The following is a 72,089-nucleotide window of genomic DNA, read 5'->3' on the forward strand; positions in this document are numbered from 1 at the left end:
GGTGGTCAGGCTTGGTGAATTGGTTGATAAACCTCTCCTTCTACCCCGACGACGTGGATCGATGATCACGATATCGATCACTGGATTGTCTGGTCCACACTCGATTATTCACAGGCCGGCGTCATATAGCGGGAATATTGCTGAGTGCTGGCGTTAAACAACAAACATTCATAATTTGTAATTCTCCAATTTTTAATAATGTTATATTCTTTGGTCTCTTTGGTGTACATGAAGCAAATATGGTTCGATTGCGAAAGTTGACTTCATAGTAGAGTAAAAATCTAAATTTGAATGCTCATTTAATTTTGAAAAAAGAGCTTGAGCACAACAGTTGTTTTTTTTGAAATTCTTAAAGAAATAAATCAATGTTTCCGACACTTTGATTATATCACACATAATTAAAACCATAATCCTATTATTATATGAAAAAATATATTCTTAGCATGACTTGTGTAGATACTACAGAAGATCTCGGGGGCAATGATGACTGTGCCATCGCAAAAGAAGTTGTCCGCTGCGGTAAGATGTTGTAGTTTGCATGAAATGGTGAAGATGAGGATGTCGTGATGCTGAAGAAAGGGTTGATGTTGCTGACGAGTGTTCTTATGCCCATATTCCAGATTCTGACCAGCCGTCTTTAGGTAATGTAGCGATGATTAACATGTTCATTTGTCATTTCGCTATGTTGTTGACATCTAGAAATTGTCGTTAAGTACTGATATATGTTCACACTTAACTCGTGAATTCTAATAATCCTAAATATTTGTGAAATAGGATCACTGATTTTTGAAACACTTGACGCAAATATACCTTCGGTGATAATAGTCAACCCATGTGTCTGAACATTGGAGGGGGTACGGGTGGCCCAGTCGTCTAAGGCGCCGCGATTCGCTGTGCAGAGTTGCGTCCCTTGGACACGCAAGAAAACTATGATTGTGGGTTCGAATCCCGGTTTGCCCGATTATGTTTCTAGGTTTGTCAGCATCATACCCGTGTTCGTAGGTTTCACCGAAGTGGTAAACTTATGAGACCTGCATCACTTTGGGCTTTCCTCCCACATTCCACATGGAATACTGTTAAAAGCGGCTTTAAACCCAACTCACTCACTCACTGAACATTGGATTGTGCTAGAGCCGGCATTGGAACCCATTGTTCTATTGCAACGTGAAAAACATATTCGTCAAAAGAAAACAAACAACTATTTGTTCAATGCAACAATTTTTAACGTTGTAATAAGTAACAACTTGGTTAAACAAACCCTCCCAACACGACAGAAATCAGCTTTCTGTTTGCTTTGCCGTAGTACTGTACCCCCTACCAACACTACATGGAATGGTCTGACCTACTTATTTTCTTGGAAGTAGTTGTTGACAGTTACGCAACAGTTTGAAAGAGACGAGTTTTTTTATGTTTTGTGCAAGATTGAAATTTGAAGTGTCAATGGAGGATATTTGAGTGACAGTCGGGTCTGAACCCTTTCTAAGCCGACGAGTCACTGTTGCAGGTGAGGGGAGATGAAATGAGGCTAACGTCGCGTCCAAGATTATTGCACCTATGTAGCGGTGTGTGTGTGTGTGTGTGTGTGTGTGTGCTTGTACTAGTGCCGATTTATAGTGCTAGCTCACTATGGCAGAGATACCATGCCGCAGTTTAACACGAATACCCCTCTCAGACACAGTATACTGACTCCGAGCCGACTAGTCCATGTTAAAGCCCTTCAATGCTAAGCGCCAGGCAGGGTAACAACAAGTACCATCTTTTAACGTCTTTTGGTATGACGCGGCCGGGGATCGAACCCCGAACCTTCCGCTCTCCGGGCGGATGCTCTACCACTAGACCACGGAGGCGGTCAATTAGTGTTAATTTTTATGATAAGTGAGTTTGATGATTTCACGTGCCTTTCCCCCAGCATTTGAGAAAAGAGTGACAGTGGTGGCCCTTGCGCAATAATTTGTGTAAATGCGACTAAATTGGGATTCTTTGGAAACTGTTTTCATCATTTGGGACGAATGATATGTGGCCAAGCGGTTTTAAAGTGTACCAAAATGGATTACCAGCAGTGACAGTTTTGCGGGGAATCTGGTAGACAGCAGACATTGATGTATGAGTGCACAGTGAAGAGGTCATAAAATCAGACGCATTTTCTTTCAATCCAAATTGATCATATCTGATTTAATGTTCAATCACATTCGAGTATTTCGCGTAGTCATGGTAGATTAATATTGTATCACCTGCATAAAGCGAAATCAACATTTTTAAAAAGAAACCAAAAGGGGGATTTAAAAAGGTATTTTTAAAGTTAAGACGCGATATATAATGTTTACGTAAATACAATTAAGATAATTTAAATATATAGTGAAAATAATTATTTTCTCCCTGCCTCGCGCCCTTAATACCAGGAACTGGCGTTTTTATGACATCAGTATGTAATAAACAAGCTTTGATATTGAAGTACATGTTGTGAACACATTTCCTAGTGATATTTTTCTCATCAATTTGTCTCACTATGGAAACCCAGAAGGGACATTGTCGCCTCGTCGCATTGTCGCCCTTACAAAAAACAAGCAAACGTGTCAAAATTAACCAAAACTTGACAATGTGACAAAATGCTAAAATCAATGAATACACAGAATACATTTTTATTTAAAATTTGTTAGATATCAATATATGATTGAAGTACCCACATATAAGGCATTGATCAACGCTGCCATAACACCTTTGCAAGCGTTCATCAATGATAGAAGTGAAGAGCTTACTCAAACAATATATATATACCCCATTAATTTTCTGGGTCCTGTGGGTTTTTCTATATGTAACCAGTCACCACTCTGTCCTGTAGCAGTTCTCGCTCTGTCCTGGGCCAGTCCACATTCTGTCCTGGGCCAGTCCTCGCTCTGTCCTGTAGCAGTCCTCACTCTGTCCTTGGCCAGTCCACATTCTGTCCTGGGCCAGTCCTCGCTCTGTCCTGGGCCAGTCCACATTCTGTCCTGTAGCAGTCCTCCCTCTGTCCTTGGCCAGTCCACATTCTGTCCTGGGCCAGTCACCACTCTGTCCTGCAGCAGTCCTCACTCTGTCCTTGGCCAGTCCACATTCTGTCCTTGGCCAGTCCACATTCTGTCCTGTAGCAGTCCTCACTCTGTCCTTGGCCAGTCCACATTCTGTCCTGGGCCAGTCACCACTCTGTCCTGTAGCAGTCCTCACTCTGTCCTTGGCCAGTCCACATTCTGTCCTGGGCCAGTCATCACTCTGTCCTGTAGCAGTCCTCACTCTGTCATTGGGCAGTCCACATTCTGTCCTGGGCCAGTCCTCGCTCTGTCCTGGGCCAGTCCACATTCTGTCCTGTAGCAATATCACTCTGTCCTTGGTCAGTCCACATTCTGTCCTGGGCCAGTCACCACTCTGTCCTGTAGCAGTCCTCCCTCTGTCCTTGGCCAGTCCACATTCTGTCCTGGGCCAGTCACCACTCTGTCCTGTAGCAGTCCTCACTCTGTCCTTGGCCAGTCCACATTCTGTCCTGGGCCAGTCCACATTCTGTCCTGTAGCAATATCACTCTGTCCTTGGTCAGTCCACATTCTGTCCTGGGCCAGTCCACATTCTGTCCTGTAGCAGTCCTCACTCTGTCCTGAGCCAGTCCTCGCTCTGTCCTGGGCCAGTCCACATTCTGTCCTGTAGCAGTCCTCACTCTGTCCTGGGCCTGTCCTCGCTCTGTCCTTGGCCAGTCATTCATAAACACATGCTCCTGTTATAGTCGAAATCGTACAAACGACTCGCTTTGATCGCATTTATTAATTTGGAACAATGAATGTAACATGTATTTTCTATTGCATAGCATTGAAGCAATACACAAACTGGGATACGAAACCACGGCTAACGGAGGCCAAGTGCGTTTGGCCGATAACAGTTTTAATAACCAGCAGCCGTCTAATCACATGTGACTCAGCCAGTACCGCTGGCTATAAATATAAACAGCCCAAGAAACCAGCCAAATCTGTATCTTGGATTTATCAGATTTAGTGTACAAACACTCTGATCAGTGATTGAGCAAACACCTGATAAGCGTCACACTGCAGCCGACGGGCAGAGACACTTTTAAGTGAATTAAGCTGATGGCGAAAAGACACTTTAACCACTTCAAAAATGAAGTTCACAAGTTCAAACGAAATCAACGCAAAACACATCATCCAAACACAACAATGATCTGTGCAGAAAGTTATACACGTCAACGGCACGTTTTGGGGTTTTTTCAAATGCAAAAAAAATAAATACACGCTGCCGTTTTGGCAGCAGAAACTACACGAGCAATATGCTATATACAGCGACCACATCTTCCAACCAACCGACAAGAACTAATACAGGCCCTCCAAGAAGACTGGAGACGTATTGCACGTGACGTCATCAGACGACTGACTTTTTCTGTGCGCTGGGGAGTGTTTGCGTGTACTGTAAAAGGGGAAGGTCATACACGCTATTGATGTGTCGTGTCATTGAACTCGAGCGCTTTTAGATGTGTGCGCTGTATGCCAATTACGTTGAAAACTGTTTTGCTACCCAACCTCAATTCGGGCACTTGTCATACCAATAGCCGTCATCTTAATGTTGACAGGGGGCACGGGTGACCCAGTCGTCAAAGGCGCCGCAATTCGCTGTGCAGAGTTGCTTCCCTTGGGCAAGCCAGAAACCTATGACTGTGGGTTCGAATCCCGGTTCACTCCGATTATGTTTCTAGGTTTGTCAGCACCATACCCGTGCTCCATACCGAAGTGCTAATCGTCTGAGACTGCATCTTTTCGGGCTTACCTCCCACATTAAACTGACACGCCGCGATATAACTGAAATACTGTTGAAAGCAGCGTAAACCCAACTCACTATATGGTAAAAGTTAGCCTTGATTTGCCGGTTACTGGTTAGGGACCGACCATATACTGCTGGAAAACCAGATATTTTCATAAGTTAAACTATGAGGCAAAATATTTTTTTCTAAAAAAACGCCACGTAATGTAATTTTTGAGGCAGACAAGTTCTTTTTTCCCGAGCAATATGAAGCATTGTTATTTTATTCAAGAATTTTCGGAGGCAATTTATTTTTTTCGGATAATATCGCGGGCTATCATATGGTCGGCCCCTAAATATAGGTTTACCTGGTCTGAACTTGTTAAGCAATTGCGATTTGGGGAGTTGGTGCTCACGAAGGCTTCCATTAAGAATTGAAACATACTCGTTTCTTGCATTGGAATTTGTACTTATTTTAGAAAAAGTCCTTTCATTCTTGTACATCATCTATAATGCAGGGATAACAGCAATGCGATATCTTGACTGTGACTTTTAAATGCGTTGTTGGTGTTTTGCTGTGTTTTGTTACTAATAACACTTGAGTATGATGAATCTCTCGTATACTTTCCTTTAAAGATGTAGATGACACTATGTAGAGAATAACAAGAGGTACAAGGAATAAAGTTTATATACCTGCAGTGAACTTATTTTGTTGGTGGCATGGGTGGCCCAGTCGTCTAAGGCGCCGCAATTCGCTGTGCAGAGTTGCGTCCCTTTGGGCATGCCAGAAATTTATGATTGTAGTTTCGAATCCCGGTTAGCCCCATTTATGTTTCTAGGTATGTTTCTAGACCTGCATCACTTCGAGCTTTCCTCTCACATTAAACTGACACACCGTGATATGACTGGAATACTGTTAAAAGCGGCATTCAACCCAACTCACTTATTGTGTAAGTCTTGGCACGAGGCTGATTACAAGAATTTACGTGGATTACGCAGACCTTGTTTAAGGTCCCACTTTCCTTTCTCAACCACAGGCTAAGGTAATTACAAGCATTACAAGGCTTGTGGACATGATTGGTGCCACAGTGACACATGGTGAGAAGAAATATAACGACATAAGAAGGAGAGAAGGAAACACTATCTGTTCCTACGTTCGAAAAACGTTTCAGCACATGGCTGAGAATGAAGGACATGTCATTTGAATCAATGTATATAACCTTGTTTTATGGTAACTCGGGGTGGGGATTTTCTGTTTCAAAGTTGTGTTACATCGGACATGTGTTTGTCAAACCAGAAGTCAAGTCTTTGAAAGGCATTTAGAAGTGATACATATAAGGAAGAGAATTGATGGATGTCAACTTCTTTATGATGAGGAACACAACGTTTCGGAGTATATGCTTACTCCTTCATCAGGCGAATGGATGCTATGAGACAGAGAGCATATATATGTACATGTAAGAACAATAAAATGGAAGCCATCTAGATAAAAGGCACCGGCGAAGATCAAAGCAATAAGTCCCAAGCACTTCATATTCCAGAAGTCAGTGTGTATCATATCAAGGTAGCTAGAGGCATTTGACTTTTGTGTTTCGGTGGTCCTGCATTTGGACGTGTACTTGGAGTAATGTCATTAAACCAGAGGCACGTATCACTGTACCAAGATGCATGGGACTCTATGTACTTTAAGTTGTACTTCATTAGACACCATCATAGGGATCAAAGATGAAAAGGACTATTGGTGAGGCCAGCTGTCCTCTCAGAGAGGTTTCAGCCAGGGAAGCTTAGGGGCAGTCTGGAAAGGTTGTGATGCTTCTGTTTGTGATGGAATGCAAACACTTTTCTAGTCCTCAGCTGCTGATGTGATTCAATGTATGAATAATAGTACTTTTAGTGAGGAAGACTACTTGGAACGCTACATAAAATCATCTGTGATATAAACAATGAAGGATGTCAAGTTTGTGACAATGTACTGATCTTACTTTTATTATCATTTGGACAATATGCATGGATTGGTCTAACAAACTGAAGCAACTATACTATTTTTCTGGATGCCCGTACACCAGACTGCTTCTTTTTGTTTTATATGTTTTAGTTCTAAGGTTTGAAGCAGAGTCCATTTACATGTGTGGTTTTATTGGCATGTTGTGTTGCATTTAATTTGTTTAGCACATTTTTTATGAACTTTTTTTCACAGATCTTGTAATGCTTCGCTACTGCTGTTTGAACATGTTTAAATAGAGATAGATATTTATTCATGAGAGTGTTGTGTTTACCTTCAATATACTGACCAATTCATATTTTCTGTCCAAGCTGTTGCATAGGTATTTCAAAAATAATTTGTATGGCTTGCTGTTTAATTGAAAGTTTTGGAAAGTGTCCGCCCACTTGTGAGAAGTTGTTCAATGTCATGGAGAAATGGATACTTCATGAAATAAACAATAGTGTCAAGTGAATACCGCTTTAAGTGATGTTATGTCAAAGCCAGTCGTGATAGCAGTGTCACAAACACTATTGACAATGCTCACAATGCGTGGGAATGTTGGGCCAGACGAGGTGTCCCGCACCCCATGGTTGTTGAGAGAACTGGTTCCATTTGGATTCTGGGCCCGATAGTGTCTTCATCCTGTAATAGGGGGCACGGGTGGCCCAGTCGTCTAAGGCGCCGCGATTCGCTCTGCAGAGTTGCATCCCTTGGGCACGCCAGAAACCTATGATTGTGGGTTCGAATCCCGGTTAGCACCGATTATGTTTCTAGGTTTGTCAGCACCATACTCTTTCTCGTGGGTTTCACGAAGTGGTAAACGTCTGAGCTTTCCTCCCACATTAAGCTGACACGCCGTGATATAACTGGAATACTGTTAAAAGCGGCGTTAAACCCAACTCACTCACTCACTCGTTATGTCTGGAAAATTGCTAATAGCGACGCGAAACCATACTTGTTCCCTATGCAGAATGGTATCAGTCAGCTGCTGGAATCAGCGGATAATGAGTTCGAATATCAAATTCGCCTAGGGCCTTGGTAAGCCAGAAAGCGTAATCGTTGGGAACATCAAATATATACAATCTGTGCCAATTTAGGCATTCTTCCTCCATTTAGATCTAATAAAAATACTGTTGGAACTCTTTTCACAAATGACTGGTAACGGACTCAGTGTTGTTAACCCCATCTCTTTGAGGGTCTGAGGGCTTCTTCTTGCAACAGTATCTCCTGAAGAAGACAACAAAGTCCCCTTGATCGCCACTCGGACCCACAATACCAAGGAGGGTGATGAAAAAGCCCATTGAAAACAGGAGAGAAAAGCCAATCGTACAAAACATGAATATACCAAACTGGAAGAAAAACTGGATTTCTGCAAACAGCATAAAGAAGGCAGCTCCAAGAGTAGTGCATGCTCCAGAAAAGATTGGCACGCCCATGGCTTCGAGAGTATCTCGGACTCGCGACTTCCTGTCTCTACTTTTAGATAGATGGTATCCTTCCGCCAAGTGTACAATATAGTCCACAGCTAGTCCAACGACAAGACACATGTTGAGCGACACCAGCACCTGTAAAACGACAACAAACATGTATTCTTGAACGCAATTCATTCTTTCACAAATATTTGATCTTGAAAAGGTTCTTCATACTTTAATCTCAAACCCATGTATTGAAACCGGGGAATTTTAATATTGCTCATGATTTTTCATGATTTCATTCCATACGAAAGTTCACATTACATAACTGTTTGTCAAAGTAAATGACGTTTATGTTTAAACATGCGTTACAAAATTATGATGTGACGTGAATAATAATAATAATAATAATAATAATAATAATAATAGGACATTTATATTTCCACACCACTCAGGGACATGCTCAAAAAGCACTATTACTCTCCCGGTCAATGGATCAGTGTGCACTCAAGAATCATTCTCAGCTCCCTGGGGAGTATACAACCATATGCCATTGACCCACCCCAAGTTTCCATCCAGCAAGGGGTATCACACCTATGACACACACGGTGACACAGCCAATTGACACAGTTGCTAGGAAACCAAGAATGATGTTTTGGGTCGCAAGTGTTAGTACAGGGAAGGCCAGGCTGAGTCCAATAGCGATTCCCAGTATAGCGTTATCTGCAAGTGCCTAAAATAGAATTAGAAAATAAATTGTCAACATCAAAATCTCCACAGTCCAGTGAGTGAATGTTGATATACGCCAGTGATCTACACTCCAAATATATCACGAGTCTGGATCAAATAACAAAGGATTGAAAACCTGAGCATCGATTCATTCCAATGGACCACGATGAAACAACCAGATTGATCAGACGTTGTACCATCCGATATACATTAATCTCTCACAGAACAACCATTGGGTATTAGGGTCCTATTTCAGCACTGGAATCCACAACCGTCCAACTGTATCCATCGTACAATTTAAGTGATAATATTCAAGCTCTCTTCATGATATATTGATATCAAATATTGCAATAGCTGTTGTTTAAATGTTAAACATTATTCTGAGAACAAACCTAAGAAACATAAGAACTGAGATTATTTCAACGAAATGTATTTAAAGGGCACCTTTTGTACGTGGAGCCAGTGCCAAAATAGCGAAGTTGTCTGGAAACCTCCCTGGAGACTCGCAGGCATCTTGTTTAACTGGTGAAACAGAAAGTGGACATTTTACATTTTGCACAATTATACGCAATTCACTGTCCTACTCGAAAGTGGATTAATAATATATTCTACCTAAGATATTGATTTTGAGACTCCAGCATGATCACATCTAAGTATATCTTCTTCGTTTGTCCCCGTTGTCCCTTGCCTTTCCAAGAAGAGAAGCAGCTGTCTCCTCCTGATACCCATCTTCCCGAGGCAAGAGAGTTAACTGACTTTAAAAGTCCAGTTTCCGCCCTTGCCGAACCAGGCTGGTATTCCTGGGCTCGATCGTAGCGCCACCAGTGGCTATTACGAGTTATGTCCCTTCTATATTACGAGTTATGTCCCTTCTCCTGCCTCTCCTGTGGACCAATAAGATTCAACCTCTCGTGTCACTTGCATTTGCTTCAAACAAGATCGCGGGGCCCACTCAAGACGATCTGATGGATAATCAAGGTCTATATTGTGATAAAACGAGTCTTACATCGCGAAGTGCATCAAATCACGAGAGCACCTTTATTAAAAACATGAAAAGATTTAGAAAATATCTGTTGACAACGAGTTGGCGGTGCACATGCTTTGCAAATCCTGCAACCGACCGAAATCTGGATGACAATTTACGAACAGGATTTCGATTTCGTTGCATGATTTTGATTGGACTATGCATAGACTCGTAACTCCATAATACCAGCCTAGTTCGGCAAGGGTGGAAACTGGACCTTAGTAGTCAGTTAACTCACTTGCCCCGGGAAGATGCCTGATACACTGCCAATACTTCACCTTTTTTATGCACTGTGTTCCTCCTTCAACACCCGTGAATGGAGCCACTATTGCTTAAAAGGCGATCAACCGGACCGCGTGGTCAGACTCGCTGACTTTGGTGTTGCATGTCATCGTATCCCAATTGCGAGGATCGATGCCCTTGATGTCAATCACTGGCATCACCTATAAATGTGTTTTCTCAAAAGTAGCATTTTGTCAAATCAAATCTCAACATACATAGAAGGTAATGACTTCGTGTTTCCATGTCAAACTTTATTTCGTTGTTTTTGTGGTCTATGCATATGATCACTAACTGTAGCATGTGAATACCTGTTGAGTCATAAAGTCTTCCCATCGCTTCACAACCGGAAGTCCTTCTGTATAACTGAGAGATTGGCCAATCAGTGTCGTGTTGATCTCGATGGTCAAGAACTTGATCCGGTTGCCGACACTGCTTACTGCAACACACAATCACTACAAAGTTACTGCTTGCTGCAACACACAATCACTACAAAGAACTGCTTGCTGCAACACACAATCACTACAAAGGAGCTGCTTGCTGCAACACACAATCACTACAAAGGAACTGCTTACTGCAACACACAATCACTACAAAGGAACTGCTTGCTGCAACACACAATCACTAAAAAGGAACTGCTGACTGCAACACACAATCACTACAAAGGAACTGCTTGCTGCAACACACAATCACTACAAAGGAACTGCTTACTGCAACACACAATCACTACAAAGGAACTGCTTGCTGCAACACACAATCACTACAAAGGAACTGCTTACTGCAACACACAATCACTACAAAGGAAATGCTGGCTGCAACACACAATCACTACAAAGGAACTGCTTGCTGCAACACAAAATCACTACAAAGGAAATGCTGGCTGCAACACACAATCACTACAAAGGAACTGCTTGCTGCAACACACAATCACTACAAAGAACTGCTTACTGCAACACACAATCACTACAAAGGAAATGCTGGCTGCAACACACAATCACTACAAAGGAAATGCTCGCTGCAACACACAATCACCACAAAGGAACTGCTTGCTGCAACACACAATCACTACAAAGGAACTGCTTGCTGCAACACACAATCACTATAAAGGACCAGCTTGCCGCAACACACAATCACTACAAAGGAACTGTTGACTGCAACACACAATCACAACAAAGGAACGGCTTGCTGCAACAGACAATTACTACAAAAGAACTGTTGACTGCAACACAAAATCACTACAAAAGAACTGCTTACTGCAACACACAATCATTACAAAGGATCTGCAACCTGCAACACACACTCACCACGAAGGAATTGCTGACTGCAATAAACATTCAACACAAAGGAACCCACCGATAATCTTTTGGGACGGCCTGCGATGCTGTTGGGTTGTTATTTGGTATTTCTTTTGATCATTTCCCTACAGTTTGGGTGTTTACATTGCACAACTTCAGAGGTAAAATCGAGCATCCAATTTCTACGAAGTTTTCAACTTACGTCATACGACTCTTGCTCAAAAGTTGAAGGTTTCAACATTCAAGGCTTCAGTAAAACGTTCAAACAAAACGTTTTTGTGGTAGACATGTGGAGGACGTTTCCACATTTGAAGCATCTTTGACAAAAATGATGTCCGATGCAATTCCCTATTTTGTCCTGTGCCACATATTCCAGTGTTGTTGTTGTTTTGTCAGGTGAACAATTGACTTGCCTTTGCATGTTTTTTTGTGACGGGTGCCACCGATGTCGCAGGATATGCTCACCTTTTCGCGAACACCTGGTATCACTATTCGATAGGGACTCATAAACACATGAATATGATATGGTCTTAATCGTTCACTCGACTCTGCTATTAGCAGAGATTTATTATGAATATTGAAGGGTTTTATCGCTTTAATTTTAAAATAGCAAAAGTTGTTTTCTGGACATGCTGTTTGACCTGAACAATCGTTCCTGTCTTTTTTACCGTCTGTTTCGCGCCATTTTCGTTTTCAGATTTAGTTTTTGTCAAACATTTGTGATTCAATATGCCCAAAAGTATAAAAATCTGCGAAGTTGCTATATTTACATTACTTGCCATTAAATTGCTTTTTACGAATGGTATGATTCTTTTCTCACTAGGTAATTGGCTTTATACATCCTAATATACCTGGCGTGGTCTTCTGACTAAATGTGTCCTTGACCTCCCCGAAGAGGGAGTGGTACTTGATGTAGTCTTCCGTGAGTCTCATTCTGAAGCCGTCGTACAGCCAGTACGTGAGGGGAATCTGAAAAATACCAGTGCGGGCCTCTGTTGATGGCTGGTCTTTTGACGTGGATGACTTCTAGAAGTGTTCTCATCTTGCAGTTGGCATGAAGAAACATCAAATCTCATTGAAGAAAGACTCCAAATCCGCCATATCCAGTCCCATCCAGACCACAACATCAATTGAAACAATATCGACGTAATTACCAGAACTCGTGCCAACTACAAGATCAGGAACCCCTGGCAGCCATCCACATGATATGACTCCAACCAGGAATCAACAGAGATCAAGGTTATTACATCCCAACGGCCTACCATGAACTCATAACTAAACATTCGTAATCTCATTTCCTTTGTCCATTATAAACTGACGTCCAAAAGAAACTTTACCATTTGAAAATATAAATTTCAGACAAAGTATAATTTTTTTTACGATGAAGTCTATCTAAAATAGTGTATGCAGAAAATGTTAATCGTCTGTTACATGTTTGCGAGATAACATGTGAAAAAGTGAAAAACACGTGCACCACGGACAACTGCAAATGCACGTGCGGGTTAGGGTATAAAACGATTGCAACGGCAAGTCAGACACCCACAGTGATAAAAAACACAAAAGAAATGACACGACTCACAGTCAAACAACGTGAACGAGCCTTGGGTATGGTACAGATTGGAGCCACCCTCGCCAATATTGCACGAACTTTCGGTTGCTCCCGTGTTGCCGTTACCAACTTGATGCAACGTTACAGACAGACAGGGCGGACCGCTGACAGGCCAAGAACAGGCAGACCAAGGGTGACCACGCCCCATGATGACCGGTACTTGCGTACCTTGCACCTCCGAAATCGCTTCCTGACAGTGACGTCATCGGCGACAAATGCCTTAGGTCACAGGGTTAGTCGACAGACAGTGGCCAGGAGACTCAGGGCTCATGGAATCAGGGCTTTTACACCATACAGACGACAGCTATTGACAGCGCAACATCGTCGTCTGCGATTGAGATGGGCCCGGACTGTACGACGTTGGCAACGACGTTGGCAACGACTTGACTGGCAGAGGGTTGTCTTCACTGACGAAAATTGATTCCGTATGTTTAGGGCTGATGGAAGACAACGTGTTTACCGCCGAAGGGGTGAACGAACGGCGGTGTGTTGCGTGCAGGAGGTCGTACCATATGGTGGACAGAGTGTCATGGTGTGGGGAGGGATCTGTGGGCAGGAGAGGACACCGCTGGTCATCGTTGACGGAAACTTGACAGCTCTGCGTCACATGGATAACATTCTTCGTCCAGTTGTCCTACCATTTCTCCAACAGCAGCAACGTGGTGTCATTTATCAGCTTGACAACGCTAGAGCCCATACAGCCAGAATTGTCACTAACTTCCTCGCCGCCAACAACGTCAACGCCCTGCCGTGGCCTGCACGCTCACCCGACATATCCCCCATAGAACACCTCTGCGACTTGATGGATCGTCGTGTTCGACAACGACCACACTCTCCAGCCAACCGACAAGAACTGATCTTGGCCCTCCAAGAAGAATGGCGTCAAATCCCACGTGACCTAATCAGACGACTGACTTTTTCTGTGCGTCGAAGAGTTTTTGCGTGTATTGAGGCATTCGGTGGTCTCACACGCTACTAATGACTTGTTATTGAACGTGAGCGATTGTTTATATACTCTGCCTATTGTCAATGATTCTGAAAGCTCGAGTTTTGTAACACACCCAACTTTGGGGGGCTCTGACGTCATTCTCGGTCGCGGTACGATTGTCATTTTCAGTGTTGATTATGTTGATATATTGATCTTCTCAATACACTTTACTTCATGCATGTATGTTTGTTTGTTTTTAGCAAGAGTGATTTCAAACACTGGTAAAGTTTCTTTTGGACGTCAGCTTATATGTCTAAATATATATCTAGTGAGTGAGTGAGTTTGGTTTTATGCCGCTTTTAACATTATTCCAGTTATATCACGGCATGTCAGCTTAATGTGGGAGGAAAGCCCGAAGTGATGCAGGTCTCAGACGTTTACCACTTCGGTGAAACCCACGAGCACGGGTATGGTGCTGACAAACCTAGAAACATAATCGGGGCGAACCGGGATTCGAACCCACAATCATAGGTTTCTGGCGTGCCCAAGGGACGCGCCTTAGACGACTGGGCCACCCGTGCCCCCAAAAATATACATCTAAATCCTTCTGGTCTTGACACTGGCTTCCAATTAACTTGTCCATATCAACCACTGTGTTGTCTTACTCAACCATGCCTTGTTAATCCTGTCTGTTGTCATTCAACCTTGTATAAACATCAATTATCAACACGTATATAAACCAACGACATTTCTGTACATCACTTCCTTGACGACGGTGTAAGTATCTACACCGAAACGTTGCATTCATTGTAATACAGAAGTTGTACATCCATGGAACTATCTTCCTTGTTTGTGTTAGGATATGTTTGTTTCGATAAAGTATGGTGACTGTATAAACACCACGGAATGTTTAACGAGGGGATATCAAAGTTTTGAGCCTGGTATATTTTGGTTGGTGTGCTCACGTTTGACACATATTTACATTGACCTGTGTTTAGTAAGTCCCGTTTCACAATCCGTTGGCTTCAGTCCAGTGTCGTGTTGATAACTGACTACGAGTCTGACTACTCCTTAGCATTTAACACTCAGTATATACCAGTCAATGTTTGTTCCCCAGATGAGTTTTATGGGAAATCTGCCCAATTACATACCACAAGTCACCCGTGAAGATTCCGGGGTAGAATAGGTAAAAGGTGAATATTCTTGTCGTAAAAGGCGACTAACGGGAACGGGTGGTCAGGCTCGCTGACTTGGTTGATGCATGTCATCGATCCCAATTGGGTGGATCGATGCTCGTGATAGTAAGTAAGCATTGGGTGTAGGAATTTCAGCGTGAGAGAGGCCCCGCTCTGGTCACAAAACTATGAGACGATTAAGTACCCATACTCAAACTTCGCATCTATCCAACTGTCATTAAAGTTCACGTAACTTTGTTTTAATCTCAAAGGTAATCTGGAGTGATGATGTGTGACGCCGTCGTGTTTCTCCTACTTCACGGCAAACCCGTCATTGAAAGCATGAGCAAAGATCCCCATGATCGCAGTACGATGACACACACATCAACAATGTCACAGGACCTGACGGATCCATTTTAGTCACCTCTTACGATAAAGTAAAAGATTAATGGGTCTAAGTCCACCCTTCAGACAAAGGAATATGATAGGAATATAAAAGCATGTCTGGCATGGTGAGATGGTTATGGAATACGATGAATATATCAATCAATTAACTCTGATTTGTTCAATCTTGTCTTGTACTTACATCCAAATATCGATCAAACGAGCTGTTGAAGGTGGTGCCACCGTAAAGTGTTGGTTTTGCTGACATGAAGTCCGATGTTCGAGTCCAATTCCAGGGAAGGTCAAGGGTCAAATTGCCAGCATCCACATCAGCCTGAAACATCAGTGTGCAAGTGAGGGTATGTTGTTTAACATAAGGAACAAGAGTGTATATAGTTTGACGCAATGAACAAGAGTGTATGTACACTGTGTGACGTAATAAACAAGAGATTGCGTGTAGTTTGACAGTAATGGGCTGGGGTTTTGTGTCGAGCAAAAATATGTTTTTCTTAAAACAACTTGCAACCTTATATTTTTTATGTCAGACAATTCTTGTTTATTCATTAGTCTGATTTGTCGTCACCAGTGAATGTGGTAAACGTGTACGACCTACATACGTTACCACTGAAGTTCCGTGCCAAGAGGCGTTATGCGCCAACTGCTGACTCACCTGTAGGAATGCCTCCATGTTTCGGGTGAAGCAAGACACCTCCATCTCTCCCGTGACCGTGTTTCGTCTGATTTTAAGGGCAGATATTTCTTCCTCCGTGAAGTTGTAGATTTCATCACACAGAGCCTAGACACAATACAATGTATATTTGTAACTGTTATATATGCAGTGAAACCAGAAGATTTCACCACACACAGCCTAGGCACAATGCAATGTATTTCTATAACCGTTACATACAAAGTAAAACCTGAAGATTTCATCACACAGAGCCTAGATATGATACAACGTATTTGTGTTACCGTATATTTGCAGTGAAACCTGACGATTTCACCACACAGAGCCAAGGCACAATGCAATGTTTTTCTATAACCGTTACATACAAAGAAAAACCTGAAGATTTCATCACACAGAGCCCAGATATAATACAACGTATTTGTATAACCTTTACATTTTTAGTAAAACCTGTAGATTTCGTTTTGCTCAAGTATAGAACAGGGCTCGACGTATGTTTTCAGTGCCGTGTCATTCGAACCGGTTTCGAATGACTAATGGGACTTGGGTTAATACAGGATTTAGATCCGATACTCTGGATAATCGCGGATGCGGCGTAACTACAATATAGTTAACGGCGCTTTATTCCAGAGAGAAAACGTCTTCAATAACAATAACATTATTCGTTAATTTGGTTACTTACATAAATCGATGAGTCCCTTGTACTATTATACAGGGAAAGAGCATGTATACATATTACAATTGTACATAAATATATTCATCACTTACATCATATTATTCCAGTGTTTCCAAAATGCATTTGGCACTTTACTGAGTAACATTGACAATGTTGTTTACATAAGGTTCTTAGTAACATTACATTGTTCGAAGACAAAAGCGTTCTAAATATTCTCAGTAACAAAAGTTTAGCAACACCGTATTGAAATACACAAAGTAAGAAAACTCAACAGAGAAATTGGGTTTTTATTATCTTGACCATTGTGTTGTTCAAAGTGACATTCATGAATGTACGACACAGTTGTGACAGCAATAGGAGAGATTAGGAAAAGTCTCTCAAAGGACATGGGGGTTTGTTGACCATTTTCACACATGACTGTTGCTATCCCTCAGTAGCGAGTGTGACGCCCACCGGCCTGTTTTTACCGCCACACAGCGTTTACGCATTCCTCTAATGAGCTTCCTGATCTCACCAAGAGTGATGGTTGCCCATGCTTGTTGGAGGGCAAGGCCAAGGTCACGAATGTTGTTGACGTTAGGATGGTTCCTTCTTAAACGTCTCCCAAGGATATCCCAGGCGTGTTCAATGGGAGCAAGATCTGGAGATCTAGCCGGCCAATCGAGGACATCAACGTTGTGTTGTTGCAGCAGGTTCTGAGTAAGTCGAGCTGTGTGGGGGCGCGCATTGTCTTGTTGGAAGATGTGTCCAGGTTGAGCTCTCATGAACGGTAGAACCACTGGCGTTATCACCTGATCGCAGTACCGTGGGGCAGTCAGAGTGTTGTTCAGCACAATGAGGTCTGTTTTCCCACCCCAGTGGATTCCTCCCCAAACCATTACACTTCCTCCACCATATCGATCATGTTGAATGACGTTATTAGGGTCAAATCTCTCTCCACGTCGTCGCCATACGCGGGCTCTTCCATCCGTAAACCGAAGGCAGAAGCGGGATTCATCTGTGAATAACACTTGTCTCCATTGTGCGTGGCGCCATCTTTGGTGGATCCGTGTCCAGGCGACTCGGTCTTGGATGTGACGTGGCGTTAAGGGGATGCGTCGAAGTGGACGTCGAGCCCACAAACCGGCTGAATGGAGGCGATTACGGACAAGCTGTGCATGTACACTTGCTCCTGTTGCGCGATGAAGTGCCTGAGCAAGTTCTGGTGCACTGTTTTGTCGATTACGTCGTGATGACGTCACAATGTAGCGATCTTCCCTTGCTGTGGTTTTACGGGGTCTACCGCTGCGGGCTCGATCTTTCATGGTCCCAGTCTGTGCAACACGTGTCTGTAGACGGGAAATTGTGCTGTAATGCACATCAAAGTGTCTCCAAACTTGTCTCAAGCTCATCCCTGCCCTGAGCATGCCAATGGCTTCTTGTCTGGCATTTTCAGGCATTCCTCTGCGTCGACCCATAATTTAAATCGTGTAGCGTCCAGTGTTTTCCTTCAACAATGAGTGCCACTAACGTTTCATCGAGGTTTTATAGCGATTCATGTGACGAGATTCACGGGAGTCCCGATGTGAATAAAATTACGTGCAATGCACGTGTAAATGAAGATGTCACTAAAAATCAGCGTAACTTGGTGTGTTGGTGCGATATGTTCTCTCTCTCAAATAATGCTCAAGATTTGGGTGTTGCTAAACTTTTGTTACTGAGTATATATATACACATTCCGATTATAACAATACAATTCAGGTAGTGGTGTCTTCGTTCTTACAGAAATGGCATATTAATTAAGGTGAAATTATCCCTAGATTACGAAGAGGGCATAAATCAATATCAATCCCCAACCATCTTCCTTCGTTAACTTTCAACCTTAACACCTCTATTCTCACAACATATTACGTTGTTTTCTATCTGTTAAAAGGGTGAGAAACTCTGTATATATGTTATAGCTGGAGCTAGTTTCTTTGATACTATTCAATGATGCATATCAAGTGCAAATGCCCTCAAACACACTGCGAGATCCATACAAATCCAAATCCATGGGAAAACAAAAAAGCACCTATACTAGATAGGTTTGGTATCCACATTTATCAATGTACAATTATCTTTGAAATATTACTACATGTATTGGGCATTTTCGTAAGTTTAAGCCAGTATTTTATACAACGATATATATCTATATATAATAGGCAGCATTCACACATAACAGTTCATATGGTGTCTGGGGGCCAACTTTGAGAAATGTCTTGTAAGCATCTTTTCAAATCTGTTAATGGTCCCTCAAACCCATCGGAGCCATAAATGGAATGGGTTGACCGTTTCACCTACAACGTATAGCATGTGTATGAGGTACCAACGTTGAGAAATGTCTTGTAAGCATCTTTTCAAATGTGTTAATGGTCCCTCAAACCCATCGGAGCCATAAATGGAATGGGTTGACCGTTTCACCTACAACGTATAGCATGTGTATGAGGTACCAACGTTGAGAAATGTCTTGTAAGCATCTTTTCAAATCTGTTAATGGTCCCTCAAACCCATCGGAGCCATAAATGGAATGGGTTGACCGTTTCACCTACAACGTATAGCATGTGTATGAGGTACCAACGTTGAGAAATGTCTTGTAAGCATCTTTTCAAATGTGTTAATGGTCCCTCAAACCCATCGGAGCCATAAATGGAATGGGTTGACCGTTTCACCTACAACGTATAGCATGTGTATGAGGTACCAACGTTGAGAAATGTCTTGTAAGCATCTTTTCAAATCTGTTATTGGCCCCTCAACCCCATCGGAGCCATATAAATGGAATGGAATGACCTTTTCACCTACAATGTATAGCATGTGCATGTGTTTACGAATCGCTAGCAAACGGTGGTGATGCGGGGTGTTAGTGAACACATCATTACCTTCTTTGATAGGCATTTAGAAGTTGGAGTACTAAGTAAGGATAAGAATTTATGGATGAACTTCTTTATTACAATTAAGAGCGACGTTTCGGTGTAGGTTCTAACACCGTTATCAAGCAAGTGATTTACAGAGTGACTGACTGACTGATATAAAAGATTTAACGTGCGCTTTCCGACTACAGCGTATTTCGCACACGGGCCTGGCCGGACCATTTAGTGTATTCCGAGAAGGGTGAAAGTGGTGTGTGCAACCCAAGAGGGGGCTTTTAGGGGTTGCTTATATTGATTTTTTGAAATTTTTAAATTTGGAATAAATGCCGAGGTGGGTGGAGGAGGGAACTAAGGGAGCCGGGTGAGGTGCGTGTTTGTATGTTTATTGGATTTTGGATTGGTAGATTAATTAATTTTTAGATGCGCTTAATTAGGTCTGTTTTGATTAGGAATACGCCTAGGGCCTTGAAGTTTTCTAGTTTATTTTGAGGGTTTAGTATTTCATCTAGAGTAGGAACCTTATTTAGATTGAGGGCGGTTTGTAGTGTGGTTCTGTGTGTTTGATAGTGGGTGCAGTGAATGAGTGCGTGTTCTGTGGTTTCGGGTTGTTTGCAGTGGGGGCAGTTGCCTGTGGTGTGTCTTTTAAGTTGTTTTAGGTGGTTATTTAGGTTGGTGTGTCCTGTTTGGAGTTTTGTAATTAATCTGTCAATTTTTTTAGAGGGGTGTAGGATTTTAGGTTTGGCTAGTGGTTTTCTGAGCACTTTTTTTATTTGGCTATTTGAGTTTTGATATTGATTATGCCATTTTTTGGTTATTTTTTGTTTGTTTACACTTTTAATTTCTGATTTTGAGATGGGTAGGTTTAGGCTTATTTCTGGTATTTTGAGAGATAATTTAGCTGCTTTATCGGCGCTTTCATTGCCGTAAATTCCTACGTGGGCGGGAATCCACAAGAAGGTTATTTGTTTGCCTGCTTTTGTTAGGTCGTTGGAGCTTTTAAGTATTTGGTTTATTAATTTAGGTCGTTTTTTGGTATTTTTGTTTTGGAGGGCTTGTAGTCCACTAAGGGAGTCAGTGAGAATTAGGATTTTTTTGTTGTTTTTAGATTGTTGGTTATGCAGGGCTGAGGCCATGCCCATAAGTTCGGCCGTGAATATTGATTGGTTGTTAGGGAGTCGGTAAGATTGTGTGGATATAACTGGTTGTGTGGTATGGACTCCGAAGCCTGTGTGGTTGGAGATCGGGTCTGAAGATCCGTCAGTGTATATGTGACACCAATTTGGCCAATTTTCGTGTATGTATGCAAGTGTGGTGGTTTTAGCTATGTTTGGGTCGGTTTGTTTATTTATTTGGTTAGCTAGCGTTGTGTCTATTTGGGGTATTTTGAGTTTAGGGGTGAAGATATTTGATTTTTTGCAGTTTTGTTTAAGATTTTGAGTTTGGTGTTCATTGAGGTAGTTAGTTATTCTTTGGGATATTGGGGTGAGTAAGGGGTGTTTGCGAGCTAGAGCTTGGTTTCTTGGGCTAATGTTTTGGTTAATTAGGTTTTGGATGAGAGGGTTTGTTTGGGACGCGGCCCAGAAATTAAGGCTTAGATGTTCCCTGCGTAGATTTAGTGGCATTTCTCCTGTAAGGGCCTGAAGTGAGGTGTAAGAGGTGCCATGTTGGGTGCGTGTAATTAGTTTGAGAGCCTGATATTGTATTGAGTCAAGTTTTTTAGAAAGAGAGTTGTTTAGGGTATTGTATATGGCACAGCCGTAGTCTAGTTTTGATCTAATTAGTGTTGTATATAGTGAGAGGAGAGTATCTTTGGAGGCTCCCCAGTTAGAGCCGGTGAGACATCTTAATGTGTTAAGGTCTTTGCTGCATCTAGTTTTTAGGTTTTGGACGTGAGCCTCCCAGGTGAGGTGTTGATCGAAAATAAGTCCTAAGAATTTTGTTTGTTTTTGGAATTTGATTGTTTGGTTGTTTAGCTGGAGGATTGGGTAGGCAGGTTTCATGTTTTTATGTTTGAATACTATTCCTGTTGTTTTATCTGAGTTAAGGGAGAAGCCCCATTTGTCTGCCCATTGTTGTATTTTATTTAGAGATTTTTGGATTAAGTTTTCTGCCATTTTAATGCTTTTAGTGCGGATCCATAGGGCTCCGTCATCCGCGAATTTTGAAGTGTTTAGTTTAGGGGATAAGCCCTCGAATAGATCATTTATCATTATATTGAAGAGGGTTGGGCTGAGGATGCTGCCCTGGGGAGTGCCATTTTCTAGGGGACACTGGTCCGATAGTGTATGGTCTATACCCACGGTAATTTTGCGATTGTTTAGGAAATCTTGGATGAAGTTTATTATTTGACCTTTTAGTCCTATTTTTTTTAGTTTTTGTATTAGCCCTTGGTGCCATACCATATCGAAAGCTTTAGAGAAGTCGAGGAATATGCCTATGGTGTATTGCTTGTTTAACTGTCCTGTTTTTATATCCTGTTCTAGTCGGGCAAGGTTATCGAGAGTTGATCGGCCAGGAGTGAAGCCGCTTTGGTCAGGGTTTATGATGTTGTTTTGGTCTAGGTAGTGCTGTAGCCTATTTTTAGTCATAAGTTCCATTATTTTGCAGAGATTTGAGGTTAAGGAGATGGGCCTATAGGAGTTTGCCTGATCTGCTGGTTTATTTGGTTTAGGTATTGGGATTACTAGAGCTTCCTTCCATGAGGATGGGACCTGTCCGTTTAGGTAGACTAGGTTGTATAGTTTAAGTAAAGTTTGGAGTAGTTTGGTAGGTAAGTGTTTGATTATTTGGTAAGAGGTGAGGTCTAGGCCAGGGGCTGTTCCTTTTTTTCTATTGTTTAGTACGTGATTTAGTTCTTCTATGGTGTAAGGTTGATTTATTTCTAGGTTGTCTTGTCTGTTTTCTTTGGAGAATTTGGTTTCTTTATTTAGTTTATCTTGGAATTTCTTACTGAAGTTACTGTTGCTGCTAACTTTAGAGAAGTGTTTGGCTAGGTTGTTGGCCTTTTGGGTGGGGTTAGTTGAGTTGTTTATATTGGGGCTTTTTTTGTGCCGTTTGATGCCTCGGATGGCGTGAATTTTGCGCCACACCTTCCTAGCGTCGGTGTGGTGATTTAGCTCCTCACAGAATTTTTTCCAGTTTTTGGTTTTAGCAGTTTTAACTAGGTTTTGCACTTGGTGGTTAAGTTCATGAGCTGTTTTGAGATGAGAGGGGTCTCGTTTAGCTCTGTTGAAAGCTGATTTGCGTTTTAGTCTAGTTAGCTCTATTTCCTCATTCCACCAAGGGACAGTGGGTTTTCCTGGGTTGGATGATTTGAAGGGGATTGCGGATTTGGCTGCGTTGATTATGAAGTTAGTTAGGTTTTGACAGAATGTTTCGGGGTCTGTTGTTTCTAAATCGTTTAGATTAGCTTCGTTGCATAATTCTTGGAATTGGTCCCAGTTGGCGTTTTTGTACTGAAATTTAGGTTCCTGTTTAGGGGTTTGATTTGGTATTTTTATATTTCCTAGGGTTATATTTATGGGAAAGTGGTCGCTGCCTAGAGGTACTGGGTGGACGTCCCACATCAGACTTTGTGCTAAGTCTGGCGTACATATTGTTAAGTCGATAGCCGACATGGTGTGGTGGGTTTTGTCGTACCTAGTTGGTTGGTTATTGTTTAATAGTATTAGGTCATTTTTTTCGATCCACTCTGATATTAGTTGTCCATGGTTGTCTAGTTTATCTGCAATGCCCCAGGTAGGATGATGGGCATTGAAGTCTCCTAGGAAGATGGTTGATTTATTTCCTAATTGGTAAAGGACATCTAGGTCTGTATCTTTAATTGGTTTTAGTGTTGAGTGATAGATGTTAATGATTTTTATTTTTTGGTTATTGATGGTGACTTGGATTCCATTAGCTTCTAGATTAGGAGTGTTTACTTTAACTTCCTCGTAGTTAATATCCTCTCTAACGTAGATGATTAGACCTCCTCCTGTTCTGCCTGGCATGGTTTTGGACCTGTCGGTTCTCACTGCGTTATAATTTGGTAGGTTGAATTTAGTTTTATGTGAGAATTTGGTTTCTTGAATACAAGCTACATGGGGACCTTTATCTATTTTGAATTTAGCTTTGAGTTCAGAACCATGGCCGGCGAGGCCATTGGCATTCCATTGAAAAATGTTTAGGCCTTCCATTGGGAAAATGGGTGGATTTATGTTTGGTTTAGGCTTGGTTTAGGTATTTACTTTAGTAGGTTATTAAGGTTGCTGCTGAAACGTTCGAAAGAGGTGGTGACGAGTTTTAGTTTATGTGCTACACCAAAGAAGGCTTTGGAGCTGGCTTCTGGATTAGACTGCTTTAACACGTAAGCTAGTAGGAGGACTAAGTTGTTCAGATTTTTGCTTGCTACGTTTTGGGTGAGTTTTTTTCTATAGCTTTTGGTTTTTGGGGCTGACAAGGTAAGCTCGTTTATTTCCTCTGAGGATGTGTACTGGTCCTCTTCGGTTAAGTTGTCTTTAGTTTGGTCAATCTGTTCGGTGGTGTTTACAGAGTGTAGTAAGCAAGTATATATACAAGTAGGAGGCAATGTTTATACAGTAGAGTAGATATTGTTATACTGGAGTAGAGAAGCCTGCTGTGTACACACAAGGGCAGTGATGACAATCATCGGTGAAGAGGCGACCCCAATCAGCCATAATCCCGTTGTTTACATTACTGACTTCACCGATAATTGTCATCACTGCCCTTGTGTGTACACGACAGGCTTCTCTACTCCAGTATATAGTTCATCCATAAATTCTTATCCTTACTTACATCATTACCTTCAAGGCCAACTGAGCTTCTGGAATGCTGGCATCAAACTTGTCATCAAACACTTGAGTGCCGTGGCAGTCCACAGCAGAGAAGTGGCACCCGCTCAAGTCCCTTTCCCTAAGGCCCCAGACCAAGTACACACGGATAGAGCTGTCCACGTCATTGGGCTCGAAGGAGTAAAGATTTCTATTGATCGCTTTGGCATAGTTGTGTGACTGTTTGTATAGCTGCAACTGCACAGAAAACGGCGGTACCTAATAGGGTGAGTGTCCAAGCTCTGGATAAAACAAGGCTAGAATATTTTTAAACATTGTCCAACATTATTCAAAATAAATTGAGATTACAATAGATGTGTTGAAGGACTATATTTAGTTTGTACATTACATGGACAAATATGTTTCAATGAATGATATATAGCTACCTGTTCATTTTCCGCCTGTAGACGAGACGTCTGGTAGCCAAAAAAGCCAACCCAAACCACAAAAATGACTAGAATAATCCATTTTGCAAACTTGTGAGTCACAAACTTGAAATGGTAATCCCGAAAATACCTGACCAAAAAAGACTTCTTTTTTTTCTTCGCCAATCTGATCAGAAAAGAAGGCTTCTTTTTCTTCGCTATTCGTGGTACGGATACATGTTGGTGTTTAGCAAGGTTGTTGTATTTGTCCTCCTCTTTCATGCTTACGACTTTATTCTTCTTCTTACGAAATGTACAGCAACAACAACTGTATTTCTCAAAGTATCTGTGATAAACTACGACCACAGTAGGGAAGAACGTGATAACGGATATGTAGTTTATCAGTACTAATATCCCGGAAAACACACCGAAGGACTTGGTGGCCAGAAGAGGCGACACGGCGCTGGCTATAAAAGCAAACATGGTTGTCAGAGAAGTTATCATCATACTGAGAGCGGAATTCCTGTAGGCATCAGATAGTCTGTGAGCTAAAGATGGATACGTGTTGAAGGCTGTTGCCCTCCAAGCATCGTAGAACACAAACAAATCATCAGCTCCTATCCCCAGTATAATGAAAATAGCCAGAATGTGAAAGAAGCCGAAATACCGATAGTCAAATACAATTCTGTAGATTAGATTTGTGCCCATGAAACTGGACAAGATACTGTAGATGGCGAGGCTGGTAATCCACAGTGACCTTGTGTGGTAGCACATGAACGCCCCAATGAAGAGCATACTTCCTATTGCAAGCATCATGTCAAGAATTGCCTGTTCTCTGACGTCGGCTAGCATCATGATATAGCTGTAGTATAAGAACTCAAATTGTGACGTACTCTTGTATGTTTCAAGAACCGGTTTCATGTTGTGGATAAGGTACTCCCTCAATGCTTCCCTGGTTGCAGTGAAGCCTTTCCCTTTTAAAGGCGTACCCAGCAGTACCAAGGATCGCGTCAACCGAGCAGATACCCGCGTCGGTGTAACCTCATGATTCAGAGCTAGCGTGTACTCAAACGCGCCCTTCGTCGCGTTGTTGATGGATGCTTGATAAAGGACAGCCGATATATTGTCAAAGTTCGGGTCATTAAAAACAGGATCGGTAGCGGCATATGTTCCATCGAAGAAACGTAAAGCCGAGAGCGGCTTCCTACAGCTGTCTACTCCCCCGATCTTTTCCAGTTGACAATATTTGTCAAAATCCCGAACTTGCTGCATAACGTCCTCTATTTCTTTTATCTTGATCAGATGACTTTTTTCAAATATATTTCCTCCTCCGGTTTCATATATCATTTCCACGCTTTCCCCCAATCGGTATCGGTATTTAGGGAATGGGGACACCGAACTGAGTGACCTTGGAACCGAGTTTCTGTAGTAGTTCCTGTACCGGAAGGCGAGGTCACGCTTCAGCCATGGCTGGTCACGAAGCTGGAGAGGGAGTGTTTCGAAGTTCGTAGGGAAGAGGTCATAACCAACAGCTACCAGAATCACGGTTGTCAGTGTTATAAGTAGGTGTCCAGATAGCATCAACACTGAAATAAAATAAAATAAAATAAAATAAAATAAAATAAAATAAAATAAAATAAAATAAAATAAAATAAAATAAAATAAAATAAAATAAAATATGATGATGATGATAATAATAATAATACAATAACAACAATAGGAAGAAGAAGAACAACAACAACATCACACAGCAAACACGAAAACGTCGTTTTTTCCGTATATGGTCATTGGACGGTAAAACGACGTTTTTTGGACGTTTTTTCCGTTCAAATAACGTCGTTATTTGACATCAGAATTTACTGGGAGAGAACGATATCATCAAGCTCCTCCTTTTCTTGATAGACATTGTCAACAGCCTCTACCGGTATTTCTACTTCTCAGATTTCATTGGTCAGTTCTCGCGCGTCAGATTGCAGGCCGGAGTTTGACGCTGTACTCGTAGCGCTTGGCGGAAGTGCTGAATTCAATCGTTCTGCTCATGCGGATTGTTTAATGCCATGTCCAAATTGCAGATTGTTTCTTAGATTTAATGTCACACCTATTTGACAGTGATACATAAACACATCAATATTATCATAAGGACGAAATCGTACAATGTCGCTTAAATTCATGGCACATACTTGATCGGCACGCATTTTTCATTAACTAAAACAATGATAACGGTAGGAATTTTAGTCAAAATAATTAGGAAGGCGCAATGCTCTGGAACGGCTGAGTATGGGGAAAAGATTCATACTTTCGCAAGTTTTATAGTAGTCAAATACTCAAACTAATATCAACCTAAATAATTTGAAGGCTTTCAAAATTTACTTTTTGTACAAGGTGACCTTGGTGTATATTGTCGGATAATTTTTTCATATATATTTTCCGATATTGCTTTATAATTTAAAGTTTCATCTACCTTCTCATTTGCACATGACACTTGAGCAGTGATCTTCTTAATATTATAATGTAATCGACAATGTTCTGGTATTGTAAACAAATTAATGTCAAATTCCAAACGGGTAATGTCTAGACTGATGTTTAGTCTCTAAAAATGTATAATTTTAATAGAAACAAATAACTCCATTTAAATTGAAGAGGAGCCCCAGAGTGATTGGAGATTCAGAGATGATCCTGAGGAAAATCTAACTTGCTTCATATAGGGCCTTTGCATTATAGAAAAGGCTGAGCGAAAGGGAAAATCATATGGTTCAGGGACTTTGTATATCTAGGCTGCCACCCAAACTGTTCCAAAGGGGATCCGAAAGTTTATTGTATGCTATATGGTCATATGGAAGTAGACCATAATTATACATTGTATTGCGCATGATTTGGTTTTTACATTTACTTTTAAGTCAGGAAAAATTTTTTAAAAGGAGAATTGTTGAATTTAATTATAAAATGTTTCTTTCACATATTAGATACAATCTTATATATCCTCAACAACAAATGTTACTGTGACACAAATATTTTAGTGTATTTTTCAAACAAGTAAAGTTTGGTTTTCAATGTTGTAGTACATGTATGGAATCAAGTCACAACACCGCAACTGCTGCAGAAAAGCATGCATTCCATGCAAAAGTTGACTTTTATGCAAGCCCCATGCATTTCACTTCCCAAGAATGGGTATAAAAACATGTGCGTTAACGGGATTCCATATGCATTGTTTAGCATCGTGCTGACAACATCCACTCAGAAAAAAAAATTACGCAATTATTCAATATTACGAAATTCCACGCCTGTCCGAAAATGAACGCCATTGGTATGCTTGAAGCAGGATCGAGTCAACGTGATGTTGCAAGACAATTTAACGTCCACAGAAACACCATTTGGTGTTTATGGCAACGTTGGCAACAGACGAATGCAGTCAGAGACCATCCTCGGAGTGGCTGGCCTTGCGTAACCACTAATCGACAAGACAACTGGATTCGAACAACAGATCTACGAAATCGATTCCATCCAGCAACAGTGACTGCAAGACGTATCCCTGACCTTCGACGAATAACTTCACAAACCGTACGTCGTCGCCTCAGATGTGGGATTGTCTCCAGAAGACCCACCAGACGTGGTCACTGACGAGTCTCGTTTTCACCTCAGCCACAGTGATGGACGGATTCGAGTGTACCGACGTCGAGGTGAACGTTACGTCAATCATTGTGTCATGGAAGAAGGGGGCGGCAGCGTTATGGTATGGGGTGGGATTACAGCAAGACAGAGGGCCCGTTTGATAGTGGTACAGGGAAATCTCAAAAGACAGCGCTACCGCGAGGAGATCATCGACCCTGTCACGTCGGCTACCGTTCTTGCGTCGTCATGACCCAGGCATTACCTTTCAACATGTCAACGCCCGGCCTCATATTGCTCGACTTGTTTTTGGATTCTCTTCAGCAAAACAACGTGAATGTCATCCCCTGTCCGGCTCGCTCCCCTGATCTCTCACCAATCGAGCACGTGTGGGACGAGATGGATCGGCGCCTTCGACGTCAACCACGTGTTCCACAGACACTCCAAGAACTTCGAAACATGATCTAGCAGATATGGACAGATATCCCACAAGACTTTGTTCGACGCCTGGTCCATTCCATGAGACGAAGATGTGTTGCTTGCATCGCAACCAGATGTGGACACACACGCTTTTGATTTGTAAATTGACATTTTGGCATGTTCATGTTTTATATGAAATCACGCATTTTCTGAAGTCAATATGGCAAAATATACCATTTGAACACTCACATGAGTCTTTTATCTGTTGCAAACCGAAATTGTTTCAGATTTGGTAAAATACATAACTATGCATTAAATCTTATTCAATGTCGCAGTAACTAATGTTGTTCAGTATCTTATTGTACCTCATAACTAGGTGATATTATCTTTAGAATTTAACAAACATTGTTACGTCACTAATCGACCCATCGTTTCCATTTGCGAGTTCTGTTAGGGAAGTCTGAAGTCAAGTAGATGGTTGACACGAACGGTTATTCTATTGGACTATGTGTCATGATATAATCCCACCCAGTTTATAAAATAGGTCACCATTAGCAAAGTTTAATTGTCAACGCCAGAGAACAACCAGTACCGACCATCCGCAGAAACAAATCCTACTGGGCATGAAGATCCGGGGTAGAATAGGTCTTCAGAAACCCATGCTTGCCGTAAAAGGCGACTAACGGGATTGGGTGGTCACACTTTCTGACTTGGTTGATGCATGTCATGGTATCCCAATTGCGTGGACCAATGATGTCAATCACTGTTCTGTTTAGACTCGATTATGTACAAACCGCCGTCATATAGCTGGAATATGCTGAGCGCGGCGTTAAACAACAAACAAACAAACAAACACTGGGCGCAAAAGGCAAAAATGCCTTTCTTGTCAGTCAGCATTATAACAGTACAATTAAAATGTTATGAACGAAGCACACAGCTTACAGAACGACGGCAGGGGATATCTGGCCACAAGTTTGCAGTAGAAGAAAGGCTTAAGCGCTTGATCTTTCTCGTCAGTGGTGTCATCTATGTCGTCATCGTAGTTTGGGGTCCACATACATCCGTTATGCAAGGTGCCGTTGAGGTCATCGTTGCCAACGCTGTGGTTCTCTTTGTACGAAGGATGTTCTGACGTCATCGCGGTGAGCTAGTCTAAATCAGAGGAAGACAGAATAAATGCGGTTGTTATGCCTGTTTCATGTATGTATGTCATTATTATCATTATTATGATACCCATCCCATTAGTCACGCTGATACACAAGTGGGCTTCTTGTAAAAACCCAGTCTGTTTGAGGTCATCATGGCGTCATAATATTTTACGTGATGTCACTTGCTTGCCGCACCCTGTTCGCACTGCGGTTTTAACATACTGATTCGACATAGATAAAATTCGAACACAAAAAATATTTCGCCGGAATTAGCTTGTGGACCCGATACATGTGTCAGTAGCGGTAGTTTATGATCTGAACGTTCGTGTACGTCTCCCGACGGTGCCATGGTGTTCAAGCTCCTTCAGGGGCGGTCGGGTAGCCTATCGGTTAGCATTCGCTCGTCACGCCGAAGACCCGGGTTCGATTCCCGACATGGGTACAATGTGTGAAGCCCATTTTGGGTGTCCCCCGCCGTGATATTGCTGGAATATTGCTAAAAGCGGCGTAAAACCCCACTCACTCACTCACTCACTCACTCAAGCTCCTTCAGTTTGTAATATCCCCGTCGACCTGTGAAGCTCTGAGGTAGAATAGGTCTTCAGCAACCCATGTCGTAAGAGGCGACTAACGGGATCGGGTGGTCAGGCTCGCTGACCTGATTGACGCATGTCATAGATCGAAATTGTGTAATCACTGGATTGTCTTGTCCAGGTCGATTATTTATAGACCGCGGTCACACAGCTGGAATATTGCTTAGTGCGGCGTTAAACAGCAAACAAACAAATAAACATGTGTTGATGAGCTGAACGTTCGTGCACGTACCGTGACGGTGTCATTGTGTACACGCTCATTCAACTCTAACATACCGTCCATCCCCTGACAAACGTTATTCATAGTATGAGGACCAATGTGAGACCTTCCTTCGATAAGCAATATACACATAAAGAACAATTAAGATTAATAATGTCAAATTTCATCCTATCCTACTTCTAATGACCGCCTCCGTGGTCTAGTGGTAGAGCGTCCGCCCGGAGAGCGGAAGGTCCGGGGTTCGATCCCCGACCGCGTCATACCAAAAGACGTTTGAAGATGGTACTTGTTGTTACACTGTCTGGCGCTCGGCATTAAGGGGATAAAACAAGGACTGGTCGGCACAGTATACTGCTTCTGAGTGGTAAACTGTCGCATGGTATCTCAGTGAACTAGCACTATAAATCGGCATCAGTCCGGACTAGTACAAGCAGCCATACACACACACACGTGCATGCACGTCGCTATATAAGTGCAATAATCTTAGACGCGACGTTAAACCCCATTTCACCCCACCTCACCTCCTACTTCTAATACGTTTTGTTGTGCAACACGGAACGCTTGCGTGACTTAGCTTCTTCCAACCTTAGCTCCTAGTCATGAGCATAAAAAAAGCGACAAAACCCTTTTTATATCCAATAGAAATCGTTGCATAAAGCAGAATTGAATACTACGAGTCCAACTATGGCGTGATCATGAATCACTATCAAATAGTGATGATACCAGGTTTTCGTGAAAAGGTTATTGACTAAATCATATCTATATATACGTACGTGTATACATCATGTTAGTATGGCCGTTTCACATTGCTGATAATGTTTATTAATATATTTGACGCATCGCCAAGTTGGTCTTAAGTTTGCAATAACACATTGTTAGAATGTACAGTGTGGTTCACTCGGCATTATACAAGTGACACGTCTCGTCAAATATCTCGTCGAATATGAATCCTTTTCAGTCGAGACAGGGAGTGAAAAATAATTGCAATTTTCACTCCCTGTCTCGACTGAAAAGGACTCATATTCGTCTAATAAATTATACCGCTTACAGAGAGAGTATCATAACTTTCAAGAACATATATTCCGGGAGTCGAGGAGGTGGGGGTGGGTATGGGATGTGGGTGGGGCTGTTTGTGCGGAGAGGGGACATAAATAGTTAGGCTTATATTTAAAAAAAGACATATCTGGTTTTGTAGCTGTAGCTGAAAAATATTCATCTCGATAAAAAATTGTACAAACATACAAAACTTACCAGACAATGATAAAACCTTTTGTAAATTTCGAATTTCATTACATAATTTTAAAGTAAATATAAATAAATCTTAAGGTATTGATGTTGTTGAAAGTGTTTGTACCAGTTGTGACGGAGGTGAAATTGATGATGAATTTCACAGATTATATAAGTGAAAGTATTACAGTTCAGGGTTAACGTTTTATCTTTCTTGAATAATATCTATAAGGGAGCAGCATTGTGATATGTTAAGCTGGCATTGTCCCAGGAAATGCTTGAACAAAATCATCATGCCTCTCACTTGTGGTTATCGACAAGGCACCCACCAAAAGAAGAAGGAAGTCGCACTTCAATACGGGACAGTAGTTTAAGAGTAATCTAACTCGCGAATATCTCACATACCTGAACAGTACCATTGACATGACCTACCTGGTGACGAATGACGACACTATTCTATCATCAAGGAATAAACTCTCCAAAACGAGGAACGCACGCTATCAGTCATGGACACATCCACACTGAACCTAGCGGTGTTACCCAGCCGCAACATACCACGCCCCATACACAGGGTGTACAGGGTTACCGGGTGGAAGGGTCTTGAAAGGGTTGAGTATGGCACTCTGCCCAAACGGTACGACTAACAGTGAGAGGCGTTTCAATGAATGACAAGAGTGAGCGATCAATAAAGACTGTCCTTGGTCAGTATCTCTTGATCAGTCCTCACTCTGTCCTGTGTCGTCCTCGCTCTGTCCTTGGTGTCCACTCTCTATCCTAGGTCAGTCCTCACTCTGTCCTTGGTCAGTCCACTCTCTATCCTGAGTCAGTCCTCACTCTGTCCTTGGTCAGTCCGCTCTTTATACTGGGGCAGTACTCACTCTGTCCTGGGTCAGTCCGCTCCTTTATACTGGGGCAGTACTCACTCTGTCCTGGGTCAGTCCGCTCCTTTATACTGGGGCAGTACTCACTCTGTCCTGGGTCAGTCCGCTCCTTTATACTGGGGCAGTACTCACTCTGTCCTGGGTCAGTCCGCTCCTTTATACTGGGGCAGTACTCACTCTGTCCTGGGTCAGTCCGCTCTTTATCCCGATTCAGTCCTCACTCTGTCCTGAGCGAACGAGCGAACGCTTTAACCACTAGGCTACCCGACCGCCCGACACACTGATGAGGGTTAAACCTTAAAATGTAATTCTGACCTTTATCAGAACTGAAATATTTCCTTGCAAAACTGAATGGAGAAGAATTGAGTGTGAAGCAATATGAAGAAGATCGGTGGAAATTCAGATTGTCAATGAGGATCTGGTCAGAGACAGGTCAGTTCACTCAAGATGTAAACGGCGTGTATGATGGAATGAACCACTAACTTATCCTCATCTTATTGATAATACATCCAGTACTCTCTTAAGACAGCTTCCAGACCCATTCCATCTAGTTAGTTAGTCAGTTGGGTTTAACGGCGTATTCCAGTTATATAACGGCGTGTCAGCTTAATATGGGAGGAAAGCCCGAAGTGATGCAGGTCTCAGACGTTTATCACTTCGGTGAAACCCACAAGCACGGGTATGGTGCTGACAAACCTAGAAACATAATCGGGGCGGACCGAGATTCGAACCCACAATCATAGGGACGCAACACTGCACAGCGGGTCGCGGCGCTTTGGACGACTGACACTGCCCCCCCTGCACTGTATTTTTTAGAAATATGATCTAAATAAAATCTTCTCCCCCCTCATTGACAAACTTGATGTTGAACGTTATGTTACTTGGGAAAGCAAATCATTACTCTTCTATGAATATATCTTACATTTGAAAAAATGTATTAGATTATCCTCTCTTTACATCTGTTAAATTGCATTTGCTTTCAAGTGCGTACATTACTGATGATGGACATATATTTATATGTCTTGTGTTAATAAGGCACATCTTTATGTAAATACTAGCAACAAGCATTTGGCCTGAGAAATATCAGATATATTGTAAATCTTCGGGGGTAAATTCTAAAGGAAATTCATTCATTTATTCATTCATTCATTCATTCATTCATTCATTCATTCATTCATTTCAAGAAAGCCATTTCAAAATTCTTTGTGTATAATGAAAACACAATTGGTTACAAACCCTCACCTTGCATTAAACCCAGGTTATCTGTGAAAGAATCCAAGTTAAACCATCTATACAAACTCATGTTGTTACATTTCGATACATTACTTAAATTACAGCTAAAGTTCCTCTTATTCCCAACTTTAACAATTTACTCCACAGCATACAGTGATCTATTGAATCATATGCCTTTCCCAAAACGATGAAGGCACAATACACAATACCTCGTGCGTATTGAAAGGGCATAATACGAATAAATCAACCAGTTGACAAAGGCCCTTTGAAAATCTCCAATACCGATATTCCTCGTGCATACAACCTTTGTGTTGTCATTGCTTCATACTACATTGATTCTGTGCGCTTTCACCTCGAATGAAAAAGTGCGGCGATAAATTTACATGTAAGTGTCTTTTAAGTGTAACAACGACTGTCGAGTGTCGTCTTGGGATATTGTATTGTCGATTGTTGGAATATTCACTGTAGCGTATAAAACTCACCGACGGTATTGGGAATGAGCATATTGTTATATTTACTGAAAATCCGACACAAAATCTTTTGTTTGGAAATTTTGATTCAAGGAAATTGGTGTGACGCCTGAGTGGTCTTGGGGTTGGTACACATGAAACTATTCTTCCATGGGGTTGAACTTGGGGAACTCCGGAGTAGAATAGGCCCTAAGCTTTGGAATTAATGTGATTGTCATTTCGTGAGTATGGTGGCACTGTTAACAAAAAAAAATAACTTAAGCTGCAAAAAAGTGTATTTTAATGTTTTCCTAAATACTTAAAGACTTGAACACAATCATGTCAACAAGGTGAGGTGAAATTGGGTTTAACGTCGCGTCCAAGTTTATTGCACTTATATAGCGACGTGCATGCACGTGTGTGTGTGGCTGCTTGTACTAGTCCGGATTATTGCCGATTTATAGTGCTAGCTCACCAGTCCTTGTTTTAGCCCCTTAATGCCGAGCGCCAGACAGGGTAACAACAAGTACCCTCTTTTAACGTCTTTTGGTATGACGCGGCCGGAGATCGAACCTCGGACCTTCCGCTCTCCGGGCGGACGCTCTACCACTAGACCACGGAGGCGGTCTACCATGTCAACAAAGCCACACTGAAGCACGCAAGTTAATATGGTAACAAAAAGTGTCCATTGTTTATGAGGGATTATGTGAGTGAGTGAGTGAGTGAGTGAGTGAGTGAGAATTGAATACGGACCTGCTGCTTGACGGACGAATGCTTTAACGACTAGGCTACCACATCGCCCCAGTTTTATGTAGGGAATTGTAGGTTTGGCAAACACAGAAGTCATGATCATTCAAACCACAGTTGGAGCGTCACATAAAATAATCTGTGATATAAACAATGAATGATGTCATCTTCAAGGCTGTGACAATGCACAGACTTGATCTTACATTTGTCAGGGCCAAATTCAAACATTTGAACAATATCCATGGATTAGTCACAGCTATCAACAATCTTTCTTCAAGCACTTGAGAGGCTACAATCCTATAGTACATATCACAGAGGTGTTGCAAACAATATTAATTTACTTTTTCAAATGTGTATTTTTCGTTTTGTAGCAGTGCTTCATATATACACATGTGTTGTTAATTTATCTAGATTATTTAACAGTTGTCTGAATTTCGCAATATTTGGGCCATTTTAAAGTAATATACGGGGATGTGTTTCACGCTCTCAGTGGGGTAAGATGGACATAGAAGTACAAAGTCATATTCATCCTCGATAGCTTGGAGAGTACACATTTTACATAATCCTTAAGACTGACATATTGTCCCAGAAATAAATCTTATTTAAAAATAAACATCAACTAAATAAACACAATAAAATCCAAATGGAGCCCAGAACAATCCTTAATTTCAAGGCTGAAGTAATCTAGACTTGCCAAATCATTCAAGACTTGAGTTGGACTCCTTTTTATTGTTTTTCTCTGGGGTCTGGGAGACAGACTAAAAATCCTCCTGATCTGAGTTTTTTGTGTATCGCCAAATAACAGTGTATAAATCATGGGATGAACATGAAATCTTGTCTTTGAATGACGAGTGAGTGAGGGAGTATTGTTTTACGCCGCTTGAACAATATTCCAGCAACATCACAACGGGGGACACCAGAAATGGGCTTCATACATTGTACCCATGTGGGGGATAGAACCCGTGTCTTCGGCGCGACGAGCGAACACTTTAACCACTAGGCTACCCAACCGCCCCAATGAATGACGATTTATTAAAAAATTATTATCAAAGACATGGCAGCCAAGTATTACTATCTGGGAATTCAAAATGTGAACTCATTACGTTTTTATATGCACAGACCCTCAGTTAAATGCATGCACAAGCCCTGATGGGACAGCTGGGTACAGCAGGTCTCCAGCAACACATGCTGATTGGTCGTAAAGGAGTCAATAGGATCGGGTGGTCAGGCTTGGTGAATTGGTTGATAAACCTCTCCTTCTACCCCGACGACGTGGATCGATGATCACGATATCGATCACTGGATTGTCTGGTCCACACTCGATTATTCACAGGCCGGCGTCATATAGCGGGAATATTGCTGAGTGTTGGCGTTAAACAACAAACATTCATAATTTGTAATTCTCCAATTTTTAATAATGTTATATTCTTTGGTCTCTTTGGTGTACATGAAGCAAATATGGTTCGATTGCGAAAGTTGACTTCATAGTAGAGTAAAAATCTAAATTTGAATGCTCATTTAATTTTGAAAAAAGAGCTTGAGCACAACAGTTGTTTTTTTTGAAATTCTTAAAGAAATAAATCAATGTTTCCGACACTTTGATTATATCACACATAATTAAAACCATAATCCTATTATTATATGAAAAAATATATTCTTAGCATGACTTGTGTAGATACTACAGAAGATCTCGGGGGCAATGATGACTGTGCCATCGCAAAAGTAGTTGTCCGCTGCGGTAAGATGTTGTAGTTTGCATGAAATGGTGAAGATGAGGATGTCGTGATGCTGAAGAAAGGGTTGATGTTGCTGACGAGTGTTCTTATGCCCATATTCCAGATTCTGACCAGCCGTCTTTAGGTAATGTAGCGATGATTAACATGTTCATTTGTCATTTCGCTATGTTGTTGACATCTAGAAATTGTCGTTAAGTACTGATATATGTTTACACTTAACTCGTGAATTCTAATAATCCTAAATATTTGTGAAATAGGATCACTGATTTTTGAAACACTTGACGCAAATATACCTTCGGTGATAATAGTCAACCCATGTGTCTGAACATTGGAGGGGGTACGGGTGGCCCAGTCGTCTAAGGCGCCGCGATTCGCTGTGCAGAGTTGCGTCCCTTGGGCAAGCCAGAAACCTATGATTGTGGGTTCGAATTCCGGTTCACTCCGATTATGTTTCTAGGTTTGTCAGCACCATACCCGTGCTCCATACCGAAGTGCTAATCGTCTGAGACTGCATCTTTTCGGGCTTACCTCCCACATTAAACTGACACGCCGCGATATAACTGATATACTGTTGAAAGCAGCGTAAACCCAACTCACTATATGGTAAACATTAGCCTTGATTTGCCAGTTACTGGTTAGGGACCGACCATATACTGATGGAAAACCAGATATTTTCATAAGTTAAACTATGAGGCAAAATATTTTTTTCTAAAAAAACGCACGTAATGTAATTTTTGAGGCAGACAAGTTTTTTTTCCGGAGCAATATGAAGCATTGTTATTTTATTCAAGAATTTTTTTGGAGGCAATTTATTTTTTTCGGATAATATCGAGGGCTATCATATGTTTAAATATAGGTTTACCTGGTCTGAACTTGTTAAGCAATTGCGATTTTTGGGAGTTGGTGCTCACGAAGGCTTCCATTAAGAATTGAAACATACTCGTTTCTTGCATTGGAATTTGTACTTATTTTAGGAAAAGTCCTTTCATTCTTGTACATCATCTATAATGCAGGGATAACAGCAATGCAATATCTTGACGGTGACTTTTAAATGCGTTGTTGATGTTTTGATGTGTTTTGTTACTAATAACACTTGAGTATGATGAATCTCTCGTATACTTTCCTTTAAAGATGTAGATGACACTATGTAGAGGTACAAGGAATAAAGTTTATATACCTGCAGTGAACTTATTTTGTTGGTGGCATGGGTGGCCCAGTCGTCTAAGGCGCCGCAATTCGCCGCAGAGTTCGAAAAACGTTTCAGCACATGGCTGAGAATGAAGGACATGTCATTTGACTCAATGTATATAACCTTGTTTTATGGTAACTCGGGGTGGGGATTTTCTGTTTCAAAGTTGTGTTACATCGGACATGTGTTTGTCAAACCAGAAGTCAAGTCTTTGAAAGGCATTTAGAAGTGATGCACATAAGGAAGAGAATTTATGGATGTCAACTTCTTTATTATGAGGAACACAACGTTTCGGAGTATATGCTTACTCCCTCATCAGGCGAATGGATGCTATGAGGCAGAGAGCATATATATGTACATGTAAGAACAATAAAATGGAAGCCATCTAGATAATAGGCACCGGCGAAGATCAAAGCAATAAGTCCCAAGCACTTCATATTCCAGAAGTCAGTGTGTATCATATCAAGGTAGCTAGAGGCATTTGACTTTTGTGTTTCGGTGGTCCTGCTTTTGGACGTGTTCTGGGAGTAATGTCATTAAACCAGAGGCGCGTATCACTGTACCAAGATGCATGGGACTCTATGTACTTTAAGTTGTACTTCATTAGACACCACCATAGGCATCAAAGATGAAAAGGACTAGATATTGGTGAGGCTAGCTGTCCTCTCAGAGAGGTTTCATTTGGGGAAGCTTAGGGGCAGTCTGGAAAGGTTGTGATGCTTCTGTTTGTGATGGAATGCAAACACTTTTCTAGTCCTCAGCTGCTGATGTGATTCAATGTATGAATAATAGTACTTTTAGTGAGGAAGATTACTTGGAACGCCACATAAAATCATCTGTGATATAAACAATGAAGGATGTCAAGTTTGTGACAATGTACTGATCTTACTTTTATTAATATTTGGACAATATGCATGGATTGGTCAAACAAACTGAAGCCACTATACTATTTTTCTGGATGCCCGTACACCAGACTTTAGCTTGCTTCTTTTTGTTTTATATGTTTTAGTTCTGAGGTTTGAAGCAGAGTCCATTTACATGTGTGGTTTTATTGGCATGTTGTGTTGCATTTAATTTGTTTAGCACATTTTTTATGAACTTTTTTTCACAGATCTTGTAATACTTCGCTACTGCTGTTTGAACATGTTTAAATAGAGATAGATATTTATTCATGAGAGTGTTGTGTTTACCTTCAATTTACTGACCAATTCATATTTTCTGTCCAAGCTGTTGCATAGGTATTTCAAAAATAATTTGTATGGCTTGCTGTTTAATTGAAAGTTTTGGAAAGTGTCCGCCCACTTGTGAGAAGTTGTTCAATGTCATGGAGAAATGGATACTTCATGAAATAAACAATAGTGTCAAGTGAATACCGCTTTAAGTGATGTTATGTCAAAGATAGTCGTGATAGCAGTGTCACAAACACTTGGGACAATGCTCACAATGCGTGGGAATGTTTGGCCAGACGAGGTGTCCCGTACCCCATGGTCGTTGAGAGAACTGGTTCCATGTGGATTCTGGGCCCGATTGTGTCTTCATCCTGTAATAGGGGGCACGGGTGGCCCAGTCGTCTAAGGCGCCGCGATTCGCTCTGCAGAGTTGCGTCCTTTGGGCACGCCAGAAACCTATGATTGTGGGTTCGAATCCTGGTTCGCCCCGATTATGTTTCTAGGTTTGTCAGCACCATACTCTTTCTCGTGGGTTTCACGAAGTGGTAAACGTCTGAGCTTTCCTCCCACATTAAGCTGACACGCCGTGATATAACTGGAATACTGTTAAAAGCGGCGTTAAACCCAACTCACTCACTCACTCGTTATGTCTGGAACATTGCTAATAGCGACGCGAAACCATACTTGTTCCCTATGCAGAATGGTATCAGTCAGCTGCTGGAATCAGCGGATAATGAGTTCGAATATCAAATTCGCTTAGGGCCTTGGTAAGCCAGAAAGCGTAATCGTTGGGAACATCAAATATATACAATCTGTGCCAATTTAGGCATTCTTCCTCCATTTAGATCTAATACTGTTAGAACTCTTTTCACAAATGACTGGTAAAGGACTCAGTGTTATTGACCCCATCTCTTTGAGGGTCTGAGGGCTTCTTCTTGCAACAGTATCTCCTGAAGAAGACAACAAAGTCCCCTTGATCGCCACTCGGACCCACAATACCAAGGAGGGTGATGAAAAAGCCCATTGAAAACAGGAGAGAAAAGCCAATCGTACAAAACATGAATATACCAAACTGGAAGAAAAACTGGATTTCTGCAAACAGCATAAAGAAGGCAGCTCCAAGAGTAGTGCATGCTCCAGAAAAGATGGGCACGCCCATGGCTTCGAGAGTATCTCGGACTCGCGACTTCCTGTCTCTACTTTTAGATAGATGGTATCCTGCCGCCAAGTGTACAATATAGTCCACAGCTAGTCCAACGACAAGACACATGTTGAGCGACACCAGCACCTGTAAAATGACAACAAACATGTATTCTTGAACGCAATTCATGCTTCTACAAATATTTGATCTTGAAAAGGTTCTTCATACTTTAATCTCAAACCCATGTATTGAAACCGGGGAATTTTAATATTGCTCATGATTTTTCATGATTTCATTTCACACGAAAGTTCACATTACATAACTGTTTGTCAAAGTAAATGACGTTTATGTTTAAACATGCGTTACAAAATTATGATGTGACGTGAATAATAAAAATAATAATAATAATAATAATAATAATAATAATAATAATAATAATAATAATAATAATAGGACATTTATATTTCCATACCACTCAGGGACATGCTGAAAAAGCACTATTACTCTCCCGGTCAATGGATCAGTGTGCACTCAAGAATCATTCTCAGCTCCCTGGGGAGTATACAACCATATTATGCCATTTACCCACCCCAAGTTTCCATCCAGCAAGGGGTATCACACCTATGACACACACGGTGACACAGCCAATTGACACAGTTGCTAGGAAACCAAGAATGATGTTTTGGGTCGCAAGTGTTAGTACAGGGAAGGCCAGGCTGAGTCCAATAGCGATTCCCAGTATAGCGTTATCTGCAAGTGCCTAAAATAGAATCAGAAAATAAATTGTCAACATCAAAATCTCCACAGTCCAGTGAGTGAATGTTGATATACGCCAGTGATCTACACTCCAAATATATCACGAGTCTGGATCAAATAACAAAGGATTGAAAACCTGAGCATCGATTCATTCCAATGGACCACGATGAAACAACCAGATTGGTCAGACGTTGTACCATCCGATATACATTAATCTCTCACAGAACAACCATTGGGTATTAGGGTCCTATTTCAGCACTGGAATCCACAACCGTCCAACTGTATCCATCGTACAATTTAAGTGATAATATTCAAGCTCTCTTCATGATATATTGATATCAAATGTTGCAATAGCTGTTGTTTACATGTTAAACATTATTCTGAGAACAAACCTAAGAAACATAAGAACTCTGATTATTTCAACGAAATATATTTAAAGGGCACCTTTTGTACGTGGAGCCAGTGCCAAAATACCGAAGTTGTCTGGAAACCTCCCTTGAGACTCGCAGGCATCTTGTTCAACTGGTGAAACAGAAAGTGGACATTTTACATTTTACACAATTATACGCAATTCATTGTCCTACTCGAAAGTGGATTAATAATATATTCTACCTAAGATATTGATTTAAGACTCCAGCATGATCACATCTAAGTACATCTTCTTCGTTTGTCCCCATTGTCCCTTGCCTTTCCAAGAAGAGAAGCAGCTGTCTCCTCCTGATACCCTGATTCCCGAGGTAAGAGAGTTAACTGACTTTAAAAGTCCAGTTTCCACCCTTGCCGAACTTGGCTGGTATTCCTAGGCTCGATCGTAGCACCACCAGTGGCTATTACCGGTTATGTCCCTTCTATGCCTTTCCTATTGACCAATCAGATTCAACCTCTCGTATCACTTGCATTTGCTTCAAACAAGATGGTGGCGCCCACTCAAGACGATCTGATGGATAATCAAGATCTATATTGTGATAAAACGAGTCTTACAATGCGAAGTGCATCAAATCACGAGAGCACCTTTATCAAAAACATGAAAAGATTTAGAAAATATCTGTTGACAACGAGTTGGCGGTGCACATGCTTCGCAAATCCTGCAACCGACCGAAATCTGGATGACAATTTACGAACAGGATTTCGATTTCCTTGCATGATTTTGATTGGACTATGCATAGACTCGTAACTCCATAATACCAGCCTAGTTCGGCAAGGGTGGAAACTGGACCTTAGTAGTCAGTTAACTCACTTGCCCCGGGAAGATTCTTGATACACTGCCAATACTTCACCTTTTTTATGCACTGTGTTCCTCCTTCAACACCCGTGAATGGAGCCACTATTGCTTAAAAGGCGATCAACGGGACCGCGTGGTCAGACTCGCTGACTTGGGTGTTGCATGTCATCGTATCCAAATTGCGAGGATCGATGCCCTTGATGTCAATCACTGTATTGTCTGATCTAGCGATTATTTACTGTCGTCATATAGCTGGAATATTGCTGAGTGTGGCGTAAAACAACGAACAAACAAACAAAAATATTTTTGACCAAGGTTCCAGTACACACATGGTTCCAGTGAGGACACTAGCAAGTGCTCAGACATACAGAATATGCATCTTACAAGGGGCAATTTTAGGGTTCGCATAACGTTTGAGTAAGACCGATTTGACTTAGGTGTGCAACAGTCGGTCTCATTTCGCTGGGTCTGGTTTTTTGTTTATTATAAGCCGCACTCAGCAATAGTCCAGCTATATGACTGTGGTGTTTATATCATCGAGCCTGGACCAGACAATCCAGTGATTGACACCATGAGCATCAATCTATGGATATGTAATACGTTTACATGCATCAACCTAGTCAGCGGGCCTGACCACCCGATCCCGTCATAGAGTCGCCTCCGACAACAAGCATAGTTGCCTCTTACGACGAGCATTGGTTGCTCAAGGCTAATTCTAACCCGTATCTTCACGGGTCTGCCTCATTCCATGACCAGACAGAAAACAAACACACAGGAGAAACGTGGTGTAAACAAAACCTGTGAAGTATTGATACAGTTCCCTCATATCCATTTGACATATTCATTTCTGTCTCCTGTCTGCTCCCCCCCCCCCCCCCCCACACACACACACACCTCCACCAACCCCAAACCAAGGATTTCAGTAATTATCTGCAGAAAATAAAAATAAAAAAAACTACAACAAATCTCAACATACATAGGTCAAGAAGGTAATGACTTCGTGTTTTCATGTCAAACTTTATTTCGTTGTTTTTGTGGTCTATGCATATGATCACTAACTGTAGCATGTGAATACCTGTTGAGTCATAAAGTCTTCCCATCGCTTCACAACCGGAAGTCCTTCTGTATAACTGAGAGATTGGCCAATCAGTGTCGTGTTGATCTCGATGGTCAAGAACTTGATCCGGTTGCCGACACTGCTTACTGCAACACACAATCACTACAAAGGAACTGCTGGCTGCAACACACAATCACTACAAAGGAACTGCTTACTGCAACACACAATCACTACAAAGGAACTGCTTATTGCAACACACAATCACTACAAAGGACCAGCTTGCTGCAACACACAATCACTACAAAGGAACTGTTGACTGCACACACAATCACAACAAAGGAACTGCTGGCTGCAACACACAATCACTACAAAGGAACTGCTGGCTGCAACACACAATCACTACAAAGGAACTGTTGACTGCACACACAATCACAACAAAGGAACAGCTGGCTGCAACACACAATCACTACAAAGGAACTGCTGGCTGCAACACACAATCACTACAAAGGAACTGCTTGCTGCAACACACAATCACCACAAAGGAACTGCTTACTGCAACACACAATCACCACAAAGGAACTGCTTGCTGCAACACACAATCACCACAAAGGAACTGCTTACTGCAACACACAATCACCACAAAGGAACTGCTTACTGCAACACACAATCACCACAAAGGAACTGCTTGCTGCAACACACAATCACTACAAAGGAACTGCTTGCTGCAACACACAATCACCACAAAGGAACTGTTGACTGCACACACAATCACAACAAACGAACGGCTTGCTGCAACACACAATCACTACAAAGGATCTGCTGGCTGCAACACACAAATATTACAAAGGAACTATTGACTGCAACACACAATCACGACAAAGGATCTGCTGACTACAACACACAATCACGATAAAGGATCTGCTTGCTGCAACACACAATCACGACAAAGGATCTGCTTACTGCAACACACAATCACTACAAAGGATCTGCAACCTGCAACACACACTCACCACGAAGGAATTGCTGACTGCAATAAACATTCAACACAAAGGAACCGACTGATAATCTTATGGGACGGCCTGCGATGCTGTTGGGTTGTTATTTGCTATTTCTTTTGATCATTTTCCTACAGTTTGGGTGTTTACATTGCACAACTTCAGAGGTAAAATCGAGCATCCAATTTCTACGAAGTTTTCAACTTACGTCATACGACTCTTGCTCAAAAGTTGAAGGTTACAACATTCAAGGCTTCAGTAAAACGTTCAAACAAAACGTTTTTGTGGTAGACATGTGGAGGACGTTTCCACATTTGAAGCATCTTTGACATCTTTGAAATGATGTCCGATGCAATTCCCTATTTTGTCCTGTGCCACATATTCCAGTGTTGTTGTTGTTTTGTCAGGTGAACAATTGACTTGCCTTTGCATGTTTTTTGTGACGGGTGCCACCGATGTAGCAGGATATGCTCACCTTTTCGCGAACACCTGGTATCATCACTATTCGATAAGGATTCATAAACACATGAATATGATATGGTCTGAATCGTACACTCGACTCTGCTATTAGCAGAGATGTATTATGAATGTTGAAAGGGTTTTATTCTTTCATTTTAAGATAGCAAAAGTTGTTTTCTGGACATGGTGTATGACCTGAACAATCGTTCCTGTCGTTTTCTACCGTCTGTTATGCTCCATTTTCGTTTTCAGATTTAGTTTTGGTCAAACATTTGTGATTCAATTTGCCCTAAAGTATAAAAATCTGCGAAATTGAAATATTTACTTTACTTGCCCTTACTTTTTACGAATGTTATGATTCTTTTCTCTCTAGGTAATTGACTTTATACATCTAAATATACCTGGTGTGGTCTTCTGACTAAATGTGTCCTTGACCTCCCCGAAGAGGGTGTTGTACTTGATATAGTCTTTCGTGAGTGTCATTCTGAAGCCGTCGTACAGCCAATACGTGAGGGGAATCTGAAAAATACCAGTGCGGGCCTCTGTTGATGGCTGGTCTTTTGCGGTTGGTATGAGCATTTTGTGGTTGTGGTGACTCTTATGTTGGAGAAACATCAAGTCCCCTCCCAGTACGAATTAAGGAACATCAAACCTCATTACAGAAAAAAAGACTCCAAATCCGCCATATCCATCCCCATCGAGACCACAACATCAATTGGAACAATATCAACGTAATTACCAGAACTCGTGCCCACTACAAGATCAGGAACCCCTGAAAGCCATCCACATCATATGACTCCAACCAGCCATCAACAGATATCAAGGTTATTACATCTCAACGGCCTACCATGAACTCATAACTAAACAGTCGTCATCTCATTTCCTTTGTCCATTATATATATCTAAATATATATCTAAATATATATCTAAATCCTTCTGGTCTTAATACTGGCTTCCAATTAACTTGACCATATCAACCACTGTATTGTTTTACTCAACCATGCCTTGTTAATCCTATTCATTCTTATCTGTGCATCTATCAGGTCTTATAATTCAAGTTGTGTAGACATCAATTTGTTATCTTTCAACCTTGTATAAACATCAATTATCAACACGTATATAAACCAACGACATTTCTGTACATCACTGTAATAAATCTAATACTTAAAAGCTCCAACGACCTAACTAACGCAGGCAAACAAATAACTTTCTTGTGGATACCCGTCCACGTAGGAATATACGGTAATGAAAACGCCGATAAGGCAGCTAAACTATCCCTCAAAATCCCAGAAATAAGCTTAAACTTACCCATCTCAAAATCAGAAATTAAAAGTGTAAATAAGCAAAAAATCACCAAAAAATGGCATAACCTATATCTAAACTCAAATAGCCAAATCAAAAAAGTACTCAGCAAACCACTAACCAAACCAAAAATTCACCATCCATCAAAAAAAATCGACAGAGTAATCACTATGCTCCAAACAGGACACACCAACCTAAATAACCACCTAAAAAAAATAAAAAAACATACTACAGGTAACTGCCCACACTGCAAACAACTAGAAACCCCAGAACACGCACTCATCTACTGCACACACTACCTAACACATCGAACCGCATTACAAACCACCCTCAATCTAAACCAGGCTCTCACTCTAGAAGCAATACTAAACCCACAAAATAAACTAGAAAACTTCAAGGCCTTAGGCGTATTCTTAATCAAAACGGAACTAATAAAACGCATCTAAAAACACTATAATCCACCAAATCAAAATTACATAAACACACAAAAATCCACCATACCCAGCTCCCTTAGTTCTCCTCCCTTACCCCATCGGCATCTATTCCAAATCTCAAAATTCCCAAATTCTATATAAGCAACCCCTAAAGCCCCCTCTTGGGTTGCACACACCACTTTCGCCCCTTTCGGAAACACATTAAATGGCCTGGCCGGGCCCGTGTGCGAAATACGCATCAGTCGGAAAGCGCACATTAAATCTACAAAGTAAGTAAGTAAGTAAGTGTACATCACCGTGTGTGAAATACGCTACAGTCGGAAAGCGCACGTTAAATCTTCTATATCAGTCAGTCTGTACATCACTTGCTTGACGACGGTGTAAGTATCTACACCGAAACATGGCATTCATTGTAATACAGAAGTTGTACATGCATGGAACTATCTTCCTTGTTTGTGTTAGGATATGTTTGTTTCAATAAAGTATGGTGACTGTATAAACACCGAGGATTGTTTTACGAGGAGATATCAAAGTTTTGAGCCTGGTATATTTTGGTTGTTGTGCTCTCGTTTGACGCATATTTACATTGACCTGTGTTTATTCAGTCCCGTTTCACAATCCGTTGGCTTTAGTCCAGTGTCGTGTTGATAACTAACTACGACTCTGACTACACCACAGAATTGACATAGACGCCACTCAGTACAGAACAGCCATCAATATTTGTTCCCCAGATGACTTTTATGGGAAGCCTGCCCAATTACATACTACAAGTAACATTGGGTGTAGGAATTTCAGCGTGAGAGAGCAGCCCCCCCCCCCCCCCCCCCTCCCCCCCCTGGTCACACTGTCATTAAAGTTCACGTAACTTTGTTTTAATCTCAAAGGTAATCTGGAGTGATGATGTGTGACGCCGTCGTGTTTCTTCTACTTCACGGCAAACCCGTCATTGAAAGCATGAGCAAAGATCCCCATGATCGCAGTACGATGACACAAACATCAACAACGTCACAGGGCCTGACGGATCCATTTTAGTCACCTCTTACGATAAAGTAAAAGATTAATGGGTCTAAGTCCACCCTTCAGACAAAGGAATATGATAGGAATGGAAAAACACGTCTGGCATGGTGAGATGGTTATGGAATACGATGAATATATCAATCAATTAACTCTGATTTGTTCAATCTTGTGTTGTACTTACATCCAAATATCGATCAAACGAGCTGTTGAAGGTAGTGCCACCGTAAAGTGTTGGTTTTGCTGACATGAAGTCCGATGTTCGAGTCCAATTCCAGGGAAGGTCAAGGGTCAAGTTGCCAGCATCCACGTCAGCCTGAAACATCAGTGTGCAAGTGCGTGCATGTTGTTTAACATAATGAGTGAGTGAGTGAGTTGGGTTTAACGCCGCTTTTAACAGTTTTCCAGTTATATCGCGGCGTGTCAGCTTAATGTGGGAGGAAAGCCCGAAGTGATGCAGGTCTCAGGTGAAACCCACGAGCACGGGTATGGTGCTGACAAACCTAGAAACATAATCTGGGCGAACCGGGATTCGAACCCACAATCATAGGTTTCTGGCGTGGCCAAGGGACGCAACTCTGCATAGCGAATCGCGGCGCCTTAGACGACTGGGCCACCCGTGCCCCCGTTTAACATAATGAACAAGAGTGTTTGTTGTTTGACGTAATGAACAAGAGTGTATGTACACATTGTATGACATAATGAACAAGAGATTGCGTGTAGTTTGACAGTAATGGGCTGGGATTTTGTGTTGAGATTGGATGTTTTCTTCAGCTTCAGCCCTAACACTAGTCTGTCTTACAGACCCTGAAACAAATATATATCAAATATAGCCCATGCAAGTCTATAATGTTTGGCAAGTCTAGATTACTGCAGTATCTGAAAATAAAAAGAGTCTCTGGGCTCCCTAAAATCCCAAGCAATCCTAGTTTGGGGAAATATGTCTGATTTGCATAATCTAATATGGCCTCGTATTATCAATATATCTTCCATATTTCAGATGAGGTTCAATGTTTTGATTCTTCGTCAAAGAATCCCTCAGAAATAATATCTGATTTTACATATGTCTTGCATCTAAAAATATACCCAAGACACTGTTAACTGTGTTCAAATATACTGTATAATTCCGCGTGTCTAGATCTGCTTTAAATTGCATCTGAAATATATATAATATACGGGGAAATATGTGTGAACCATTACACAACGAGTTGACAATTGTTTTAGGTATGTCCGTTTGCGCCAAGACGGAACCCGGTCGCAAAAATGGCCACGAGAGGGGCACGAGTCGCTATTCGGCTTGTCCCGGAAAAACACGAGTTGGTCACGAATGCACCAGTGAATGTGGTAAACGTGTACGACCTACATACGTTACCACTGAAGTTCCGTGCCAAGAGGCGTTATGCGCCAACTGCTGACTCACCTGTAGGAATGCCTCCATGTTTCGGGTGAAGCAAGACACCTCCATCTCTCCCGTGACCGTGTTTCGTCTGATTTTAAGGGCAGATATTTCTTCCTCCGTGAAGCTGTAGATTTCATCACACAGAGCCTAGACACAATACAATGTATATTTGTAACTGTTATATATGCAGTGAAACCAGAAGATTTCACCACACACAGCCTAGACACAATACAATGTATATTTGTAACTGTTATACATGAAGTGAAACCTGAAGATTTCATCACACAGAGTCTAGACACAATACAATGTATATTTGTAACTGTTATACATGCAGTGAAACCAGAAGATTTCACCACACACAGCCTAGACACAATACAATGTATATTTGTAACTGTTATACATGAAGTGAAACCTGAAGATTTCATCACACAGAGTCTAGACACAATACAATGTATTTCTATAACCCTTACATACAAACAAAAAACTGAAGATTTCATCACAAAGAGCATAAATATAATACAACGAATTTGTATAACCGTTACATTTTTAGTAAAACCTGTAGATTTCGTTTTGCTAAAGTATAGAACAGGGTTCGACGTCTGTTTTCAGCCTCGTGGCTTAATACAGGATTTAGATCCGATAATCTAATCGTTGATGCGGCGTAACTACAATAAAGTTAAAGGCGCTATATTTCAGAGAGGAAACGTCTTCAATAACAATAACATTATTCGGTAATATTTGGTTACTTACCTAAATCAACGAGTCCCTTGTACTATTATACAGGGAAAGCGCATGTATACATATCACAATTGTACATAAATATATTCACCTACATAATATTATTCCAGTGTTTCCAACACTCATTTGACACTTTACTGTGTAACATTAACACTGATGTTTACATAAGGTTCTTAGTAACATTGGGGGCAGGGGTGGCCCAGTCGTCTAAGGCGCCGCGATTCGCTGTTCGCCCCGATTATGTTTCTAGGTTTGTCAGCACCATACCCGTGCTCGTGGGTTTCACCGAAGTGGTAAACGTATAAGACCTGCATCACTTTGGGCTTTCCTCCCACATTAAGCCCACGCCACGATATAACTGGAATACTGTTAAAAGCGGCGTTAAACCGAACACACTCACTCACTCTTAGTAACATTACATTGTTCGAAGACAAAAGCGTTCTAAATATATACACATTCCGATTATAGCAATACAATTCAGGTAGAGGTGTCTTCGTTCTTACAGAAATTGCATATTAAGGGAAAATTATCCCTAGATTAGGAAGAGGGCATAAATCAATATCAATCTCCAACCATCTTCCTTCGTTAACTTTCAACCTTAACACCTCCATTCTCACAACATATTACGTTGTTTTCTATCTGTTAAAAGGACGCGAAACTCTGTATATATGTTAGAGCTGGAGATAGTTTCCTTGATACTATTCAATGATCCATATCAAGTGCGAATTTCCTCAAACACACTGCGCGATCCATACAAATCCAAATCCATGTGAAAACAATAAAGCACCTACAGTAGATAGGTTTGGTATCCACAATTATCATTGTTCATAAGCATATCATCGGCTTCCTTTGAAATATTACTATTGAGCATTTCGTAAGTTAAAGCCAGTATTTTATACCCCATCGGAGCCATACATGGAATGGGTTGACTTTTTCACCTATAACGTATGGCATCTGAATGAGGTACCAACGTTGAGAAATGTCCTGTTAGCATCTTTTCAAATCTTTTATTGGCCCCTCAACCCCATTGGAGCCATAAATGGAATGGAATGACCTTTTCACCTACAATGTATAGCATGTGCATTAGTGTACGAATCGCTAGCAAAAGGTGGTGATACGGGGTGTTAGTGAACACATCATTACCTTCAAGGACAACTGAGCGTCTGGAATGCTGGCATCAAACTGATCATCAAACACTTGAGTGCCCTGGCAGTCCACAGCAGAGAAGTGGCACCCGCTCAAGTCCCTTTCCCTAAAGCCCCAGACCAAGTACACACGGATAGAGCTGTCCACGTCATTGGGCTCGAAGGAGTAAAGATTTCTATTGATCGCTTTGGCATAGTTGTGTGACTGTTTGTATAGCTGCAACTGCACAGAAAACGGCGGTACCTTGTAGGGCGAGTGTCCAAGCTCTGGATAAAAAAGGCTAGAATATTTTTAAACATTGTCCAACATTAATCAAAATAAATTGAGATAGATACAATAGAAGTGTTGAAGGACTATATTTAGTTTGTGCATTACATGGAAATATACGTTTCAATGAATGATATATAGCTACCTGTTCATTTTCCGCCTGTAGACGAGACGTCTGGTAGCCAAAAAAGCCAACCAAACCCAGAAAAATGACTAGAATAATCCATTTTGCAAACTTGTGAGTCACAAACTTGAAATGGTAATCCCGAAAATACCTGACCAAAAAAGGCTTCTTTTTTTTCTTCGCCAATCTGATCAGAAAAGAAGGCTTCTTTTTCTTCTCGGATCGTGGTACGGATACATGTTGGTGTTTAGCAAGGTTGTTGTGTTTGCCCTCCTCTTTCTTGCTTACGACTTTATTCTTCTTCTTTCCAAATGTACAGCAACAACAACTGTATTTCTCAAAGTATCTGTGATAAACTACGACCACAGTAGGGAAGAACGTGATAACGGATATGTAGTTTATCAGTACTAATATCCCGGAAAACACACCGAAGGACTTGGTGGCTAGAAGAGGCGACACGGCGCTGGCTATAAAAGCAAACATGGTTGTCAGAGAAGTTATCAGCATACTGAGAGCGGAATTCCTGTAGACATCAGATAGTCTGTGAGCTAAAGATGGATACGTGTTGAAGGCTGTTGCCCTCCAAGCATCGTAGAACACAAACAAATCATCAGCTCCTATCCCCAGTATAATGAAAATAGCCAGAATGTGAAAGAAGCCGAAATACCGATAGTCAAGTACAATTCTGTAGATTAGATTTGTGCCCATGAAACTGGACAAGATGCTGTAGATGGCGAGGCTGGTAATCCACAGTGACCTTGTGTGGTAGCACATGAACGCCCCAATGAAGAGCATACTTCCTATTGCAAGCATCATGTCAAGAATTGCCTGTTCTCTGACGTCGGCTAGCATCATGATATAGCTGTAGTATAAGAACTCAAATTGTGACGTACTCTTGTATGTTTCAAGAACCGGTTTCATGTTGTGGGTAAGGTACTCCCTCAATGCTTCCCTGGTTGCAGTGAAGCCTTTCCCTTTTAAAGGTGAACCCAGCTGTACCAAGGATCGCGTCAACCCAGCAGATACCCGCGTCGGTGAAACCTCATGATTCAGAGCTAGCGTGTACTCAAACGCGCCCTTCGTCGCATTGTTGATTGATGCTTGATAAAGGACAGCCGATATATTGTCAAAGTTAGGGTCATTAAAAACAGGATCGGTAGCGGCATATGTTCCATCGAAGAAACGTAAAGCCGAGAGTGGCTTCCTACAGCTGTCTACTCCCCCGATCTTTTCCAGTTGACAATATTTGTCAAAATCCCGAACTTGCTGCATAACGTCCTCTATTTCTTTTATCTTTAACAAATGACGTTTTTCAAATATATTTCCTCCTCCGGTTTCATATATCATTTCCACGCTTTCCCCCAATCGGTATCGGTGTTTAGGGAATGGGGACACCGAACTGAGTGACCTTGGAACCCAGTTTCTGTAGGAGTTCCTGTACCGGAAGGCGAGGTCACGCTTCAGCCATGGCTGGTCACGGAGCTGGAGAGGGAGTGTTTCGAAGTTCGTAGGGAAGAGGTCATAACCAACAGCTACCAGAATCCCCGTTGTCAGTGTTATAAGTACGTGTCCAGATAGCATCAACACTGAAATAATAATAATAATAATAATAATAATAATAATAATAAAATAAAATAATAATGATGATGATGATGATGATGATAACAACAACAACAACAACAACAACAACAACAATAATAATAATAATAATAACAACAATAATAATAACAATAATAATAAGAAGAAGAACAACAACAACAACATCACACTGCAAACACGAAAACGTCGTTTTTTCCGTATATGGTCGCGTGTCAGATTGCAGGCCGGAGTTTGACGCTGTACTCGTAGAGCTTAGCTGGAGTGCTGAATTCAATCGTTCTGCGCATGCGGATTGTTTAATGCCATGTCCAAATTGCAGATTGTTTCTTACATTTATTGTCACACCTATTTGACAGTGATACATAAACACATTATCATGATAAGATCGAAATCGTACAATGTCGCTTAAATTCAAGGCGCATACTTGATCGGCAAGCATTTCTCATTAACTAATACAATGATAACGGTAAGAATTTTAGTCAAAATAATTAGAAAGGCGCAAGGGCCTGGAACGGCTGAGTATGGGAAAAAGATTAATACTTTCGCAAGTCGAAAGTCACTATACTATACATTAGTCAAATACTCAAACTAATATGAACCTAAATAATTTTAAGGTTTTCAAAATTTATTTTTTTGTACAAGGGGACCTTGGTGTTTATTGTTAGATAATTTTTGCATATATATTTTTTCGATATTGCTTGGAATTAAGGAAACTATGTTTATCTATAACTTACAGTTTCGTCTACTTTCTCATTTGCACATGAAACTTGAGCAGTGATCTTCTTAATATTATAATGTAATCGACAATGCTCTGGTATTGTAAACAACTTTATGTCAAATTCCCAACTGGTGATGTCTTTTTAGACTGATGCTTAGTCTCTAAAAATATATAATTTTAATAGAAACACATAACTCCATTTAAATTGAAGAGGAGCCCCAGTGTGATTGGAGATTCAGAGATTAATCTGAGGAAAATCTAACTTGCTTCATATAGGGCCTTTGCATTATAGAAAAGGCTGAGCTAAAGGGAAAATCATATGGTTCAGGGACTTTGTATATCTAGGCTGCCACCCAAACCGATCCAAAGGGGATCCGAAAGTTTATTGTATGCTATATGGTCATATTGAAGTGGACCAGAATTATACATTGTACTGCGCATGATTTGGTTTTTACATTTACTTTTAAGTCAGGAAAAATGATTTAAAAGGATAATTTTTTAATTTAATTATAAAATGTTTCTTTCACATATTAGATACTAGAACCACTACTCATTGTTCTATTTATGTCATCTTATATATACTCAACAACAAAAGTTCCTGTGACACTAATATTTTAGTGTATTGTCAAACAAGTAAAGTTTGGTTTTCAATATTGTAGTACATGTATGGAATCAAGTCACAAAAACGCAACTGCTACAGAAACGCATACATTCCATGCAAAAGCTGACTTTTATACTTTTATGCAAGCTTCATGCATTCCACTACCCAAGAATGGGTTAACGGGATTCCATATGCATTGTTTAGCATCATGCTGACAACAACCACTCAGATAAACAACAAAATTACGCAATTATTCAACATTACAAAATGCCACGCCTGTCCGAAAATGAACGTCTGCGAGCCATAGGTATGCTTGAAGCAGGATCGAGTCAACGTGATGTTGCAAGACAATTTAACGTCCACAGAAACACCATTTGGTATTAATGGCAACGTTGGCAACAGACGAATGCAGTCAGAGACCATCCTCGGAGTGGCAGGCCACGCGTGACCAATAATCGACAAGAAAACTGGATTCGAACAACACATCTACGAAATCGATTCCAGCCAGCAACAGTGACTGCAAGAAGCATCCCTGGCCTTCGACAAATATCTCAGATGTGCAGGGATTGTCGCCAGAAGACCCAACCAGATGTCCCATTTTGACAGGAAATCACCGTTGTGCACGTCTACAGCGGTGCAGACAGCGTCTACGCTGGACGGCCATGCAGAGGGGACAAGTTCTAGTCACTGAGGAGTCTCGTTTTCACCTCAGCCACAGCGATGGACGGATTCGAGTGTACCGACGTCGAGGTGAATGTTACGTCAATCATTGTGTCATGGAAGAAGATCGGTTCGGGGGTGGCAGCGTTATGGTATGGGGTGGGATTACAGCAAGACAGAGGACCAGTTTGATAGTGGTAGAGGGAAATCTCAATGGACAGCGCTACCGCGTCGAGATCATCGGCCCTGTTGTTCTACCGTTTTTGCGTCGTCATGACCCAGGCATTACCTTTCAACATGACAACGCCCGGTCTCATATTGCTCGACTTGTTCAGGATTCTCTTCAATAAAACAACGTGAATGTCATCCCCTGTCCGGCTTGCTCCCCTGATCTCTCACCAATCGAGCACATGTGGGATGAGATGGATCGGCGCCTTCGACGTCAACCACATGTTCCACAGACACTCCAGGAACTTCGAAACATGCTCCAGCAGATATGGACAGATATCCCACAAGACTATGTTCGACGCCTGGTCCATTCCATGAGACGAAGATGTGTTGCTTGCATCGCAACCAGAGGTGGACACACACGCTATTGTTTTGTAAATTGACATTTTGGCATGTTCATGTTTTATATGAAATCACGCATTTTCTGAAGTCAATATGGCCAAACTAAACCATTTGAACACTCACATGAGTCTTTTATCTGTTGCAAACTGAAGTTGTTTCAGATTTGGTAAAAAAATAACTTTATTCATATCTTTAAACACATCTTATTCAATGTCGCAGTGACTTTTGTGGTTCAGTATATTATTGTACCTCGTAACTAAGTGATATTATCTTTAAAATTTAACAAACATTGTTCCGTCACTAATCGACCCATCGCATCCATTTGCGAGTTCCGTTCGGGAAGACTGAAGTCAAATAGATGGTTTACATGAAAGGTTATTCTATTGGACTATGTGTCATGATATAATCCCACCCAGTTTATAAAATGGGTCACCATTAGCAAAGTTTAATTGTCAACGCCAGAGAACAACCAGTGTCGACCATCCGCAGAAACAAATCCCACTGGGCGTGAAGATCCGGGGTAGAATAGGTCTTCAGCAACCCATGCTTGCCGTAAAGGTCGACTAACTGGATTGGGTGGTCAGGCTTGCTGACTTGGTTCATGCATGTTATCGTATCCCAATTGCGTGGACCAATGATGTCAATCACTGTCCTGTTTAGGCTCGAATATGTACAAACCGCTGTCATATAGCTGGAATATTGCTGAATGCGGCGTTAAACAACAAACAAACAAACCAACACTGGGCGCAAAAGGCAAAAATACCTTTCTTGTCAGTCAGTATTATAACAGTACAATTAAAATGTTATGAACGACGCACACAACTTACAGAACGACGGCAGGGGATATCTGGCCACAAGTTTGCAGTAGAAGAAAGGCTTAGGGGCTTGATCTTTCTCGTCAGTGCTGTCATCTTTGTCGTCATCGTAGTTTGGGGTCCACATACATCCGTTATGCAAGGTGCCATTGAGGTCATCGTTGCCAACGCTGTGGTTCTCTTTGCACGAAGGATTTTCTGACGTCATCGCGGTGAGCTAGTCTAAATCAGAGGAAGATAGAATAAACACGGTTGTTATGCCTGTTTCACGTATGTATGTCATTATTATCATTATTATGATTACATCCCATTAGTCACGCTGATACATCAGTGGGCTTCTTGTAAAAACCCAGTCGGTTTGAGGTCATCATGGCGTCATAATATTTTACGTGACGTCACTTGCTTGCCACACCCTGTTCGCACTGCGGGTGAACATAGTATTACTGTTTCTATATAGATAAGATTCGAACACTAAAATGTTTCGCCGGAATTAGCTTGTGTACCCAATGCATGTGTCAGTAGCGGTAGTTTATGATCTGAACGTTCGTGTACGTCTCCCGACGGTGCCATGGTGTTCAAGCTCCTTCAGGGTCGGTCGGGTAGCCTAGTGGTTAAAGCGTTCGCTCGTCACGCCGAAGACCCGGGTTCGATTCCCGACATGGGTACAATGTGTGAAACCCATTTCTGGTGTCCCCCGCCGTGATATTGCTGGATTATTGCTAAAAGCGGCGTAAAACCCCACTCACTCACTCACTCACTCAAGCTCCTTCAGCTCGTAATATTCCCGCCGACCCTTGAAGCTCCGAGGTAGAATAGGTGTTCAGCAACACATGTCCTAAGAGGCGACTAACGGGATCGGGTGGTCAGGCTCGCTGACTTGATTGATGCATGTCATCGATCCCAATTGCGTTGATCGATGCTCATGATATCAACTACTGGATTGTCTTGTCAGACTCGATTATTTACAGGCCGCCGTCATATAGCTGGAATACTGCTTTGGCGGCGTTAAACAGCAAACAAACAAATAAACATGTGTTTATGAGCTGAGCGTCCGTGTACGTACCGTGACGGTGTCATTGTGTACAAGCTCATTCAACTCTAACATACCGTCCATCCCCTGACAAACGTTATTCATAGTATGAGGACCAATGTGGGACCTTCCTTCGATAAGCAATATACACATAAATTAACATTTAAGAATAATAATGTCAAATTTCATTGATTAATTGACGTAATATCCTACTTCTAATGACCGCCTCCGTGGTCTAGTGGTAGAGCGTCCGCCCGGAGAGCGGAAGGTCCGGGGTTAGATCCCAAAAGACATTAAAAGATGGTACATGTTACCCTGGTTGTTACCCTGTCTGGCGCTCGGCATTAAGGGGGTAAAACAAGGACTGGTCGGCTCGGAGTCAGTATACTGTGTCTGAGGGGGGTATTCATGTTAAACTGCGGCATGGTATCTCAGTGAGCTAGCACTATAAGTCGGAATCAGTCCAGACTAGCATAAGCAGCCACACACACACACACACACACACACACACACACTTAACTTCTTCCAACCTTAGCTCCTAGTCATAAGGTTACAACCAGCTTAAATAAAGCGACAGAACCCTTTATATATCCAATAGAAATCGTTGCACAAAGCAGAGTCGAATACTACGAGTCCAACTATAGCATGTTTATGTGTGATGATACCAGGTTTTCGTGAAAAGGTTACTGACTAAATCATACATATATACGTACGTGTATACATAATGTTAATATGACCGTTTCACATTGCTGATATTGCTTATTCATATATTTGACGCATCGACAAGTTGATCTCTGCAATAACACATTGTTAGAATGAACAGTGTGTCCCTGCCTCGACTGAAAAGGACTCATATTAGTTTCATAAATTATACCGCTTACAGAGAGAGTATCAGGGTATCATAACTTTCAAGAACATATATTCCGGGAGTCGAAGAGGTGGGGGTGTTGTGTGTGTGTGTGTGTGTGTGTGTGGGGGGGGGGGGTATGTACAAACATACAAAACTTACCAGACAATAATAAGACCTTTTGTAAATTTCGAATTTCATTGCTTAATTTAAAGTAAAAATAAATAAATCTAAAGATATTGATGTTTTTGATATTGTTTGTACCAGTTGTGACGGAGGTGAAATTGATGATGAATTCCACATAATATATAAGAGAAAGTATTTCAGTTCCTGGTTAACGTTTTAGTTTTCTTGAATAATATCTATAAGGGAGCAGCAATGTCATGTGTTAAGCGGGTATTGTCCCAGAAAATACTTGTACAAAATCATCATGCTTCTGACTGTTAACAGATACCCAGACACTGACTGCAATCAAAAATACATTGTTGCATTATGGTATTTAACCATACAGGGTAATAGTACTAATTAAAAAGAAAACCTGGCTTTTTGCTTTTTGCAGTTAAAGAGTATTAAGTCTCCACACACAGACAAACACACACGCACGCACACACACGCACGCACGCACACACACACACACACACACACACACACACACACACACGCTAAGTGCATGTGGTTATCGACAAGGCACCCACCAAAAGAAGAAGGAAGTCGCACTTCAATACGGGACAGTAGTTTCAGGGTAATCTAACACACGAATATCTCACATACCTGAACAGTACCACTGACATGACCTACCTGGTGACGAATGGCGACACTATTCTATCATCAAGGAATATACTCTCCAAAACGAGGAACGCGCGCTATCAGTCATGGACACATCCACACTGAACCTAGCGGTGTTGCCCAGCCGCAACATACCACGCCCCATACACAGGGTGTACAGGGTTACCGGGTGGAAGGGTCTTGAAAGGGTTGAGTATGCCCAAACGGTACGACTAACAGTGAGAGACGTTTCAATGAATGACAAGAGTGAGTGATCAGTAAAGACTGTCCTTGGTCAGTATCTCTTGATCAGTCCTCACTCTGTCCTGTGTCGTCCTCGCTCTGTCCTTGGTCAGTCCACTCTCTATCCTAGGTCAGTCCTCACTCTGTCCTGGGTCGTCCTCGATCTGTCCTAGGTCAGTCCTCGCTCTATCTTGGGGCAATCCTCTCTATGTCCCGAGTTAGTCTTCGCTCTGTCCTGGGTCAGTCCTCCCTCTGTGTCCTGGGTCAGTCCTCTCTCCGTGTCCTGGGTAAGTCCTCGGTCTGTTCTGGGTCAGTCCTCACTCTGTCCTGGGTCAGTCCGCGCGCTGTCCTGGGTGTCCTCACTCTGAACCGGCCTGCAAAGTCGTTGAGCAGTGTTAGAGGGAAAGACGATTGTGTTTTACTTCCTGACAACCGTGTACACAACGCTGTAAATAAATCAGTATCATCACAACTATTCTTAGATTCAACCGCACTATGCATATTCATTTCACACCTTATTTTAACAATTTAATTACGTACAACACTTTCTGACCATGAATTGAACTATTATTTCAAGAACACATGCTAAAATATTTAAGCCACTTACCCAATTCTTCAAGTGACATATGCAACCGCTAAATTCTACCTTTTGTCTAAACATGAAGGCACATATAGTTATGAGTCTCAGTTGTTGTCAAACTGATAAGAATTCGTGTTTACGGTTGACAACAGTCCCTTCTCCGGTATGATCTAACACACCCCCCCCCCCCCCCCCCCCCCCTTCGGCCCCACCCCTGGACTATGATCCTCGCGGGGACCTCGTTTCCTCTAATCCCACCCGACTACGAGATAATACAGCCAAGGAAACGTCCACAACCAGACCTGAATGTCAATTCTTTATTTACTTTACGCTTACAGCTTATCAGTTCGAAGCAATACATGTTTAAACTGTTGATCCTGGTGATTGAGGTTGACGTACATATGGGGAGTACACAAGACTATAATTCATTATTTCTTAATTGGCATGCTCTCTTAATAATAATTGTCAATGCAAGAGAATAACCAGCCTAGATTTTCTGCGGAAACAGATTCCACTTGGCGTAAAGGCAAATAGCTGTGGAAATTATATAAATGAACCAGTGGAAATCAGTGATGACACCAGGTGTTCGCGAAAAGGGTAAGCATGTCCTGCTCTACACATTTACCAAGACAAGACTCAGCTGTACCTTTGTATTGGTATATAACTGTACAAGTTCATTTCCAACCGTATGTCTTTATGCGCAGTTTCCTTAGGTTATAAACAATGGACATTTAAGAATAAAATGAAATTCGTCCTCTTTTTCTCGGGAATATAAGGGACATATTCTTTCGAACAAACATAAACCTTGTTATTTTCCAGTTTCAATTAAAACATGTGAAATGAAAGCCTAAACCTGGATATATATTGTCTGCAGATGACTCGAATTGATTTTGTCTGATTTATTACATGTACATGTAGGTAATTTGAAAACAACTCCTCCTTATTCCATGTCTCCGAACCCAAAACAATATATCTTAACCTCATATTCCCATTTGTACTGACCGCCTCCGTGGTCTAAAGGTAGAGAGTCCGCCCGGAGAGCGGAAGGTCCGGGGTTCAATCCCCAGCCGCGTCATACCAAAAGACGTTAAAAGATGGTACTTGTTGTTACCCTGTCTGGCGTTCGGCATTAAGGGGCTAAAACCAGGACTGGTCGGCTCGGAGTCAGTATACTATGTCTGAGTGGGGTATTCATGTTAAACTGCGGCATGGTATCTCAGTGTGCTAGCACTATAAATCGGCATCAGTCTGGACTAGTACAAGCAGCCACACACACACATACACGTGCATGCACGTCGCTATATAAGTGCAATAATCTTGGACGCGACGTTAAACCCCCTTTCACCTCACCTCACCATGTCTCCGAACCCAAAACAATATATCTTAACCTCATATTCCCATTTGTACTTATTATCATAGTCCAATTTATCATCCCGTTAAACAGTCTATCTGAGAGGGTATCGACAATGACAATCACAATGACACACTGATGAGGGTAAATATAACCTTAAAATGTAATTTTGACCTTTAACAGAACTAGAATATTTCCTTGCAGAATTGAATGGAGAAGAATTGAGCGTGAAGCAATATGAAGAAGATCGGTTGAAATTCAGATTGTCAATGAGGATCTGGTCAGAGACAGGTCAGTTCACTCAAGATGTAAACGGCGTGTATGATGGAATGAACCACTAACTTATCCTCATGTTATTGATAATACATCCAGTACTCTCTACTTCCAGACCCACTCCATCTAGTTAGTTAGTCAGTTGGGTTTAACGCCGTATTCCAGTTATATAACGGCGTGTCAGCTTAATGTGGGAGGAAAGCCTGAAGTGATGCAAGTTTAACAATTAATATTGTTTGCAACACCTCTGTGATATGTACTATAGGATTGTAGCCTCTCAAGTGCTTGAAGAAAGATTGTTGATAGCTGTGACTAATCCATGCATACTGTTCAAATGTTTGAATTTGGCCCTGACAAATGTAAGATCAAGTCTGTGTATTGTCACAACCTTGAAGATGACATCATTCATTGTTTCTTTCACGGATTATTTTATTTGACGCTCCAACTGTGGTTTGAATGATCATGACTTCTGTGTTTGCCAAACCTACAATTTCCTACAAAAAACTGGGGCGATGCGGTAGCCTAGTCGTTAAAGCATTCGTCCGTCAAGCAGCAGGTCCGTATTCACTCACTCACTCACTCACTCACTCACTCACATAATCCCTCATAAACAATGGACACTTTTTGTTACCATATTAACTTGCGTGCTTCAGTGTGGCTTTGTTGACATGGTAGACCGCCTCCGTGGTCTAGTGGTAGAGCGTCCGCCCGGAGAGCGGAAGGTCCGAGGTTCGATCTCCGGCCGCGTCATACCAAAAGACGTTAAAAGAGGGTACTTGTTGTTACCCTGTCTGGCGCTCGGCATTAAGGGGCTAAAACAAGGACTGGTGAGCTAGCACTATAAATCGGCATGAGTCCGGACTAGTACAAGCAGCCACACACACGTGCATGCACGTCGCTATATAAGTGCAATAAACTTGGACGCGACGTTAAACCCAATTTCACCTCACCTTGTTGACATGATTGTGTTCAAGTCTTTAAGTATTTAGGAAAACATCAAAAAACACTTTTTTGCAGCTTAATTTGTTGTTTTTGTTAACAGTGCCACCATACTCACGAAATGACAATCACATTAATTCCAAAGCTTAGGGCCTATTCTACTCCGGAGTTCCCCAAGTTCAACCCCATGGAAGAATAGTTTCATGTGTACCAACCCCAAGACCACTCAGGCGTCACACCAATTTCCTTGAATCAAAATTTCCAAACAAAAGATTTTGTGTCGGATTTTCAGTAAATATAACAATATGCTCACTCCCAATACCGTCGGTGAGTTTTATACGCTACAGTGAATATTCCAACAATCGACAATACAATATCCCAAGACGACACCCGACAGTCGTTGTTACACTTAAAAGACGCTTACATGTAAATTTATCGCCGCACTTTTTCATTCGAGATGAAAGCGCACAGAGTCAATGTAGCATGAGACAATGACAACACAAAGGTTGTATGCACGAGAAATATCGGTATTGGAGCTTTTCAAAGGGCTTTGTCAACTGTATCAGTCATCTAAAGCGCCGCAATTTGCTGTGCAGTGTTGCGTCCCTATGATTGTGGGTTCGAATCTCGGTTCGCCCCGATTATGTTTCTAGGTTTGTCAGCACCATACCCGTGTTTGTAGGTTTCACCGAAGTGGTAAACGTCTGAGACCTGCATCACTTCGGGCTTTCCTCCCACATTAAGCTGACATGCCGTGATATAACTGGAATAATGTTAAAAGCGGCTTTAAACCCAACTCACTCACTGAACATTGGATTGTGCTAGAAGCGGCATTGGAACCCATTGTTCTATTGCAACGTGAAATACATATTCGTCAAAAGAAAACAAACAACTATTTGATCAATGCAAAAACAATTAACGTTGTAATAAGTAACAGCTTGGTTATACAAACCTTCCAAACACGACAGAAACCAGCTTTCTGTTTGGTGTGCCGTAGTACTGTACCCCCTACCAACACTACATGGAATGGTCTGACCTACTTATTTTCTTGGAAGTAGTTGTTGACAGTTACGCAACAGTTTGAAAGAGACGAGTTTTTTTCTGTTTTGTGCAAGGTTGAAATTTGAAGTGACAGTGGAGGATATTTGAGTGACAGTCGGGTCTGAACCCTTTCTAAGCCGACGAGTCACTGTTGCAGGTGAGGGGAGGTGAAATGAGGCTAACGTCGCGTCCAAGATTATTGCACCTATGTAGCGGTGTGTGTGTGTGTGTGTGTGCTTGTACTAGTGCCGATTTATAGTGCTAGCACACTATGGCAGAGATACCATGCCGCAGTTTAACACGAATACCCCTCTCAGACACAGTATACTGACTCCGAGCCGACCAGTCCATGTTTTAGCCCTTTAATGCTAAGCGTCAGGCGGGGTAACAACAAGTACCATCTATTACCGCCTTTTGGTATGACACGGTCGGGGATCGAACCCCGAACCTTCCGCTCTCCGGGCGGATGCTCTACCACTAGACCACGGAGGCGGTCAATTAGTGTTAATTTTTATGATAAGTGAGTTTGATGATTTCACGTGCCTTTCCCCCAGCATTTGAGAAAAGAGTGACAGTGGTGGCCCTTGCGCAATAATTTGTGTAAATGCGACTAAATTGGGATTCTTTGGAAACTGTTTTCATCATTTGGGACGAAAGATATGTGGCCAAGCGGTTTTAAAGTGTACCAACATGAATTACCAGCAGTGACAGTTTTGCGGGGAATCTGGAAGACTGCAGACAGTGATGTATTTGTGCGCAGTGAAGCGGTCATAAAATAAGACGCATTTGATTTAATGTTCAATCACATTCGAGTATTTCGCGTAGTCATGGTAGATTACTATTGTATCACCTGCATAAAGCGAAATCAACATTTTTTAAAACAAACCAAAAGGGGGATTTAAAAAGGTATTTTCAAAAATTAAGACGCGATATATAATGTTAGTCTTCTAGGTCCAATGGTGTTTTTTTATGTAACCAACAAGCCATGGGTCAGGTAAAACACCACAATTTAAAATAACTTTCGGTGTACAGGCATAATATCACTGGCACTGGACTTGTATTGAATATCCAATCAAGTCCACAAGCCTTGTTATTATATAACCCTGCAGCTATAGTGTTGATTCGGTTGCAGTCTGCCCAGAATGAACCATTCACACCATGTTATATCAGAAGGATGAGTGGTCAGTCAAGTCTTTTCTCGGTCAGTGCTTCTTGATCAGTCCTCACTCTGTATTTGGTCTGTCCACACTCTGCCCTTGGTCAGTCCTCGCTCTGTCCAGGGCCCTGTCCTCGCTCTGTCCTGGGCCAGTCACCGCTCTCTCCTGGGTCAGCCCCAACTCTCTCCTGGGTCAGTCCCCACACTGTCCAGGGCCAGTCCTCGCTCTCTCCTGGGCCAGTCCCCACTCTGTCCAGGGCCAGTTCTCGCTCTCTCCTGGGCCAGTCACAACTCTGTCCTGGGGCAGTCCCCACTCTGTCCAGGGCTATTCACCACTCTCTCTCTCTCCTGTGGCAGTCCTCACTCTCTCTCCTGGGGCAGTCCTCACTCTCTCTCCTGTGGCAGTCCTCACTCTGTCCTTGGCCAGTCCACACTCTGTCCTTTAGCAGACCTCTGTCCTGGGCCAGTCACCACTCTCTCCATTGGGGCAGTCCTCACTCTCTCTCCTGAGGCAGTCCTCACTCTGTCCTTGGCCAGTCCACACTAAGTCCTTTAGCAGTCCTCACTCTGTCCTGGGCCAGTCACCACTCTCTCTCCTGGGGCAGTCCTCACTCTCTCTCCTAGGGCAGTCCTCACTCTGTTCTTGGCCAGTCCACACTCTGTCCTGGGCCAGTCCTCGCTCTGTCCTGGGCCAGTCACCACCCTGTCCTGGGTCAGTCCTTACTCTGCCCTGGGTCAGTTTTCACCCTGTCCTTGACCAGACCTTGTCCTGGGAACATTTTATCGTCATGCGACTGTTGCTAAAAGTATTGTCGACATGAGGAGGAAATTCCTAAATTTGAAGCATCTGTGACAAAAATGATGACTGGTGGAATTACCTATTTTGACTTGCGCCATATGTTCCGTGTTTTTTTCCAGCTGAACAGTTGCCTTTGCATATGTTTGTGACAGGTGCCATCGTTGGGGCAGCATGCGTTCACCATTTCCAAAACACCTAGTCTTTTCACTGTTTGAAAGTGATTCATAAACACATGCCCATGATATAGTCGAAATCGTATAAAGGACTCGCTTTGGTCGCATTTATTAATTTGGAACAATGAATGTAACATGTATTTTCTATTGCATAGCATTGAAGCAATACACAAACTGGGATACGAAACCACGGCTAACGGAGGCCAAGTGCGTTTGGCCGATAACAGTTTTAATAACCAGCAGCCGTCTAATCACATGTGACTCAGCCCGTACCGCTGGCTATAAATATAAACAGCCCAAGAAACCAGCCAAATCTGTATCTTGGATTTATCAGATTTAGTGTACAAACACTCTGATCAGTGATCGAGCAAACACCTGATAAGCGTCACACTGCAGCCGACTGGCAGAGACACTTTTAAGTAAATTAAGCTGATGGCCAAAAGACACTTTACCACTTCAAAAATTAAGTTCATAAGTTCAAACGAAATCAACGCAAAACACATCATCCAAACACAACAATGCTCTGTGCAGAAAGCCATACACGTCAACGGCACGTTTTTTTTAAAATGCGATACTAATGAAAAAAACACACCACAAAAATGCCACGAATGACACCCGAATAACACGAGCGGGGCCGGGGTTTGATACAGATCGGGACTATCCTGGACCACATTGCTAAAACGTTTGGTTGTTCCCGTGTTACTGTAACAAGCCTAATGCAACTTTACAGACAGACCGGGGAAACATCAGACAGGCCAAGAAAGGACAGACCCATGGTAACTACGCCCAATGAAGACCGGTACATGCGTACATTTTATCCCCGGAATTGATTCCCGACAGTGACATCATCAGGGCATATGGTTAGTCGACTGATATTGGCCAGGCGACACACGGCTCAAGGATTTGAGGCACTGACCTTACAGAGGACAGTTATTGACAGCGCAACGTCGTCGTCAGAGGTTGAGATAGACCCGGGCTGAACGTCGTTGGCAGGACGTGACTGGCAGAGGGTCGTCTTCACTGATGAAAGCCGGTTCTGTCTGTTCAGAGCTGATGGAAGACGCGTGTTTACCGCGCCGAAGGAGAGAACGAATGGCGGCATGTTGCGTTCAGGAGGTCGTGCCGTATGTTGGAGGGGGTGTTATGGTGTGAGGAGGGACACCACTGGTCATGTGACATCTCAGCGTTACATGGACGACATCCTTCGCCCGACCGTCCCACCATTTCTACAACACCTGTCACATGGTGTCCTTTATCAGCAACGCCAGACCCCATACAGCACGAATCATACTGGACGTCCTTGCAGCCAGCAACGTCAACGTCTTGCCGTGCCCTACACGCTCCCAAGACACATCACCTCAGGGATGTCCTTGATCATCGTGTTCGACAGCGACCACATCTTCCAACCAACCGACAATAACTAATCCAGGCCCTCCAAGAAGAATGGAGACGTATTCCACGTGACGTCATCAGACGACTGACTTTTTCTGTGCGCTGGAGAGTGTTTGCGTGTATTGTAAAAGGGGAAGGTCATACACGCTGGGGGTGTGGGGGGGGGGGGGGGGGGGTGTGTGTGTGTGGGGGGGGGGGGGGGGTGGGGAGCCCGAAGTGAAGCAGATCTTAGACGTTTACTCCTCGGTGAAACCCGAGAGCACGGGTATGGTGCTGACACACCTAGAAACATAATCGGCGCGAACCTGGATTCGAACACACAATCATAGGTTTTTTGGCGTGCCCAAGGGACGCAACTCTGCACAGCGAATCGCGGCGCCTTTGGCGACTGGGCCACCCGTGCCCCCTCTTAATGTTGACTTCGTTCAGAGTTTGCTCTTTTCAACACATTTCACTGCATGCATGAATGTTATGTGGTTTTAAAAGTGATTTAAAAGTAGGGTTAAGTTACATTTGGCCCTCAGTTTAGTTTAAAAAAGGAAGTATAGTTATCATAAACATAAACACAACCCTTTCGCCCTCACTCTCTCTTCTCTCCCTCTCTCTCTCTCTCTCTCAGTGAGTGAGTGAGTATGATTTTACGTCGCTTTTAGCAATATTCCAGCAATATCACGGCGGGGGACACCAGAAATGGGCTTCACACATTGTACCCATATCGGGATTCGAACCCGGGTCTTCGGCGTGACGAGCGAACGCTTTAACCACTAGGCTACCCGACCGCCCCTACAATAACAAGATCCAGGATTCCCCTGATGATATGACTCAGTGAGTTGGTGAACAAGCTGGGATTAGCACAACTTTGAACAGTACATATAACTGTGTGTCAGCTTGATGTGTGTGTGTGTGTGTGGGGGGGGGGGTGGGGGGGGGTGGAGAGTACGCAGCCCGACCGCCCGTCATTATCAATATCAATATCATTCGATTGTTATCGATATAAGGCATGCTATCCACACTCTAAAGCATGTTCAAAGCGCTGCATTATCACCCCGGTCAATGGATCAATGTGCCCTACACCCAACACAAGTATTAATTCAATGTAGACATTCACCTCCCTGATAGTGTAGTAAATGAACCTGACATCCATGGCCCATCTGTCGATCATATTGTTTCCGATGAATAACGTAGGTTCATTAATCTGAGGTGCTAATTCCGATTATCAAACGCATTTGTTATAAACAGTTGGTGTTATTCGTGTATAACAAAGGCAGGTTCATTAATATGGGGCGCTATTTCCTAATAATAACGAAGCTCCATTTCTATGGATAAGGGTTGTTTCCCCTGTTGAAACGCAAAGCTCAACTCGGAAATCGGCACGTAGAGATCTTAACTGATCACAAAATCAATAAATAATTAACAGATCATATTGAAACATATGATTAGGTTTACAATCATAAAAGGCAATACAATGCATCAAATATTTGGAAGCAGCAATATAAAATGGACCCTATTACATACGAGTAACCCACTACCGAATGTCCATTGCATGTCAATGTCGAATTGTTTTAATTAGGTACTCTTTACTTCAGCAATTAGTCATTTTGTTTGTCTGTCAGGGACGAAATCTCAAACCCTTTCGTTATCTGATCTGCTGTCGTCTGCTGTTGTAGTTGTCTTTGTTAACCCATCCAAAATGAGGACTGCGATTTGATTGGATATGACGTTTTGATCACAAGGGACACAACTCGCGTTCTACGCGAGGAGGCGCCACGATCGAGCCAAGAAAAAGAGGCGTGTGACGGTATATATTGTCGACGGGCATATATTGTCGCAGGCAAAAATATATGCCGAGATTCACTGCACAGATTGTCAACAGTGTTCGTCAGAAGAAAAAACAAACTTGGAGATAACGATGTTGTTGATGATTATTGTCCAGTTGATCATGATGAACATTGTATAGGAAACATGTCAAACATATACTCAACAACAAAAGTTCCTGTGACACCAATATTTATGTGTATTTTTCAAACAAGTAAAGTTTGGTTTTCATTTTTGTAAACATGTATGGAATCAAGTCACAAAAACGCAACTGCTACAGAAAAGCATGCATTCCATGCAAATATTGACTTTTATGCAAGCCCCAAGCATTTCACTACCCAAGAATGGATATAAAAACATGTGCGTTAACGGGATTCCATATGCATTGTTTAGCATCGTGCTGACACCAACCACTCAGAAAAACAACAAAATTACAAAATTACAAAATTACTAAATGCCACGCCTGTCCGAAAATGAGCCTCTGTGAGCCATTGGTATGCTTGAAGCAGGATCGAGTCAACGTGATGTTGCAAGACAATTTAACGTCCACAGAAACACCATTTGGTGTTTATGACAACGTTGGCAACAGACGAATGAATGCAGTCAGAGACCATCCTCGGTTTTACGTCGATCTCCTACTCACTCAGACCCACACAACTGTTGCGGCATATGATTTAAACAGTATATATTTCTACAATCATATAAGACTGCCTCCCTGGATTAGTGGTAGAGCGTCCGCCCGGAGAATGATAGGTCCGGGGTTCGATCCCCGGCCGTGTCATATCAAAAGACGTTAAAAGATATTACTTGTTGTTACCGTGTCTATCGCTCGGCATTTAGGACTGGACTAAAACAAGGACTGATCTTCTCGGAGTCAGTATACTATGGAATACTGTAAGGGACATTCTCGCGCTCTCGCATTCTCACGATCTCGACCTTTGGAAACGAGGTAAATATGCCCAAAACACATTCGCATTCTCGTGTTTTTGGTTCATAGCACTTTTTGTCAAAAGTCGACAACGCGAGAATGCGACATTTGGACATGATGCAAAATCTCGCAATCTCGACTTGTCAAAATAGGCCACAAAAACACGAAATCGCGAGAACGCGTTAATGTGACATTTCATTTTCTCGCGATCTCGCGTTTTAGACGCTGTCCGTGCGCATACGTAATATCATAAGTGCAAGCGCATGCGCACGTTAGTAGTCCTTTACTCATGCTTCTTTCATGCTCTTCACTCTCCAAGTAGCATTTAGCAAAATTATGACTTGAGTTTGAAAATGCTATGCAATTTACATACACAAAGTCTGAGTTTTCTCCCGTTGTTACAGTTTTCTATGTACTTTATAATAAAAGCCTCAACATGATCAATATAATTTAACAAAAGAAACTGTGTACATGAATGTCCAATGATGGTGAAAACATTAATGTGTCCGAAAGCTGGAAACAAAACTATCACCGTCAGTGAGTGAGTAATATTGCTTAAAGCCGCACCAGCAGTATTGCAGCTATTCGCGGCTACACAGTCAGTTACAGAAATAATCACAGGCCAGTGAGTTTCTCCATGAGGCAATACTATACACGTCTAGCATAATCATGAAAGGCAAAATTATCACATACCAATTTGAAATACAAAATTAATTATCATATTTTCATCCTCTCCAACCTGACTACAAAGCATCCCGCTTTACATTTTGTTATAGTTAAAATGGATAAAATTATTATTATACCGCCAGCATGTTATCATAAATGAGCGGGCCACTGTTGAAGAAATAAACGACGAGTGTAGGTACAATAAAACACTGCAGGGAGAATACACCATGAGGGGCGAGTGTTTTATCGTACAATAAACAACAACCACAAGTCGTTTAATGATTATATGAGATATCAACATTATGTCCAGCCTCTTTAAGGATGTTGATAAAATGTACAAGGTTTGAAAATATTTACGCCTATTTAAGGTGGGTACTTCCCGCATATGCTCACACAATCCTCAGGTCGATACCTTTTCTCCCAATACCGATTGTCATATTGTAACCGGGGATTGTGATGGAAAATACAATTTCAAACAGAGGCTACGGGTGTGAGTGTTTATTGCCCGAGTAGATAATGACATCCTTTAATGTACAAAACAATAACATTATAAAAACAATAGTACATAGGTTTCATACACATAATCACACAATACAGAGCCACCATTCATCTCACATGATCAATCAATGATATACAAAATCATTATCTTAACCCTATAATAAACAAACAATTCATCAAGGGCGATAACTCGATCCCTGCATCACTTGTAAGATACAATATAAACCTGGTCCATGTTGTAAAATACACTTAACATTATAAATACAATTACCACTTTCTTGAAACTACTTATTCAGTAACTCACCATATATTTGGCACGATACACTATTTCCAATTCATATTTCGAGACACAACAATCATGTAAATTACCCGTACCCTGTGGGTGACACTGGGATGTTTATCGTCTTCTGGCAACCGCCTAAACGAAAGAAATGCCTCAACATCTATGGAGAGCACCCTGACGGTCCCTTCCCTCTCACAATGGACGTCGTCAAACTCAATGCGTTATAATGTTACAAGATCACGTTCGAATCATCAGAAATGGGGTCATGATAGATCCATGATTAATCGTGTAATACACCCCGCTTCGTTCTTCAATGATCTTAGCGATTAAACGCCTAGTCATCTATAGTGTAAGTGAGAGAGTTGAGTTTAACACTGCTTTTAACAGTATTCCAGTTATATCACAGCGTGTCAGCTTAATATGGAAGGAAAGCCTGAAGTGATGCAGGTCTCAGACGTTTACCACTTTGATGAAGCCCACGAGCACGGGTATTGTGAAACAAGAAACATAATCGAACCGGGATTCGAACCCACAATCATAGGTTTCTGGCGTGCCCAAGTGACGCAACTCTGCACAGAGAAGCGCGGCGCCTTAGACGACCGGGCCACCCTAACGAGTGTTGATATATTTGAAGTCAGACCGCCGTCA

General features: G+C 41.9%; 2 protein-coding genes across 2 annotated transcripts; both read right to left on the reverse strand.

Moving 5' to 3' along the window:
- Positions 1 to 7,794: 7,794 nt before the first annotated feature.
- LOC139444119 (protein dispatched homolog 1-like) lies at positions 7,795 to 30,191 on the reverse strand. Its single transcript, XM_071225021.1, has 10 exons — positions 29,996 to 30,191; positions 25,049 to 26,613; positions 24,636 to 24,860; positions 16,261 to 16,386; positions 15,793 to 15,924; positions 12,346 to 12,463; positions 10,511 to 10,638; positions 9,341 to 9,418; positions 8,730 to 8,900; positions 7,795 to 8,320 (listed from the first exon to the last, which is right to left on the reverse strand). The coding sequence occupies exons 1-10, from the start codon at positions 30,189 to 30,191 to the stop codon at positions 7,901 to 7,903; spliced, it is 3,159 nt and encodes a 1,052-aa protein (XP_071081122.1). The 3' UTR covers positions 7,795 to 7,900.
- Positions 30,192 to 40,513: 10,322 nt separating this feature from the next.
- LOC139444374 (protein dispatched homolog 1-like) lies at positions 40,514 to 56,870 on the reverse strand. The gene is made up of 10 exons (XM_071225341.1): positions 56,675 to 56,870; positions 51,721 to 53,285; positions 51,306 to 51,530; positions 49,446 to 49,571; positions 48,210 to 48,341; positions 45,677 to 45,794; positions 43,840 to 43,967; positions 41,987 to 42,064; positions 41,376 to 41,546; positions 40,514 to 40,933 (listed from the first exon to the last, which is right to left on the reverse strand). Exons 1-10 carry the CDS (start codon positions 56,868 to 56,870, stop codon positions 40,514 to 40,516), a joined length of 3,159 nt encoding a protein of 1,052 aa, XP_071081442.1.
- Positions 56,871 to 72,089: the final 15,219 nt, after the last annotated feature.

Source organism: Haliotis cracherodii, unplaced genomic scaffold, assembly GCF_022045235.1.
Source record: "Haliotis cracherodii isolate W230 unplaced genomic scaffold, xgHalCrac1.p SCAF_5, whole genome shotgun sequence".
Taxonomy (NCBI): Eukaryota; Metazoa; Mollusca; class Gastropoda; order Lepetellida; family Haliotidae; genus Haliotis; species Haliotis cracherodii.

Bases quoted from the DNA above. Each gene is read 5' to 3' on its own strand.
- LOC139444119 (XM_071225021.1), bottom strand. From the start codon at position 30,191: ATGACGTCAGAACATCCTTCGTACAAAGAGAACCACAGCGTTGGCAAC. The intron at 10,639-12,345 runs GTATATTAGGAT...TGTGTGTTGCAG, and splicing joins TAGTCAGAAGACCACGCCAG to TAAGCAGTGTCGGCAACCGG. The intron at 9,419-10,510 runs GTATTCACATGC...CTGTTTCACCAG, and splicing joins AAGACTTTATGACTCAACAG to TTAAACAAGATGCCTGCGAG.
- LOC139444374 (XM_071225341.1), bottom strand. From the start codon at position 56,870: ATGACGTCAGAAAATCCTTCGTGCAAAGAGAACCACAGCGTTGGCAAC. The intron at 51,531-51,720 runs GTAGCTATATAT...TTTTCTGTGCAG, and splicing joins TACAGGCGGAAAATGAACAG to TTGCAGCTATACAAACAGTC. The intron at 43,968-45,676 runs GTATATTTAGAT...TGTGTGTTGCAG, and splicing joins TAGTCAGAAGACCACACCAG to TAAGCAGTGTCGGCAACCGG.